The sequence below is a fragment of the Macrotis lagotis genome, chromosome 2, assembly GCF_037893015.1.
Source record: "Macrotis lagotis isolate mMagLag1 chromosome 2, bilby.v1.9.chrom.fasta, whole genome shotgun sequence".
NCBI lineage: Eukaryota > Metazoa > Chordata > Mammalia > Peramelemorphia > Peramelidae > Macrotis > Macrotis lagotis.
The window spans coordinates 166,411,144-166,480,981 of NC_133659.1; the positions used below are offsets into that span (position 1 = coordinate 166,411,144).

The window sequence follows — 69,838 nt, forward strand, 5'->3', positions numbered from 1 at the left end:
TTTAAATTTTGAGTTCCAGGTTTTCCTCTCCTCTGCCCCTCCCTGACCTGAGAAAGTAAACAATATATCAATTATACATATGAAATCATGCAAAACGTATTTCCATATTAGTTAAGTTGTAAAAAAAAGAGAAAAATCATACCTCGATTTGCATGCAAGAGTTCATCAGTTTTCTCTCTGAAGATGAATAGCATTTTTTTCAACATGAGTCTTTTGCAATTGTATTGGATCACTATAGTGATCAGATTAGCCAAGTCTTTCATGGCTGATAATCATTACAGCACTGATGTTACTGTACACACAATGTACTGTACTATACAATCAACTCCTGGTTCTTCTCACTTCATTTTGCATTAAATCATGAGTCTTGCCATGGTCTTTCTGAAACCATTCCCCCAGTTAACTTTTTTGTTTTTTTAGGTTTTTTGCAAGGCAAATGGGGTTAAGTGGCTTGCCCAAGGCCACACAGCTAGGTAATTATTGTTTGAGCCACATTTGAACCCAGGTACTCCTGACGCCAGGGCCAGTGCTTTATCCACTGCACCACCTAGCTACCCCCAATGCCTTCTATTGCAGATGTGTGACCTTGATGTCTCACCTCATTTTCCTTACAAGAGATCAATGCCAGTTTTTAGGGGAGACCTTCTTTGATTTCTCCAGATATAAGCAAACTCCTCCCTCTTTAAATTACTGTATATTACCTTGTACTTGCATACTCATGTTCAAGTCATCACCTCCAATTAAAATGTATGCTTCTTGAGGGGTAGAAATCTTTTTCATTTTTGGTTTATTTCCAATACACTGCCAGGCTTATGGTAGGTACATGTTTGCTGGCTTGAATTGAAATAAAAATGTAATTTGTGGTTATTGATCCACATTAATGTCTAGAATATAATGGATTGTCAAGGATTATCCCCAATTCCTGAGGATTCAAGATAAAATAGAGAGGTACAGAGACATATCTTTTTGAACATGGCCAATGTGGGAAATTAGTTTTGCTTCAACATAAATATTGGTACCAGGAATTTTGTTTTTCTTCCTTTCTCACTTGGGGGAGGTAGGAGAGAGTGTGGATCTGAAAATGGGAAATTTGAACTAAAAAAAAACTAAGAATCTAATGTATTATGAGAACTTGTAGTAGTGTGCTGGATTCAAAGTTGGGACGATCTGGGTTTGAAATCTGCCTCTCAGCTGCATAACCACGTTACAACTTTTCAAATTTTATAGATCTATAAAAGGAATGGCTCCTATCTCGCGATTTTGAGAACCAAATGATGTGTGTAAAGTGCTTTGTAAACCTTATTTATATGCATATTTATTAGAGTATATATATATATATATATATATATATATATATATATATATATGAGCTATTGTGCAGAAATTTAAAAACCATCCAACCTTGGAAGGTAACTATTATTTCAAAGAGACAGGAAGGTGGGAAGAAGGAATTTTGTACACTAGGAATAAGTAAATAGGCTTTCAGAAAGGTATGTTAAGAATTCAGTCTCATATTTGGTGCTGTTGAAGATCTTAGCACGATTTAGTAATGGGAGAATATAGGGAGGAATAACTGTCATTTCAGTCTAAAGATGGAATGGGCTGTTCTATGGTGAGCTCCCTTTACAGGATTCTTCTAAATCTGAGATTACATGAATAAATTCAGGGTTGGGGGCTCTGAGGCTACTCCTTGCCTCTACCTCCTTTACCAGGAGGTGAGAGGTACAGCAATGTTTAGAAAAGGAGTGATTAGTCCAAGTGACAGATATTCTTGATATCTGGAAAAAACTCTAAAAAGGATTAAATATTTGGAGGAGAGGGAGGGGACAAGGATATTTATAGCCACCTTATTGTTGGTACAAAATTCATCTGTTGTCTGGAGTATATGAGAATGGTATTAGAGGGGTTCTGGAAAATCAGACCTGAAAGAAAATGAAGAGAGGACTTAAATGGGGGGGGGAGGTCAAATTTGTCTCATGACCCAATTCATAGGCTTAAATTCTCAACCCAGATTTAAAATTATCCCATGTCTTTGTGTATCCTGGACCCTTGGAGCTCTTTACTCCCCCTCCCACAACTAGGATTCTAGATTCCTTTAGTTCTACCCAGACCCTAACTTCCTCTAGCACCTTTTCTATAGGCTTTCCCATGGATCTCAGCTTCCTCTACCTTGTCACTGATTCCTTCACGGAAGCTGGCTTTACCACCATGTCCTCTATGCCTAATCCCAAGTTAGTTTTATATATCAAGGCTTGCTCATGGTGGTAGGGATGAAACAGACATGTGAGGTGAAAGGGAAATTGGCAGCTTTAAGCTGGCAGTACTTTCCTCTGCTCAGTCTAGTCAACACTAGCAGTACAGATGAGACATGGAGTGGGCCAACCTTCTGGTCAACCACTTGGAAGGACCATATAGCCACCTTCTATCAGGATAGGATTAGGGCTATGATTAGATAGGTTGATGAATAATGAATGAATAATGAATAATCGAAGTCAAAAAGTTCGTAGGAACATTAGAACCATCACACTGAGAATGAAATAGGAGCAGGGTCAAAAAAGCCAGTACTGGGTAGAAGGGTCAAGCAGCTATTGTGCTGGACTAAACCAAGTACTGAGGCCAATACTATTTTCTTCTTCCTCAAATCTTATCACCACCAAATTAGACCCAGGTCTCCAAAACTTCAGTTGGGTTCCCCAGGTCTTGATTTACAATCCTTTTATTCTTGGTATACCCAAATGCAGTTCCCTTCATCTAGTCATTTGTAAATTCCCACTGGTTTCCTCCCCAGCTAGCCACCCACCCTACCTTCTTTGCTTCAACACATTTGAAAAAAAAATCACCTTTCTTCTTTATTGCTTTCATTCTCTAGAAGACACTATTATCCTGGCAGCAAGTGGAAACTGGGGTGGTTCAAATGACAAAAAAAGTGGAAGGTTGATGGCCATGAACTAAATGCAGAGTATGTTTAAAGGTTAGCATTTGAGAAAATTCTGAGGGGGGCATGGAAATAATTCATCCAGTTAACTTTCTCTAGTTTGGCTCCAAAACAAAAAAATACGGTGAAACTACAGAAAGGGGGGGAGATGGATAGGGAAATTAATTACAGGAGGTATTGACTCCTCACCAATCGCCTCTGTAGCAGGCTGAATGTCTTGATAGCATTAAGGGTAAACTTAGCTGCAATTTGAAATAGCCATTCCAGAAGTGAACTGTCTCAACCTATACTATGTCTCCACTTTTAATGCTGTTCAAAGGTACCTGATAATTCATTATCAGAATTAAAATGTATCTGCCCACAAGCTGCTACTTTATTCCTCTCTCCAGCCACCTTCAATTAAAAAATACCATCCTTTTCTTGCAGCCCTGGGTTTGGAGCCAGTCACTAAAAAAGTCCCAATTCCTTTCAGTCCCAAGAGACCCCAGGTCCACAGGAGCTCTAGCTAAGGATGTAAGCTGCCCTAACAGGAACCTTTATTATCCTCCTGAAACAATACAGGATAAAGAAAATGAAGGATTAACTGGGGAGATAAACAAGGTGGTTCCAATCTACCTTGCTAATTTCATAACAATTGTGTGCAACTTTAGTTACATCAAACAGCTGATCTACCCCTCTCCAAAAATTTGAAAGTGAATTTTGGAATTATCTTTACTCAAAATTTCAATTTTAGGGCAAATACTACTCCCCCCAGTGAAAAGACAGATTTTAAAGTAAGGGATAATGAATATGGGGTGAAAACTATTAGGGTCACTACCCTTCCACTTCAACTATACAGTTCATCAACTACCCAGGAAGAAAAGCATGTAGGTAGAAAGAAACCCCCAGCAGGAATGATTGTTAAGGTTTCAAAGAAACTAGCAAAAAAAGGTCAAAGGCCAGGTTGGATTTGAGAACGGTTTCTTCTTTGTTACAATGAACCAGAAATACAAGATTCTATTGAAATTGGAACAGTTGACAAAGATATGACTGAACTTTAAAACTTCAAAGGAAAAAGATAAGCAAAGCCAACGTGGGTGGTAAAATCCAAAGGTGTTCTAGACTGAAAACTGGCTTTTAACAAATAAAGATAATAGCACTTCTAAGGCGTTCTCGGAACCCACCTGGCAGTTACCCTGCCATAATTCTCTCACTCCTCTCCCCTCTTAAGAATCTGCCAAAGCCCCTCTCCTTTGCTGCAGGTAAATTGCTTGACCATTTTTCATGATACAAAGTGCAGAGGGAAAGTTTATATATCAAGAAAGGTGGCTTATTACTGTTGATAACACCTTGATCTATGTGAGGTATGGACTTGTATGGTCAAAAACACGATTTACCATCAGTAATTTATACAAGATTGTTACTGGCTCCCAAGGTAACAAACTAGCTCCCCTCATTTGCTTCAGTGTGTGTCCAAATGTGTCTTCTGTCCCCAGATTTCTTTTTTAAAAGAATGAAACAATTACTGATGAGGAGTTTCAAATGTGCTAGTGTTTTTCTAGGATATTTCAAAGCTTGAAGGCTGAATGGGGACAACTTTAGCATGTCAGTGCATATGTGAGTGAAGTAAGGGAGGAGGCATATTCCAGTCACCAGGCAGTTACATTCAAGTTCAGAGAGGAGTATAGAAAAAAAATAATATAAAACCAATTAAAAAACAAAACCACAAACATTTCATCCAACACAGTATCAAAAAGTAAAGGAACACACAAAACAGATGAACTGGTGGTTGAATAAAGTCCACAACCTATTATGACAGATCCTTCCAGCATCTGTCCAATCTTCCCATTTGTTAGCTCAGAACAGTCTTTAGTAGGAAGGCTGGCCTCAATCATTGGTCTCAGGGTCTGTCTGAGCCATGTATGCATCAAGCTCAGCATCCAGATGTCCTTTTGTTTTCGACATATATGCATCCAGTTGGTTGTCAAGCTGCTCCTTGGTCAGTGCAGGTCGGGCAGAACCTCTACCTCGTCCCCGACCTCTACCTCGACCGCCAAAGCCCCCTCGTCCTCGGCCTACCATGCCTCGACCTGACCCAGGGAAAGAAAAAGGAGAGTGGCTGCTTACTGTATTTAGTTAAGTGTTTATAGTGTGTATAGTGATCTTCATGCCAACAAGGGGACTCTTAAGAGAAGTGAAGGAGGCTAATTTTTTTAAAGGATTCTGATTAAAACAAACTCGATATTAAGCACGTTGGGAAGAATATATAGTCAATCTTTTGATACAACAGGCATGAAGTTATAACAGTTTCTACAGCATTATTCTATCCATTACCTTATGGGTAAAAAATTTTAAAATAAATAAAACAAAACACAAATTTCACATTTTCATTGCCCTACCCACTTCCACCTCATGATCTTGTAGAAAAATTTTAAACTGAAGGATTTGAAAAGACATGCACAATCTCATTGTCTTCAGATGCTTTGCAAATCCATTACCACTGCCTTTGAATAAACATTCTGAATGGCACTTCTATTTTTCTTTTTGTACATCCAAACCAAACCATTCTTCAGTTTGGTAACATGGAATACCTTCATAAGGTTTGGTGCTCTCAGAAGTAACTTCTCTACTGTCCTGTGTATAGTCTGACACAGAAACCATGTGGGGAGATCAGAAAGGAAACAATAAGTAACATCCCACTATAAGGGCCAGTCATGCTTATGCCAATAAGCAATTAATCATTTGAGTGTTCACTAAGAAAAGTTCTAATTCACTCAATAAAATTGCCACTTTAGCCTTATCCCTAGGGAATCAATTCTAAAATGATTTGGCAATATGCAATTTCATCCAGCATCCTAAATTTAGCTTCGCATTGACTCAACCAACCAGATAGTACACAATGAAACTACAGATACCCAAGGTATTAGATTTCATTTTCTAAGAGCCTTGGGTCTTAAATTATAGGAGATCTAAACAAATGACCCCAGACCCAAGTTATGTCTGGGGTGATTCATGCTGGGAATTTCCCCTCTGACCTGGAAAAGTTTAAAGCTCTCTCACAAGAGTTCTAGTATTTTCTCTGGGTCAAAAAGTCACTAGGCAAACACCAAAAGTTGTATAGGTAGGGGATAATAGACCATATATCATTTCAAAATCCAAGCAAAAGCTAGGAACAGTAAATATTAACTTCATTCCTGCATATGTCGAACCATCATACCTGAATACTTTGGCCAATAAAGGACAAGTCTCAGGGTTCCCCACAAGTTTCAATTCTATCTTGATAGTCGGTGATTTGAGAACTAAGGTTAAAAAGTTCCAGATATTGCTGCCGAGTGGCCCAAAGGTTCTTAATATTGCTCATCATCACCACTTGCCCAATCCTGAACATACCTGAATTCCACATAGTAGGAGCTCAATAAATATTGGTTGAATTTAATATTTATCTGGTCAAATGTAGTGACAACCTACTAGCAATTCAAGCTGATAGAAATTATATTTAAAAACTGTTTTACATGCATAATCAACCTTTGGGAAAATCCTTAGAAAAACCTCTACCCAATAGCATAGCTTCCAGTGTAAGAATTTGGATAAAAATTACCCCCTCCTCCTCTTAAAGCCTACTGATGACAAAGCTGTGCAGGAAGATATGCCTAAGTTTTTTTTAGGGAGAATCACTCTCTGGAGATGGTAGCTGACTAACCTCTACCACCGATTCCTCCACGGCCCATTGCTCCTCGCCCTAGGCCCCCTCTCCCAGGGCCTCCACGACCTCGGACACCACCTCTTCTTAATCCCATTCGGGGAGCTACGCCTCGTCCACCTCGGAGCAGGTTTTGACCTTGGAGAGGGGAGACACAATGCACATGCAGGTAAATCCAAGATATATAAAGTTTAAAATCCCAGCCAGGGAAAGGTGGTGAGGTTTAAATGGAAATAATTTGGACCCTTTCCAGGTTGGCCAGGGCAAGTCTAGGGAGGATCTATGCTTAACTAGAAATCTACTCTTCATGTAGTAATTTCAACAAGTATGTATTGAGCTCCTCCTACATGCCCCTAACATTTTGATGAAATAAAATAGTTCACTGTCCTTACCCTCAAGGAGCTTACAATCTTGTTAGGGACAACTGACATAAAAAGAATCTGCAAGCATCTTAAGTATAACTGTTCCACTCATCAATGTGTACATCAAAACCATACTGCTCATCAATAGTTTTTTTAAAAGTCACACAGAAGAAGCTGGCCTATCCAATAATCTTCTGGTCCAAAAGAACTTTACATACTTAATAGGTTTGCTTAAATAAACATGATCTATTTTTTAAGTGAATGAGGACAGTGGCAAATTACCATTAAAATGGCACAGGGAAGATATAGATTATTTCTTATGCAAATCAAAATTTTTCACCACTGTGTTATTAGAAAAGATATGATCTACTAAAGAATGCTGCACTTCATTAAAAACAAGATTATCTTAAAACCTAAGCTTTTCAGCCAGGCTTAAAAGTTATATGACCTTAAGTAATATGAAAGGAGAGGAAAAGCATGGCATAATGGATTTTAAGGACTGACCTCGAAGAGACATCCCTCCCCTTAGCAGGGCTCTTGTAGCACGTCCTCCACGAACTCCTCCTCGTGGCAAGCCTCTCTGGCCCATGGGCAAACCCCGTCCTCCAACTGCTCCCCTAGCCAGGGGGCCAGTGGGACGGCCTAACCGTGCCTGGATGTTACTTTTACCTAGACGCTGCTTTAAGCTCTTCTGAAAAGAAAGTTTTGAAGAGGTTAAGATCAGGAAACAGGTCAGAGGGGATGGAGATTCAGAGTGCACAGAGAAGCAAGTGAGATGCCTTGCATGCAGGGAGAGCCCTGCAGTGAGTACCCTAAGGATCCCCATCCAGAAGTGAGTACTTGCCTCAGGAGGAGAAAGAAGCCGAGTTTTGCCTGGAACATTCTAAGAAGCTTGAATTTGGTCTTGAATTTGTAAAGTACTACAAACTACCTGAATATGGCTCTGAATTCAGTCACCACATACCAAAATCTCTTCAGACTTTAAAGTTTTATTTTCAAATTCTGGATTTTGCTGCTTTTTCCATTTTTGATTAGTTAACTATGAATGTTGTAAGGGAATCCTAAAGTAAATCAAAGGAGCATAGATTCAGAGCTGGAACCTCAGAAATCATCAGTTTCAATTCCTTCAACATGGGTAAGGAAACTGAGTCCCTGAGTTGAATGGCTCCAAGTCTCTGTTAAGCAGCTGAGTTAAGATTTTGAATGCAGGTCATTTGGGTCCAAATTCAACATTTTCTACTGCACCTTGCTGACATGACTAATATGGACAAAACACTATATAAACCAAAACCTCTACCTTTCAAAACTGGGATTTCAGATAGATGCCTGAGAATTATAATCTTCATTCCACTTTTCTCAATTTAAATTACAAATTTATCTAAGCTCAGGATAGTTAAGACCTAAAACTAATTTCCTGCTTTAAATGTGGTCCTTTAATTCATTCTCAGGGAGTTCTATTTGCAGATGTTCCTTCCTTTACCTTAGGATTTTTTTGTACAAAAAGTTACAATCTCTTGAACCTTAAATTTCATAAATCCATGACCCCACATCTATTTTCTCAAAGGTACTATTACCAACCAGTTTTGGTACAAAATGTTTCCTTTTTTATTTCAATACAATTACTACCTTTCAGAACAAGTCTGTACCAGGTAGATGTGAAGATTTCACAAATCCTTCCTTCCAAATCACCTATATTAATATGTACAAACCCTTGCCTTAAGTCTCCTTCAATAGTAGTTCCCTCTGAGCTCCTGAGAATATGTTGGTAATGACCCTCCCAATCTGTCTTTTAATAGGCTGTTATATAAATTTACCAGAGAAACAAGATCAAATGTGAATATAAATTCAGTTTCTAACCAATGACCAGGCTTTGATGCACTGTATATCTTATTATGAGTCAGGACTCTGAAGGTCTGTCTACACTGATCCTTTTTCTTTTAGAAAGGCACACTACAGGTGTGAAGTCAGGACTATATTTCACAAACCCGTTACATTTATTCATTAATGGTCACACAGTTATTTTTCTCACAGCAAAAAGCTCTAGTTTTTTTCCTTCTATCACCACTGGTCCCTAAATATTCATAGTGACAATGCAGCAATTAAGATTCCTATTTTGAGTTTCTAGATGCAAACTTTCCATTACAAACTTCACTCATAACTATTCCTTAGAAAGACCTAGAGTTTTAACTCCAGGAACTCACCTTCATTTTTGACCATCATTTTTTTGTAAATGATAAAAAATTTTTAGCCACTCTGTTGTAGCTGAGGCTGAAAGCTTTGTTTATTTTTGGCCAGTGAGCCCAGTGGTTCAGAGTGTGTGTTATATTTAACTAGATCTAAGCACAGCCATGCAGTGCTCCCATTTAAAGTCCTTACAGTTGCATGGCACCGCCCTCCAGACTGCCAGCCACAGCTTGGACATATCCTTCCACAGCCAATCGCCGGACTTGCATACACAGTCTATGAATAATAAAGAGCAGGTTTTACTTCAGACCTAAGTGGAAATATGGATTGTGCCTTATTGGAAATTTGGGTGAAAAGCCATCGTCTCTTCTAATCATATATTCAGACTTTTTTCCCTTTTAAATATACTGGATATGTTGGGGAGTGGCTTCCTTCATTATTTCTAAAATCGCTGTTTCCCATGTTACTTAGCATTGTTAATACAAATGAATTAAAGATTATAGAGAATTTCTAGATGGAAGGAGAAATAAAAAGCTTATTTTGCTAGCTTTTAAGACATTAACAATACCTCCATAACAGTTAGAGAATGGGAGGAGTGAGATGCCAAGAAATTCAATAAGTTTTCTTGAAGAAGGCCCAGAAAATAGAAAAGGTCCATATCATACCTGTAACAAGATCCAGGACATACTAAAAGTGCAGCCCCCAAAGAGAAAGGCAGTAGGTTTCTAATGTGTACTTATCAATCAAAATAAAATGCTCTGAACTCCAGAGTTTAAAGCAATAAAATGTTTTTCCCTCCAGAAAATCCTCAGCTCTTACCCTGAGCCACCTTGTAATAATCCACCATATCCTGCACAGCCATCAGTGCCTGACAGGCATCACCTGCTGCCTCTGGAGGATTATGACCTACTCTCTCACCTGCTTAAGTTTCAATGCTGCCTGGACAGAGGGTCTATTCTCCATCTGCTGGGCCAGTCTTCTGTTTCTGGCACTGGCTAGCTGCTGTTGCTGCTGCATCGTAGCCCGAATATTCACTGGCATCGGCTGTTTGTTCTTCAGCATATTAGTAAAGCTTCAAGGTCGAACAAAATGGGTGTTTAAATAAAAGCTTTATTACAAAACATTTATTGGCATTTTCATGGCTCTCTAGACCAGGAGCTCCAGATCCCACGAACTTTATGTAAAGTGGTACGCTTAGATCAAGGCTGATGTGGGTCAAGGACTCCTCTGTTTCCACAAACGTGCAAGAATCAGAAACTTAGAAATGCAGGTAAGTGCAGTACATTCATTCAAAAGTGATAACAAGGGCTTAGGTTACTGCTTTTAGAAAAGTGGAAGGAATGAAAAACACGCAATAAGCAGATATGGTGATGACAGGAAACACAAGATGTTACAAAAGAATCAGAAGAAGACAAAACAAATACCCTGGAATGGGGTAAATCAGATAAGTAATTTTAGAGGGAACCAGTCTCAGGTGAACCTTATAGGTGAACATGGAATAGTTGTAGCATCCTACAAAGTCCATGGAAGTGATGCCTTCATATCAACAGATGAGTGTATCAAGTTTTTCCAGTGTCTCTGTCAATCTAGTTACAGTCAGAAGATTTTATAGTCTCACCCCATGCCATGAAGACAGAATCTAGGGCAAATGGTGAACATTTTTTTAGGGGACTTCATCAGGATGGGAAAAGCCCCTTTACCAATAAAGAGTGGCACTTGCTCTGAAACTCAGGATCATGAAGCTCTCAGAGACCAACTGCCTCATTTTATAGAAGAGGAACAGGAACCCAGATAGGGTAATTATTAGTGACTTGCTCAAGGTCACAGTTGCTAAGCATCTGAGATGGAATTTGAATGAGGCTTCTCCAAGTTAGGCTCCTATACATAACATAGTTGTTTGGGACCTGACAGGGCCATAGGGCCAGCAGATCCTTGAATCTAGTCTTTCTTGACTCTTAAGATGGTCTTTCTGTCTACCCACATACAAATGGGCCTTCATGTTAAACACTTTTTTTTCTTGCTTGGACTTAATGATTCCATTGGTATAGAGAGCTTTCAGTAAAGGGACTCTTTCTACCAAGACAGGTTTACTCCTGCCTTAAAAGTCTTTAGAGTTGCCTGAACCTAAAGAAAGTTGAACTGAAACTAAATTACTTGCCCAGGGTCACAGTGCCAGAATGTCAGAAACACCCAAACTTGGATCTTTTCAAAAGTCAAAGTTGGTTCTCCATCTACTACATGATGCTTGCCTCTTATGGTGAAATATTGAGCTCTTCAATAGTTTTTTTTAAAAAATCCTCCACTAGTTTGCTATGGTCTGCACTGTTAATCTGCCTTCTATTTAATTAAACACATGATTTTTTTTTTAATATAGATCATTATGGTGTTCTATTTTAACAGCTTTAATTTCCTGGACTTAAATGGCATCCCTCCTAGTTACCCCAAGTGAGTCTTCTTGAAAAAGTCATGCATTAGTGCAACAACTTAGTTTAAGAATGTGATGACTCTCTGAGTCTCAATTATGAGAGCTCAATGAAATAGAAAAGAACATTTAACAGAAAATGTAAAACAAAACCTAAAGCAGTATTGAAAGATGCAGAGATGAAGCAAAGAGGGTGCCTCTTACAAGGCCCAAGAATAGCATTCAAGGACCTTTGGGCCGAGTTTTGGCCTGCTACCTGCCTCTTACAGGCCGGACCACAATCCTGTCGGCCTTGGACTGGGTAGCAAACCTCCTACAGCCAGGGTAACATGCTACCGTGCTGCAGCATCCCCTATATCAATGTAAAAAACATGAAGAAAAAGGGAGGGTGTGAAGTGTTTTAATTTAAAACACATCCCACCAGATTAACGGTTCAAATATTTTAATGTAAACAGCTACTGATAATGGATTTTGAAACATTGCCCAATTTGTTTTGCGTACCACATATGCAGCAACTTAAGAACAGAGGTCTTTAGCCTTCTGTTGATATTTAAGTTAGCTTTAACTTAAAAACTGGGCAGAAACCAAGATGGTTTTAGTATATTGGACCCCGGGGCCAATTTAAGTAAAGTTTTCTTATGTAGGAGTTGAAGTTTCTGTTGGCTGCCTCACCGCTCATTTAGAGACATCTTGGTGGTGCTTTTTAGCACAACTTTCGGAGCTGACTGTGCAGCCATCTTCAAATCCCGGGAATCTGTAAAGGATAACAGGCGAACTAAGCAAAACAGAAAAGGTGACTCTTTTATCCTTATAAGGGGTTAGCTAGGAGAGGTATTATGAACTTGCTAACTAAAATCCAGCCATCCTTTAGAGAGGCCTCGGAACATGAAGTTACCAAGCGAGTCCAGTCTGCCCCCCTCCAAGAATCATCAGCGCTCCTAGGGCAGGGCAAAAGCCGCATCACCCGACTTTTAACTGATCCGAAGGGCGGCTCTTGATTGTGACCAGGCTTTCCTGGGAGAGGGAGGTGGCCTTGCCTCGAGGCGGCTTTCGGTAACTGAACCCTAAAGCTTCCATCTTGGCCTTGCTCCGAACCCCTCGGCTCCTTCCGCCTCCACGGGGCCCGGCACCTCCAAACCCGCATGCGACATTTGGACTCGGGCTCGCCCGCGGCCTCCTCTCTCCAAGTTTGCGGCCCAAGCCTTCCTCCCCTGCCTTCTCAGGGCCTTCTCGGCCCCTCCCCCTCGCCGCCTCCTCCCCTCCCCAGTCACGTGCCCCCTCCCGCGGCTCCCCTCCTCCACTCTGGCCGTTCCCTTTTTCCTTCCCACCTGGGCCTTTCCTCTTCAGGTAACCCCCCCCCCCCAAAAAAAAGGCCTTTTCTTCACTCCTCCCCCATCCCCGGCCCCGGCCGCGCACGCGTGCACGCACCAAAGGACACGGACGCCAGCGCTCCGCCGGGGGCCGCCGCTGCCACTGCGGTTGCGGTTGTGGGGCCGGAGACCGGCCGCGCCGCTTGTCTGGGACGGGTGGAGGCGCCGGGCTGAAACGGAGGGGAAGGTAGACTCGCTTGCCAGAAGGGACGGCTGTTGGCTCCTCGAGTCCGTTCCGCGTTCAGTCCGCCCCGCCACCCGCCGCCGCCGCCACCAACTCCCGCTCGGCGACCCGAACAAAATGGCCGCCACGCTCCGAGCCGAACGGCGCTGGCCAAAATGGCGCCTGCGCGTTGACGTTGACGCAGCCTCGCGTCCGTGGTTGGGAGGCGGGGCTGTCGGAGGCCCCGCCCCCCGAGGAGTTGCTAACACGTGCGCCCCCGGGGGCGGGGCGGAGAAGGGAGGCGAGGCCCGCGCGTGCTCAGTGTTTGTTCACACCTAAGCCTGACTGCCCGCTCCCCAGCCCCGGCCCTGGCCCCGGCCCCGGCCCCGGCCCCGGCCCGGCTGCGCTCCCAACCTCCCACCCAGCCGGCCCTAACTCTTCTGTGGCTTTTCCTTTTCCTTGCAGCCTCCGGGCTCTGCTGGCAGCACCAAAGTGAGGTTTGGTGTAGTGGTGGATAGCCCATGCCTTCGAGCCTGGGCCTGGCACTGATCAGGCGCTGCCTTTCACTGTGACTCAGTTTTTCCCCTGTGAAATGAGAGCTGAACTTTTAAAAGAGGTTGACTCTTAACCTGGGGTCCGTCAATAACTCTTTAAATAGAAGTAGTTTCTTTTGGGATCTTGTCCTTAAAAGTATTCTGAGAAGGGGGACCCCTGCACTTTAACAATCAATATTTATTAAGCACCTGGCACCAGACTGCCAAATGCAAGAGACACAAAACCTTAACAATGTTTTGGATTAAGATATTTTGAAAGTTTCATTTCCAGGGATGGCTAGGTAGCGCAGTGGATAAAGCACCGGCCTTGGAGTCAGGAGTACTTGGGTTCAAATCCGGTCTCAGACACTTAATAATTACCTTGGCTGTGTGGCCTTGGGCAAGCCACTTAACCCCATTTGCCTTGCAAAAAAAAAAAAACAAAAAAAAAGAAAGTTTCATTTCCAGGTCCTATTATCCTGGATAATTTTAGGATCTCTCCTTCTACTCATTTTTTCCCTTAGTTTTTGCAAGGCAGATGGGGTTAAGTGGCTTGCCCAAGGCCACACAGCTAGGTAATTATTAAGTATCTGAGGCCAGATTTAAACTCCTGTACTCCTGACTTCAGGGCCATTGCTTTATCCACTATGTCACCTAGCTGCCCTACTCCTCATTTCTTAATGTGATAATAGCTTTACCTCATTAACACCTTCTCAAACTTGATTACATCCTGGCAAGGAGGAGAATCAGTTGATTTGATCAGCCCTCCTTACCTGTCTTCTCTTAGGATCTTTAGTTCCTTTCAGTTCCCCTTCCCTCCTTTCAAAGGGAGAAAATAAGGCACACTACTATTGTACAGTACATCTCTAGCTGAGCCGTCCAAATACCCAATCCCTAGATCCCTATAGAGTCCAGTTGTGACCCCTTTCAATAATTGGCCCCCCACAGGAGTCAGTGCCTCTTCTCTAAACCCCAAAAGAGACACACCAAAGCTATTTGGAGAGGAGCCTTTAATGAATAATAGAGCAATACACCTTAAATGCTAAGGCCAAGCCTGGGACAGTGAACTGGGGGAGTCAGAAGGTGGTGGGAGGGCTAATGTGGAAAAGTGAAGATGGGAATGGGGGTGGGGAAGAGGGGGAAAAAAGGGTTATTGATGCTGGCCAGGACTGGGCTGCTTGCTCAACTGTTCTCCCAGAAGAAGTTGTTGCAGGCCACAGTGAGTGCGGCCACCAGCACCACATACTCCTGGAAGTCAACTTCACCATCCCCGTTCTCATCCAACTCCTTCATCACCTTGTCCACTGCATCTGCATCCTTCTGGGTCTAGAAGAAGGGATAAGGGGGTTTCTGTGACAAAGGACTGGGGAAACTTTAGAGGTCATGAAGAACTGGAAGGGAATGGAAGGGATTGACTGGGAAACTTGGGTGGGACTGTAACCAACCCAAAAGAAACTGGGAGTACAAAGGACTAGACAAGTATATTGAAATTTAGAGGTTGAAGGATGGGGAGATGTGGGAGAAGGTGAGAGCAGTAAGAGTGGGATGGGAAGGGGGTGGGCAGTGGGATTCATTTTTAGATTCCCCAGTGCCTCTCAATGTTTTCCATATAATTGATCCTTAATAAATGTTTGTTGAATTAATTTAAGTTGAAAGAGTCTAAGAGGCCTTCTAGAGTTAGAGGAAGGAACTAGAATGGGGATTTGGAACATGATGGAAAGGAAATGTAGTCATCATTGGGAACGGTGACTTTCCAATCAGTATGAGTCCATTGGCTGGCTCCCAGACCAGGAGCCCTAGGAGCCCCATCACTGCAATCACCAAACACTCACATCCAGGAATCCAGAAAGCTCAGCTTGCAGTAGCTCCTTCAGCTCCTTCTTGCTCAGTTTATACTTATCACCTTCCTTGCCAGAGTGAGCGTGGAATACATTGATGAGGGATTCCATGGCAGTCTCCAGCTCCGAGCCCATGGCTGCAACACACCTATTCCCCCCCCCCCAACCAGGTCAGAATGGGGTGAGGTCCTGAGAGGGGACAGGGATCAGGGTCTCAGCCTGCTGGAAGGAAGTGGCCTAGGCTCCTAAAGCCCATGTATTATAATGAATATTTAAATAATTTGGACTCCATCCTTCAATGATGTGGATTCTTCCACTAATGTATTCAATATTATTAATTATCCTTTTAATTGACATTTTACATGCTCACTTATTATTCTTAGTCAGCAGAAAACAAAATAACTGATTAATTCAGCTTTACTCTTTTAAAGCATCATAGGCCTCAAACCTCTAAGGGATCCTAATTAGGGATGGATTCCAATTCCCTAATTTTATAGATGAGCAAGGAGAAATGACTTGCCCAAGATTTTATATATATGGTCAGTGCAGAGCTGAAACTAAAACCCAAATTTCCTTGGCTTCTTTTTAGCACTCTATGTTGCTTTTCTCTGTCTAAAAATCAAAGTTAAAAATTCAGCAACAGGAAGAGATTGAAGGCTGAAGTTTTCAGTTTAGGGAGGAGGTTGAAGGATTAAGGCTAGGGAGATACTGGAAGGATCTGAGGGGGCTGAAGAAAGGGACAGAGCAGGGGATGGGGAGAAGTTGAAGGGCAGGAGCCTTGGAGCCTCAGTGAGGGGGGCATTGTGGGTACATGAGAGAGGGGAGAAATAGGGAGCACTAGGCAGCTCTATGAAGCAAGAGGAATTCAATGGTGGATGGAGGAAAAAGGGCATCTTGCTCACTAGGCGGCTGTCCATGGGAATGAGGGGTGAGTCTTTGGAATGGACAAGTGTTTCTCCTGTGCTATTTTTATCACTGGTTAGGGTGTCTCTTCTGCAACTATCCCTGCTCTGTGACAAGAAATAGGGGGGGCTTAGGGATGAAGGGATCTTGCCACTTATGTAGTATATCATACTCATTCTTTTTCCTAACTTCTTATGTTTGATGCCCCTAAATTCTCCCCCCTCTGCCTAAGGCTCCTTAGCCTACTAATCACATTCATCTGATTTCTCAGTGCTCCCTCCTTTTAGTTTCTTTGCCCCTTGCTCCGAATTTGTCAGACTAAGTCTGTCTTGAGAAACAACTCTTTCTCATCAGATCTGGATGATGAGAATGGAGAAAATGTTTGATCCTTATCCTCCAGAGCTAGGCTCCAGGGTGTGGTGGGGGTGGGGAAACTAAAAGGACCCAAACACATTTTCCTCTCTCCCATTGGCATCTTGAACTTGAGAAGTAGAAGAGTAATTGGGAGTATAGTTAGGCTACAGAAATGATGGGAGTTCTATGTCCTAGGTTCCATCTGAGGCTAGAGGCAAGGAATTAGAGGGGAAGAAGGAGGATGAGCTATGAGGTTATAGTGGGGTATGACATTGGAGAGGGGCTTCAAAACCCAGGACACTCCTCTGCTCTGGGAGTAAACAGCATCATTTCCCCCCTCCCCTCCATCCCCATCCTCAGAGGAGATCTCAGGTGTCCTAGATCAGGTATCTCTCACCTTTCTCCCCAGGACTGGGGGGATGGACAATGGGTCCTATCGGGTGACACTCCAGCTCCTCAATGGATCCCTTGTGAGTGTCACCCGAACTTTGGACTTGAGAGGTGGTTGTCACAGAGACCAAGGAGGGGGGAGGGTGTGTGGAATGGGAACCTGAAGCCTGGGCCTGATGAGGGGATAAGGGGAAGGGGGGGTTGGCATCTACTATTACCAGTCCCATCACTGATCACTGATGTGGAGGTTCTGAGGAGCCAAGGGAACTTTGGGTTTCCCCTCACAAATATGCCCTTTAGGAAGCCTTGGAGAGGACAGTGTGCTATATGTTGTCTTAGAAAGGTGTCAGTTCAGTAGAGATTTTTGTGAGGGTAGAGTTGAAAAAAAAACAGAGGGAGGAAGGGAAGAAGCAAGGAAATTAGGAAAGAAAGAGAAGAAGGGAAATAAAGGCAACAGGTTACTGAATAGAGGAGGGAGTGGGGACCTTTCTACAATCCCCTACCTTGGTCCCACTCATAGAAACATCATCTATTGTTCTTGGATATTGTTTAAACTTGGGGCAAAGCATGGGTGAAAGAAGCCTTCTACTCTGGAGTCTCAATCTTCTCCCCTCACCTCCCTCCAGGGCCCTTGGGAGTTAAAGAAAGCCTGGACTTGAGAACAGCTGCTCAGTCTGTCTTCTACTTGGCTTATGCCAGGGCTACTTATCCCAGAGAAAGCAGAGTAAAAGCCTAGGGCCCAGATGTATCAATACTACCCCCCCCCAACCCAGGAGAGATAGGAGTTGAGATGGGGGGGGTGAATCTTGGGGATGCTTCTTCGAGAAGGGATCATTCTTTTGGAGAGAACAGAAATCTGTCATCCTATCTCATCATTTAAGTCGCCAGGTAATTGGGTCCTCCCTTTTTGGAAGGATGCTTCAAGTCCTTCACTCAGCCTCCAAATCCCCTAATGCTTATTGATAGCCCTTTCTACTGAGCAACATTCCCAGACTCTTGGAGACCACCATCCCCCTTGTAGTTAAGCATACCCTCTATACTAGGGCAAGTAAAATACTCACGGTGGGTTCGGGGCTGAAGGGGATGCAGATGAGAGGGACGAAGTTGCGTGTCCTGTGACCAGAGTCGGTGTGGGGAGATCTCACTTCAGTCCTTCTGCCCACTCTGGACACCGCCCCCCCCCCACACCTTTAGCTCCACCCCTTCAACCGGCTGACCGCCAGTGGGGCAAGGAGCCAGTTAGCAGACAGAAGCGCCCTCTGTCTCCAGGGCTGGGGCAGGCTGCCCCTGTTTTACCTCCTCCCCCCAGGTCTGTGTTTTTGTCACTCCTTTCCCTAAATGCATGCTAGCAATCCACGGGGTTCTTGGTTGAGGTCGATGCCAGCTCAGCCCCGGCACGGGGAAAAAAAAGGCAAGGAAGGATAAAGTCGAGGGAGAGAAAGAGAGGTTAAAATCGGGGACCAGAGGATGGTGATCTTTTTGGTCCTAGGACCGCTTTGTAGCTGTGCATAGCGGTGAACCATGCTCCCTATGCCCTACTGAGTAAAAAAAGAGCGGCCCTGTACGAAGTCTCTCAAATAGTGACCTCATCTCTAGAATTCCTTAGAAGAGTGTTTTCTTTCTTTTTAATCTCACCAAGAGCTAGCTGGGTTGCACGAATTAGAATTTTTTGAGAGATTGGGGTTGGGGAGGTAAAAGAGTGAAATGGGAAGGAAGAAGAGGGATTTAGAGCACTAGTTGAATGGAGATGGGGGGATGGATGGGACTATGTGTGGGGGGGCTATGTCTCTAGGGCTGGAAGGGTGGATGAGACCCGGAAAGTGAGGTTTGTCATTTGTTTCAGGACAGGGAAGAGAGGGGTGGGTGGGCTGTGCCGAAATGTAGCTGCGCTAGTGGGTGAAGGGTTGGGTGGGCGTGCCCTTGCCGAAGTTCACCACGGGAAACTCAAGCCCTCGGGACACCCACTGCGGCTCTGCCTCCTCAGCCCCTCCTCCTGGCTCTTATAAACCTCAGCCCATCCCCACTCCGGCTGGAGGCAAACCCAGAGGTGAGTACCGGACCTGCTCCGGCTGCCCTCCTGGAATGGGGTGAGGGAGGGACCCTCTTGCCCAGGAGGAAGATGAACTCCTCCTCCAGTCCTGGAACTAGGAATTCAGGAAGTGACTTTGGGGCTCCGGAGGGAACTGGTCCTCGAAGGGGATGGACAGGTTGGAAGAGGGTCAGATGTGAGTTAGAGAGGGCTTGGAATCCCCCCCCCCCCCATTCTCTTAGAACCTGACAGTGGGGCAGTAAGAGATCGTTAGTGGGCAGCGAGTTCCTGCCTCCGACTCGGGAGCTTAAAAGATGGGAGGAGCCCTGGAGCCAGGACCTTTACCGTTAACCTCGGAACGGGCCGTATTTTGGAGAAGGTGCTTATCTTCCTGCCCTTTTATACTGAGAAACATCCGTATATTTTTCATCGGGGGAGCTGAAGAACGCAACTAAGTCCAACTTTGCCATTCTTGGTGCAGATTCTGGGTCCTTAGTTGATGGAGTGGGAAGAGAGAGCATCTCAGAACCACTAGGACATCCCCCCCCTCATTTCAAGAAGATATCTAAGGGAAAGCCGAGGAAGGGACATTTAAATAGCCATGTGTGTCAGGGTGCTAGACCCCAAACAGAGACTGTCAACCTGACTACCCACAAAGGGAGACACCCCCACTTCCTACATGAGACTCCTCACAGGGATGGGGACAGGTCTCTTTCTAGGGCTCTAGAATATCCCAACAGAGCTGAGAGAATGCATAGGTAATGCCTGGCAGTGTTCCTCCCTAGAAATTACCTTTGACTATTTCTTTCTCCTCAACCAGCTTTAAGTCTACAGTTAGTCCAAAAGCAAGCTTGCCCACCCCTAACCTTCTCCATGGCTGCTGAACCACTGACAGAGCTGGAGATGTCAATTGAGACTGTGGTGAAAACCTTCTTCACCTTTGCTGCTCGAGAAGGAAAGAAAGGTAGCCTCAGTGTCAACGAATTTAAGGAGTTGGCCACCCAGCAGCTACCCCACCTCCTCAAGGTAATTGGGAACTCAGGGAAATCTGGGAAGATACTGTGACAGAAGGTAGTTTGGGATGGAATATGATGGTTGCAAGGATGCAAGGATCTTCAACTTGTGGGTGTGGCAGTGTGTCTGAATGTGATTGTGTTACAACTTGTGCAATATCTAACTGTGGGAAACAATGAATGTGATTAAGTGTTCCTGAACAAAGAATTGTATGTATTTGTTTTTTGGGTCTGTATCTGGGATGATCCTATGATTTCACACTAGACTCGAAATTATCTCCAAAGATATAACTCTTCTCATACTTAGTAACTTGGTGAATGGCCCAGGGCCCAGAGAGTTTAAGAAACATGCCTGTGGTCACTGAGCTAGTATGGATGAGAGTTGGGGCTTGAACCTTGACCTTGATATACCATGTTTCTTCTTACAGGTACTTAGATGAAGTCTTGTGATTTTGTACAGCTGTGATTGTCTGGGTGTGATGGAGTGTGAGCTCATGACTGTTGACTCCTGTAAGATTTAACTGTTGTATTAATAAAGCCCTTTTCTCCCTGACTGGATCAAACCTTCTTTAAGGGTAGAAAGTTTTATACGTGATTTTTAATAACCCCATGCTGACTAGGATGGTGCTAGGCATCCAGTAACTATACCATAAATACTTAAAATCCTGGAATGTGAGGTCCAGAAGAAGGCTTAGCGATGGTCTAGTGCAGGCTTTTTGTTTTATAGGTGAAGATATTAAGACCTAAGGATTTTCCCAAGGCCATATAGCTAAACCTTAGAGGTAACTTAATCCAACTTCTTGCCCAAAACAGAATTGTCTTTACAACATTCTTAACAGATGGGTTATCAAAACTGAATATCATCAACCAAACATTTATCAAGAATCTACTATGTGCTAGGCACTAGCTAGGGACATCTAGTGACAAGAATGCATTTTAAATTTTGTTATAAAATTAAAAAAATTATTCTGAATATAAACATTAAAAATGGACATTTCCACATATGTAGTAGAAAAGCAAAAGGAAAAGAAAATTGAAACTGTCATAGCATCTTATTAGTTTTAACCTATCTGAGAGATCATCTTGCATCCTAATTCTGGCAGACAATTGATTAGATATCCCTCCCTGCCTCATCCATCATCCGTAATTTGATAGTCATGGTTTCTATGTATCCAAGTTGTTGACAAAAATACTGAGCTGATGATAGGGCTACAGACATGTTGACAGACAACTTCCACACTGATATTGATCCATCAACACTCTGTTTGGCCTGCTGTCATACTAAATAGTTAGCTTCTTTTCTATCACAAGGACGCCATGAAAGGTTGTTATGTCTGTCTTGCTGAAATCTGGATATATTTCATCATCTTCCCTGATCCTTGTAACTGCTAAAAAAACAAATAAGATTGGGGCGGGGTGTGTGTTTGTGTGAGTCTGTGTTTCACTGAACTTATGATTTTAATAGTATAGAGAATTCCCCCTACTTATTAATGTACATTAGTAACTTAATCTTTGAGAAAGTGACTTGAGGCAATTTGAGATTAAATGCTTTACCCAGGGTCACACAACTAGTATGTGTCCGAAAAAGAACTTGAATCTTCCTGATCAGGGATGATGCTATATCTATGATGTAGGCTGCTTCTCAAAGGTAGGGTTATTCCAAATGAAATAATAGATAACTATTTGAGACAGAATACACATACATATTGGAGGCAGCTAGATTGTATTGTGGATGGGGTGCTGGACTTGGAGTCAAGAAGACCTGAGTTTAAAATCCAGTCTCAGAAACTTCCTAGCTGTGTGAGCTTAGGCAAGTCACTTAACCTCTGTCAATAGAACAAGAAATAGCAAACCATTCCAGTATCTTTGCCAAGAAAACCCTTGAACAGAGGTCTTTGGGGTCACAAAGAGTTGGATAAACCTGAAACAACTGAATAACAACAAAAAAAACACATAGTGTGTGCGAATATATAGACATATATATGACTTTATATATCATGAATATATTTTATTTGTGTATATATATGCTTGTACATATTCATATATATATATATATATATCAGGCAGGAAGGAAGAAGAATAATGTGGTGTATCTTTTTTAAAATTTTTTCTGATTACATTTAAAAGGAATTTTATCATGCTTTTTTTTTAGTTTTTTTTTTTGCAAGGCAAACGGGGTTAAGTGGCTTGCCCAAGGCCACACGGCTAGGTAATTATTAAGTGTCTGAGACCACATCTGAACCCAGGTACTCCTGACTCCAGGGCCGGTGCTTTATCTACTGTGCCACCTACCTGCCCCTATCATGCTTTTTAAATTAAATTTTTAGCTCCAAATTCTCTCCTACCATCCCCTGTTATTGAGAAGGCAAGTGACTGGATATAGGTTATACATGTGCAGTTATGTAACATATATTTCCATATTAGTTATGAAAGAAAATAAAGACCTCCTCACAAAAATCACCAAGAAAAAATGAAGTAAAAGTATTTTTCAATATCTGCATTCAGATTCTATCTGTTTTTTCTCTGGATTTTCATCATAAATTCTTTGGAATTGTCTTGGATCATGGCATTGTTGAAAATACTTAAGTTGGGGCAGCTAGGTGGCGCAGTGGATAAAGCACCGGCCCTGGAGTCAGGAGTACCTGGGTTCAGATCCCGTCTCAGACACTTAATAATTACCTAGCCGTGTGGCCTTGGGCAAGCCACTTAACCCTGTTTGCCTTGCAAAAAACCTAAAAAAAATAGTTAAGTCATTCACAGTTGATCACTTTACAATATTGCTATTACTCTGTATAATATTTTTTCTAGTTTTGATTATTTCACTTAGTATCAGTTCCTTTAAGACTTTCCATGTTTTTTCTGAGAGCATCCTGCTCATCATTTCTTTTTTTTAATTTTTTTTGCAAGGCAAACAGGGTTAAGTGGCTTGCCCAAGGCCACACGGCTAGGTAATTATTAATTGTCTGAGACCGGATTTGAACCGAGGTACTCCTGATTCCAGGGCCGGTGCTTTATCCACTGCGCCACCTAGCCGCCCCAGCTCATCATTTCTTATAGCACAACTTGTTCATTCATTCTCTAATTGATGATCAGACATTAGCATCAGAAGATACTAAGACCTCCACTACATCCCTGGTCATTTTGAATTTTGCCTTGTCACTGGTCTTTGATGACTCTAGAAGAGAGAGTCGGGCTGAAAACTGCAGTTCTGCATCATTGATCCAATTCACTTACAAGGCTTGACAATACCTTATGATGTCTTTTTAAATGAAAGTTCTCTTTTAAAACAAAGGACAGGTACAGCTAGAAGGCAGAGTGGATAGCTCACTAGTCCTAGAGTCAGGAGGACCTGAGTTCAAATTCAGCCTCAGACACAATACTTATTTAACTGTGTAACCTTGGGCATGCCTTTTATCCTCATTGCCTTGCCCCCCCCCCCCCAAAAAAAAAACTCAATCCAAAAATGTAGAATATCTTCCTTATTCTACATTTTCTTACTCATCTACCTATTCCCTATCATTTCCTCTGGCTATCAGTGGGTTAGAAAAAATACTGGATAAGGAATTCAAGACCCAGCTCTGCTACTAACTCATGCTGCAACTTTTGAGTAAGTTGCTCTCTCTGGGTCTTGGTGTTCTCATCTATAAAATGGAGCTGGATTAGATAATCTCTAAGGTCTTTTTAACTCTGAAGATATGATTTTATGATCCACTTTATAATTCTATGCATTTCTTTGTTCTAGTGTGGTGTGGCATAGCAGGAGAGAAAAAAGTATGTGGGGGAGCATATTCTTGCTCCCTGACCCTGTGTTTGGAAAAGAAAAGATTATAGGACCTTAGACTGAAGTGGGGAAGGGATCTTAGACTTCATCTGGTCCTATCCCTTCATTTTACAAATGAGAAAACTATGGCCCAGAGTATGCTCTTAATAAAAGTTGGTTTTTCCACAAGTTAAAATACTCATCCATGACATTGATTTGTCCATGGTTATCAAGGCTTTCAACTCAATGTCCAATACATGGTCCAGTGCATCAGTTGATCAAAATACTGTTATATATTTATACATGCCAATATACATATATTAAATTTCCCAGTAAAACCAAAGCCACTTGGGGAAAAGGATTAGGGTTTCTTTATCTTTTTATTCCTGGTGCCCAATTTAAAGCCAACATAGAATGGGTGGGAGGTGTTGTACTAAGTCACCAACCTCAAGCTGTTCTCTAAACTTTCTGGGTCTAGTACCAGATATGAATCAGGATGACTGGAAACAATCAAGATCATGTGATTTGCCCAAAAATCACTCAGCTAAGTAAATATCAAACATCTGAGACTGGATTTGAATTCAGATTCTCCTGAGTCTAAAGCTTTGTCTACCCAGTGAGCCACCTAGTTACAGCTTAAAAAGAATTCTTGTTGTCTAGTGGTTTAGATTCGGAGCTTCCAACTGAGTTCAATTCCATATTAAGGAATTAATTTCTCACTCTTTCACTAAGTGTGTTACAGTTTACTTCTCTCTCCCTTATAAATAAAAGAGGAAGAATGAATGAATGAATATACAAATTAATGAATAGCATATTTATCAGATTTTTAAAAATGTTTTAAAATATTTTTTCCTGGATGCTCTTTTTTTCTTTTTTCTTTCTTTCTTATTACAATAATCTTGTTATGGGAATAATCATAAATCCCCCTCTCCCCCAAAAGATGAGAAACCTCAGGAATAGAATCAGAGAGAAAAAAAAGTCGACTAGTCTGTGTTCAGATTCCAATGACTCTGTCTCTGGTATGAGTTGCCTTCTCCCAGAGAAGAAGGTGCTTCAATCTCTCTCTCTCTCTCTCTCTCTCTCTCTCTCTCTCTCTCTCTCTCTCTCTCTCTCTCTCCCTCTCCTATTGTACTAAGACCTGAACACAGCCCTGTTCAGAAGTGTGTTTTATCTGAGAACCCTCTCCTACAATCTTCCCTCTCTTCTATCACCTACTCTCCCCCTTCCCTCCCCATTTCCCCTTATCCCATCCCTTTCCTTTCATTTTTCTCTAGGGTAAGATCAATTTCTATACCCTATTGAGTGTGTATGTTATTTCCTCTCTGAGCCATTTCTGATGAGAATGAAGGCTCACTCATTTCCCCTTGCCTTCCCCTGTTCCATTCCATGTCAAAGCTTTTCCTTGACTCTTATGTGAAATATCATAGCCCCTTCTTCCTCTCCTTTCTCTTCCTTACAGTACTTTCCTCTATCATCCATTGACTCCATCTTTTTACTATATTATACCACTATATTCAATTCCTTCCTATGCCATATATATATATATATATATATATATATATATATATATATACTCCTTCCAACTGCTCTTATGAAGGATAAAGTTCATATGACTTATCAGTATCTTCTTCTCATGCAGGAATACAAACCATTTAACATCATTAAGTTCCTCATAATTAGTCCTTCTCATCCACCCCCTCTATGGTTCACCTGAATCCTGTACTTGAAGATCAAACTTTCTGTTTATCTCTTTTTTTTATTTAGGTTTTTGCAAGGCAAATGGGGTTAAGTGGCTTGCCCAAGGCCACACAGCTAAGTAATTATTAAATGTCTGAGACCGGATTTGAACCCAGGTACTCCTGACTCCAGGTACTCCTGACTCCAGGGCTGGTGTTTTATACATTGTGCCACCTAGCCGCCCCCCTGATTGTTTTAATAGGAAAGTTTGAAAGTCCCTTGTTTCATTGAAAGGCCATCTTTTCCCCTGAAAGAGGATGTTCAGTTTTTCTGGGTAGTTGATTCTTGGTTGTAAACCAAGATCTTTTGCCTTTTGAAATATCATATTCCATGCCCTATGAGCCCTTAATGTAGATGCTGCCAGATCCTGTGTAATCCTGACTATAGAGCCATGGTAGTTGAATTGATTGTTTCTGGAAGCTTTTAGTATTTTCTCTTTGACTTGGAAGTTTTGGAGTTTGGCTATAATATTCCTGGAAGTTTTTCTTTTGGGATCTCTTTCAGGAAGTGATTGATGAATTCCCTCAATTTCTATTTTACCCGCTGCTTCTAGGATCTCAGGACACTTTTGCTGTATTATTTCTTGAAAAATGAAGTCTAGGCTCTTTTCCCTGGTCATGACTTTTAGGTAGCCCCAAAATGTTTAAATTATTTCTTCTGGGTCTGTTTTACATTTTCTTCTAATTTTTTTTGGTACAGTTTTATTTCTTCCTGATTTCTCACAAAGTTATCAGCTTCCTTTAGTTCCATTCTGCATTTGAAGGAGTTATTTTCTTCAGAGAGTTTTTTTATCTCCTTTTCCAGCTGGCCAATTCTGCTTTTTAAGGCATTCTTCTCCTCATTTGCCTTTTGTATTGCTTTTTCCATTTGGCCTAAACTGGTTTTTACATATTATTTTCTTCAGTGTTTTTTTTTTGTATTTCTTTTACCAAGTTGCTGACTTGGTTTTCATGATTTATCTGCATTGCTCTCATTTCTCCTATCAAACAGGCAAACTAAAATCATTTTCTTGGTTACAAAAGTGTACAATTTTCATCATTAATTGTAAAGTTCATATGGTTACAAGTTTGATCATGTAGTGGTTACAAGTGTGATTATCAATCATGTAGTTAATTTTCTTGTTCCTGCTCAGACCATGATGACCTCAACCTGCCTGTTGCCTAGTTTGTTGCTGCATAGTAAAGTTATTAATTAAACAGAACTTTCCTTATAATAATTTTTGATATAATTTGTTTAATGGAAAGCTTTTATGTTTTTATGCCGCATATGTAATGTTTTTGATATGCTCCCTTGACAACCTATAGTGAGGGTAGTTATGTTTGTCCACCTGTCCGTTGACTCCTTAAATAACCAATTTTCCTTTCAGTCCTTGTTGGTAGATGCTACAGTTTCTATGACTTTTTATTCTTTCTCAATAAACTAAGGCTGTTAGAGTTCATATTGGTCACCTATACTAACTATTCTCTCACCATCTTTATCATATATTCCTGTGTATTATAAGGGGGGCAAAAACTGTTAATTTCCCTGGAATTCTATCTGACCCATCTTGTATCTGTTTTCCCTGTATATATTCTGACATCTTCCTGGAACTCCAAGTGCTGTATTTTCCAAAGATTTCATAATGTTGAAGCTTTTTGTATGTCTCAGGGAGAGGCAATCCTGTTAAATTTGGACAGAGTTCACAATCTGTTTTATTCAAGGAATTTCTCTGAAATCCTTCCTTTATAGTCATTCTACTATTAGGATGAGTAAGTTTTGCAACCAATAATAGACCTATAAATATGGGTATATATAGAATCCCTATATATATTGAAGAAGGAAATGTTGTTCCATCAGGCAGTGTGACTGCCTTGAGTCTTCTTGCTGAGACTGTGTTAAACAGCTTAGAGACCCTGGCTCCCAACACTCTACCTCCCTTAATTGCTTTTCAAAGTCTTTTTTGAGCTCATCCATAGCCTGAGCCCATTTTCTATTTCTCTTGGAGGTTTTGGATACAGAAGCTTTGATTTTGTCATCATCTGAGTATGTATTTTGATTCTCCATGGGACCAAAATAATTTTCTATGGTCCAATTCTTCTTTTTTCTGTTGTTGGCTCATTTCCTCAGCCTATGACTGATTTACCACACTTCCAAGGCTTTGGGAGGTTTTTGGGACACTCCACTGGGACCTTAATTCATTCAAGGTCTTATGAGAGGCTCTGAGTGCTCTCTTGCCTGTGTTCAGGCCCTCCCCTCTGCTCAGAAGCTGTGAGGATGGTCCCTTGGCTATGGTGTGTTGTGGGGACCCAGACAGCAACCTGGATCTGAGTGTGGGCAAACAGCTGAGTCCTGCTCCAGGGAGAGCAGAGAGACCTCTGCAGTCTCCCCTGACCCCCTTACCATCTATGGGCTGAGAGCTCTGGATGTGCTAGGTGGCTCTGCCAACCCCCACTGCAGTTTGTCCCCACAGAGCTGCTCTGAGGCTGGAGCTCAGCTCTGAAGTAATTCTGGTGAGGCAGAGTTCTCTCACCACCCCTTCCAGTTGTTCCTGATGATTAAACTGCCCCCTTTGCCACCAGGTGCCTGGCCTGGCTGTGCTGTGGCTGTGCTGTGGCTCTTTCCAACCCCCAGTCCCAATGGAACAGACCTGTCTCAGAGATCTTCTAAGTTGTCTTGGACTAGGAAATTTAATACTCAGTCTTTCTGTGGGTTCTGTCCCTCTAGATTTTGGCTAGAGTCATAATTTGAGTTTTGGAGTTTTTTGAGGAATGAGTTTCCAGGAATTCCTGCCTTTATGCCTCCATCTTGGCTCCACCCCTTCATTTATCAGATTTTTAATAGCATTTATGTGATGCTGGCTATAGCATTCCATTTCCTCCCCTCCTTTCCCATTATACACAGAAGAGAGCTAGAACAACTTTTACAGAATGCTTACCTAGTATCAGACACTGGGTTAAGCTCTGAACATAACAAAAAAGACAAATGCACATGGGGGAGACAGCATGCTATAAATGTTTTTGGACATATAGATCCTTTTCCTTTTTTAAAAAAAACTTTTGGGATACAGACCTTATAGTGGTCTACCTGGGTCACAGTTTTATGGCCCTTTAGGTATAGTTCTCAATTGCTTTTCAGAATGGTTGAATTAGATCACAACTCTTTTAACAATGTATTAGTGTTCCAATTTTCCCATATCCACTCTACCATTTGTCATTTTCCTTTTCTGTCATATTAGCCAATTTGAAGTAGTATCTCGGAGTTATTTTAATTTGCATTTCTCTAATCAATGGTGTTTTAGAGCATTTTAAAAAAGTTTTTATTTATTTTATTTTATTTAAGGTGATGGGGTTAAGTGACTTGCCCAAGGTCACATAGCTAGGCAATTATTAAGTGTCTGAGGCCAGATTTGAGCTCCTGACTCCAGGGAAGTGCTCTATTTTAGCTGCCCTGAGCATTTTTAAAAGAAGACTATTGATAGCTTTTATTTCTTTGCCTGATAATTGCCCATTTATGTCTTTTGTTTTTCTGTTTTTCTTTTTTTCTTTTTCTTTTTGTGGGATAGTGGGGATTAAATGATTTGCCCAAGGCCACATAACTAGTAAGTATCAAGTGTCTGAGGCTGGATTTGAACTCAGGTTCTCCTGACTCCAGGGCCAGTGCTCTATCCACTGTACTACCTAACTTTCCAGTCCTCTCTCCTCACCCCCCATTCATATCCTTTGACCATTTATCAACTGGGGAATAACTTAAATTTCTTTAAATTTGACTCAGTTCTCTTTATATCTGAATCCTTTATCAGAGAAATTTCCTGTAAAATTTTTCCCCAGTTTTCTGCTTTCCTTCTAATCCTGGCTGCATTGCTTTTGTTTGTGTAATCCCTTTTTAATTTCACATAATCAAAATTATCCATTTTACATTTTATAATGTACTGTCTCTTATTTGGTCATAAATTCCTCCCTTATCCATAGATCTGACAGGTAAACTATTCCATGATAACCTAATTAGCTTATAGTATCATCTTTTATGTCTAAATCATATACCTATTTTGATCTTATCCATTCTCCCTTCTATCAGCTTCCACCTCCCTTTCTCTTGTCCATTTCCCCTCGTACTTTCCTGTAAAGTAGAATAGATTTCTGTGCCCAGCTTAGTGTATAGATGAACCAATTTCAATGAGAATAAGGTTCAAACAGCCTTCCTCTATCTCCTCCATCTTCTCTTCCACTGTAAAAATTATTTTGAGCCTCTTTTATGTGAAATAATTTACCCCCTTCTATCTCTCCCTTGCCTTTTCTCTCTCATTTCTCTTTCTCACCTCTTAATTTAATTTAATTTAATTTTTTTTTTTGGATATCAGTTGACTGTATTCAACTCATACCTGTGTTTTTTTAATCTAAGTATACTCCTAACTGCCCTAATAATAAAAAAGTTCTTAGGAATTATAAGTATCATCTTCCCATTTATAAACTGCTTAATCTTATTGAATTTCCTTCTTTCTCTTTCCTTTTTATCTTTTTATTCTTTTCTTGAGTCTTGTATTTGAAAGCCAAATTTTCTATTCAGTCCTGGCCTTTTTGTCAGAAATACTTGAAAGTCTTCTATTTCATTTACTATCCATTTCTGTCCCCTGAAGGATTATACTCCTTTTTACTGGGTTGGTAATCTTAGATCCTTTGCCCTCTGAAATATTTTCTAAGTCCTCCTATTTTTTTTTGACAAGGCTATGGGGTTAAGTGACTTGCCCAAGGTCACATAGCTAGGTAATTAAGTGTCTAAGGCCGAATTTGAACTTAGGCCCTCTTGACTCCAGGGTCAGTGCTCTATCCATTGCACCACCTAGCTGTCTCCCTTCTATTCTTTAATGTAGAAGATCCTAAATCTTGTGTTATTCAGATTGTGACTCATGATATATGAATTGTTTCTTTCTGGTTGCTTGATTTGAGAGCTCTGGAATTTGGCTATAATATTCCTGGGAGTTTTGATTTTGGGATTTCTTTCAGGAGATAATCAATGGATTCTTTCAATTTTGATTTTACTTCTGGTTCTAGAATATCAGAGCAGTTTCCCTCGTTAATTTCTTGAAAGATGAGTTCTAGGCTCTTTTTTTAAATCATAGTTTTCATATAGTCCAGTAATTCTTAAATTCTCTCAGTTTATTTTCAGGTCAGTTGTTTTTCCAGTGAGATATTTCATAGTTTCTTTTATTTTTTGTTTCTGTTTTTTTTTTTTATTTCTCATGAAATCATTAGCCTTCTCTTACCCAATTCTAATTTTTAGGGAATTATTTCCTTCAGGGAACTCTTATACCTCTTTTTCCATTTGACCAATTTGGCTTTTTAAAAAAGATTTTATTTATTTCTAGTTTTACAATTTTTTCCCCTAATTTTACTTCCTCCCCCCCCCCCCAGAAAGCAATTCAATTTGGCTTTTTAAGAAGTTCTTCTCTTCAGTGGATTTATGTGTCTCTTTTATCATTTGTCCTTTTCTGTTTTTTTTTTAGGAATTATTTTCTTTAATAATTTTGTGCCTTCTTTAATAAGTTGTTGATTTTCCTGCATCATTTTCATTTCTTTCCCTATTCTACTTATTTATTTATTTATTTTTTTTGCAAGGCAATGGGGTTAAGTGGCTTGCCCAGCTAGGTAATTAAATGATTTGAACCCAGGTACTCCTGACTCCAAGGCTGGTGCTTTATCTACTATGCCACCTAGCTGCCCCTCCTATTTGACTTTTAAAATCTGTTTTCAGTTCTTTTAGAATTCTTCTTGAAGTTGATAACAATTTACATTTTCCTTTAAGGCTTTGACTGTATAAACTTTGAATCCTTTATCTTCTTTTTGAGTTTATATTTTGATCTTCCTTGTCACCATAGTAACTTTCTTTGAACAGTTTCTTTTGTTGTTGTTGTTGTTGTTTGCCCATTTTTCCAACCTATTTCTTTATTTATATTTATTTTTGCTTAAATGGGACTTTGCTCCTGGGCTGGAGGTGGCACTATTCCAAATTTCAGGCCTTTTTTGCTGCTCTCTCAGAGCTGTTCTGGGATCTGTAAATTTTCCAAAGATCTAAGGAAAAGTGTGGTCATTGCTCTTCTGGCCTTCTGGTCTGTGACAGCCATAAATACTCTTTTCCATCTTGGAACTATGAGCAAGCTTCCATATTCCCCTGCACCTGTAAACTCTGGTGTGTTAGTTCTTCTCTGAACCCTAGGATAGTCATCCTGGACTCTACCAGGTTGACTCTGCCTGATTGATACTATTAGGATCCTCATTTTGCAATTGAGGAGTCTGATGCAAATAGAGATGTTAAATGACTTACTCAAAGTTATCCAACTAGGCAGTGTCCTAGGCTGAATTTGAATTCAGATCCTACTGATTTGAGGCATACTGGTCAGAATAAGAACAAGGGAAAAGGTCATTTATAGATAGCCTTTTTAAGGAGTTTAGGAACACAAAAGGAAAAAGAGAAATGGGATTATGGCTAGGAAAAATGGATGGCTCAAGATGGTGGTTTTTTTTTTTTTGAGGATGGTTAAAACATAATCATATTTACTGGCATCAGGGGAGGATCCAGGAGACAGAAGAGACTGAGGATTAGTATGAGAATAGAGATAATAGAGGGGGAAAAATCTACTGGAAAGAACAGAATAGCACTGGATCACTTGTGCATGTTAAAGGGTTTGATTTGGCAAGTAGAAGTGCCACTCCTTTAAATGAGATAGAGATGAAAGAATGGATAGCTGGGAAAGGTACCTGAGTTATATATTATGAGAATGAGAGAAGAAGGGGTTCTTGACAATTAGCCTCAAATTTTTCAGTGAAAAATCATAAAGGTTATACTTATATAGCATTTTAAATAGGTTATCTATCGCTTTCTTATAATCCTAGGAGGTATGTGCTTTTCAAAAATTTTTTTTTTCAAGGCAATGGGATTAAGTGGCTTGCCCAAGGCCACATGGCTAGGTAATTATTAAGTGTCTGAGGTTGGATTTGAACCCAGGTACTCCTGACTCCAAGGCTGGTGCTCTATTCACTGCACCACCTAGCCGCCCCATATGTGCTTTTATTTCCTCTATTTCATAGTTAAGAAAACTGAATCTGAGAAAGGGTGACTGACTTGCCCAGGGTCACACAGCTAGTAAGTGTCTGAGTCAGGGTTTGAATTCAGGTCTTCCTGTCTCCCAAGTCCAACCTCTATCCACTGACCAACTAGTTACCATTGGTTAGTTTCAAGGGCAGGAGAAGGGGAAGCCACAAAAACTTTGGGAGCGATGAAAAGGTTTGAGAAAAAGATGCTGTGGTGCCTGGGATATAATGGTAGATGTGTAGAAGGATTGCCTTGTTGCAGTCAGGCCCCAGTTGATATTTCTTTGGATTTCTGCAGCAGTATCAGGATAGGAGCAAAGGCAGAGGATAGGAGGAATAATCCAGTGGGGCTTGGTAGGGCATGATCAGCAGTATATTGAAGGAGCAAGGGACTTAAATATTTAGGATAGTATAGAATTGAACAGTTTTACCCAAAGGGTCAAGCTAGGAAAGGGAGAAGAATACAGCTAGTATAAGGGGTGCTGGTCTGGGAAAGAACAGAGAGGTAGAGGAACTGGAGGTCATGGTGAAGACAAAGAAAAGGGTTAGGGAGTTGTAAGGCAAATGGAAAGATGGAGTAACAAAATATTATAATCAAATAAGGAGAGTCGGGTAGGTGGTTCAGTGGATAAAGCACTTGCCCTGGAGTCATGAGGGCCTAAGTTCATATCTGGCCTCAAACACTTGATATTTACTAGCTGTGTGACTTTGGATAAGTCACTTACTCCCATTGCCTTGCCAAAAAAAAAGTCAGTAAAGGTATGATGAGTATGACCCTCTCTGGGTAAATCTGAGATCTAATGTAGAAATCAATTGTGGAATAGAGTAACTGGAATTTTGAGTGTTTAAGGGAGCATGAATTAAGTATATTCAAGTTCCTTTAGTATGAGGAAAAGAATTGGGGAGGAGAAAGAAAATGGAGGGAATAAGAAAGGAGAAGGTTTAAGAAGAAAGCAAATTTGTTTTTTTAATTAAATTTTATTTTTTCAATGAGTAAAAATCTTTGCAACCCTCCCCAATTAAGAATGGAAGAAAAACTATCCTCCATCAAACAAAACAAAATTTCTGCATGAGTTATAAACAAAGGAAAAAAATGCTTTTGTTGTTTAGTCATTTTCAGTTGTGTAAACAACTTTATGATCACATTTAGGATTTTCTTGGCAAAGGTACAGGAGTGGTTAGCCATTTTATTCTCCAGCTCTTTTTGACAGATAAGGAAACTGAAACAAGCAGGGTTAGGTGACTTGCCCAAGGTCACGCAACTAGAAAGTGTCTGAGGCTAGGTTTGAACTTAGAAAAATTAGTCTGCTTGATTCTAGGCCTAGCATTCTATCTACTGTAACACCTGGTCTGCACTCTGAATTTCTACATTATGTTTCTCTCTATCAAAATGTGGGTAGCCTGTTTTATCATTAGTCCTTTGAGATCATGGTTCATCATTATGCTGATCAGAGTTCCCCTTCATAATTTTTAATGTCCTGATAGTATTCTTTCATGTTTGTGTAGTATAACTTATTGAACTGTTGCCAATTAATGAGGACCCTCTCAGCTTTCCTTTCTTTGACAATTCAAAAAAGCTACAAATATCTTTGTATATATCCTTAAACATTTTGTACATCCTTTGCTGTGCTTGGGACCAATCTCTCCCTTAATCTACTTTGCTTCTAATTCTTGGAAGCAGATTTGTTAATTATGGAGTAAGCATTCCAGAGATAGTACAGTGGAAGGAGTGAGTAGATCCAGAGTGGGACTCTGGTTGAGGGAGATGAAAATAAAGACTCTTGGTTTGAAGAGTGATAGCTAGACTTTCAGAATCTCAGAGATGGAGAGAGGGGATAATAGAATGGGAGTATGTTCATCATTAAGGAATGACTTCAGGCAGAGTACCAGTGACTGGAGAGAAGAAAATCCATCACTCAAGTCTCCTCTTAGCTGAAGGAGCACATGTTTTCCCATGATACATTGATCTTCCAGAATTGCAATGGCTGTCCTGTTTTGGCATTACCTTGATGCCCTAGCACTCAGTAACACACTGAACAAGGTTTGAAAATCCTTTTCTTTTCCCATTCTCTGTCCCCACTCCCCTATCCTTACTTTTCTCTATCATTTCTTCTATATCAGGGTTGTTTTTTTTTTTGCCTCTTTTAGTGTCTTGGATCCCTTTGGATATTTAATGAAATTAATTCTATTGAAATTATTATTTTAATTATAAAATCATTATTATTAAAACCAAACATTATACATCAAAAGCTCTTAGGTTAGGAATCCCTGCCTAGCTATTAGAAGGTTAGAAAGGACACTGAGTTAAGATCCTGAGTCCCAGCTCTGTCACTTAATAGCTGTGTGACTTTGGGCAAGTCTCTACTCTTTGGGTCTCAGTATCCTCATCAGTAAAATAAGGGTATTAGGAGGGATGACCTTCAAGGTCCCTTCTAGATCCAAATCTGTGATCCTTCCTCTCCAAACATAATTGGGCCAGATAAGGCTGAATAAGGTCTCCTCTCTCAACCTTTTCTAAGTTGATTTATTCAGAGAATACTTTGGATTTAAATATATTGTTTTATAATAAACAATACATAAATAATGATTTATATAATAAATATATATTATATATTCATAGTGTTAATATACCTATATAAATGTTGAGAGCATCTAGGTGACTTAGTGGATAAAGTGTCAGGAAGACTCATCTTCTTAAGTTCAAATCTCAGATACTTCATAGCTGTATGACCTTGAGCAATCTCTCAACATCTATTTGCCTCAGTTTCTCTATCTGTGGAAGAAGCTGGAATAAGAAATGGCAAACAACTCTATTATCTTTGACAAGGAAACTCCAAATGGAGTCATGAAGAGTTGAACTTGACAGAAAAACATCCAAACAACAATAAAAGTTGATCTAGGGAATATAGAATTCCTTCAGGATAAATGAAGACCTGGAGAAATTTTGGAGCAAAATAAGAGGAAACTATGCCTATTTTTATATCCCAATAATGCATAAGTAGTATTTTTAATATATAATTTCATATTTAATATTAGGAGGAAAATATTATTAGCATTGGAAACTTCCTACAGAAATCTCATTTCCCATCCCCGGGGAATACTAGGCTTTCTCAGAGCAGAGTCAGTGAGATCCTGGACTGATGAAATGATCTTCCAGCTCTGACATTCTATGAAGGTCCCATTTCAGCTCCTCTGGAGCTTCTTCTCTGCCCCTTCCCACACATCTTCTGTATCTCTGTAGGATGTGGGCTCCCTGGATGAGAAGATGAAGAGTCTGGATGTCAATCAGGATTCTGAGCTCAAGTTCCATGAATACTGGAGGCTTATTGGGGAACTGGCCAAGGAAATGAAGAAAGAGATCCGGAAGAAGTGAAACTGACTTAGGGAGGTTTTGGGGGGGGGGAGTAGGGGAAGGTGTCCCCCCCAATAAAGTTGTTTTGAAATTCAAGTGGACTTTTTCTTACTCTTTCCAGATTCTTCAGACTTTCCTTCCTGAGCTCAGGAGGGGGTGCTGGACTTGAGGTAGAGTGACATATTGTACTTTAAGATTTACAAAGGACTGTCATCATAATCATCTTTGTAATAGGTAGGGATTCTATTTTATAGATGAAGAAAATGAGGCCAAGAAATGAAACGATTCCTACAAAGAAACCTAGCGTTTCATACAGTTCACTGAATGTAGTAGGGCTCGGGACTAGATCTATGAGTTCCTTGATATAGGTAACTCTGGGATGAGGAAACTTTATAACCTGGGAGAGTCACCTCAACTGGGGCCACACAGTCTATAGGCATCAGGAAGTGATGTCAACCAAATCTTCTTGTCCTCAAGGCTATCTTTCTCTCTTCACTACACAATGCTTCCTCTTGTACTGACTATATTATTATCCAAGAAATGTTTGTTGAGTGAATGAATGATCAGTAGTGATGCAACTCAGGAGGAAGGAGCAAGGTAGGTAGGTAGCTCCTGTCTTCTCTGGAGCTCCTCCTGGAGGCCTGGCTTGGTGATGGGTAAGGATGCTTGATGTCCTGGCTCCTGGCACCGTTCCTGGCATGCATCATGTTTGCTCCTCATTTGAGCTTTCCTTTCCTTTCCTCTCCATATTTGAGCTTAGTGCCTATATTTCCAGAATGATGGTGGGATAAGGAGAAGAATAGAATATAGGGACACAGCTATTGTTCATCTCAAATCTCTTGGAGAAGTCTGATGTAGGGGTTCTCAGGTTCAAAGTTCTTGCCACAAGAGGGGGCAAGGGCAGGGTGACCCATTGGGCCTTCCAGCTGACTAGAGACTGCTCAGAGGGGGCTGCATAGATTACCCTAGGAGGGACATGCCCAACAGTCCCTCAACAGTTTCAGAGTTTGGGAAGAAAGAACCCAGACTCCTCACTTTGCCATGTGTTTTCCCCTCCATTCCGTCCACCCTCTATTTCCCACTCACTATTATGGGGGGTCATGTGATGGGCTGTGGGAGTTGGAGGGGGCTAGATGAACTATCTAACGTTGGAGGTCCAAGGTTCTTGTTCTTCCATAGAACTTGCTTCAGGGACTGGAAGACCTTTAGCCAAATCTCTTGTTGGGGGAGGTGGGAACTCAGGATGACAGAAAGGGAGTGGCAGGCAACTCAACCAGTTTGGAGAGTTATAGTTACCCCTTTCCCCCCCTCCTATTTCAGCCCTACTCATCATCTTGAGATTCTATCCAGAGAAATATTCAAGGAGGAAAAGAAACCACTGTTCCTTACAACAGACTGACTCTGTTTTCATTTTAAAGTAAAAATTTTTTTGATATCTTTTATATAAAATGTAACTTTTCTATTTAACAAGCATTTTTCTTCTTCTTGTTCTCTAATCTCCTTCAATAGAATAAAAACAGCCCTTATAAGTAGGCATAGTCCAACAGAATACAAATTCTCACATTGTCCATTCATGTCCAAAAATGTACCAGACTGATTTCTTAACAAGATGTCTTTCTTGGAGCTTGTTCCCACCAACTAGCCCTGGTCTTCCTTCCCCCAGAAAATAGGAGTAGACTGAAATAAGGAGAATTAAAGTTTAACAGGTATTAAAATATACTGAGAGCCAGCCTTAGATTTAGAAAACTCAGGGTTCAAGTCATATCCTCTACACAATGGGCAAATCAGCTCATTTTTCAATGCTCTTGACAAGCAGTTTCATTTTGTAGATGGGAGTGCCCTCCACCAATGAAATCACAGGATAAGACCAAAAAAAACAAAAAAAAAGAATGACTGTACAAATTTACACAATGTAGGAGCCAGCTTTCAAAAGACAAGTAAAGCTTCTTCTGCCTCCTCTCCCCTCCCTGGTCCATCAGGTCAGGAATCACTGCAATGACCCAAGCAATGGAGGAAGACTTGGGGAGGGAGTCCCAGATTCCTTCACTGACCTTTTGTGCCATGCCCCTCCCCCATTTCCTGTGTTCTGCCTTCTGGAACTAGGGGTAAACTCATAAACCCCTTTCTCATCTTGATGCCACCTGCCACTAACCATCTCCTGTCCCATTTCCTGGGATTCCTTCCCCTTCTCAACCAACCTTACCCATATGATTTCCCTGGTTCCTAGGCCCTGAATTTTCTCCTAATCTTTCTCAATTGGTCTTCATTTTCCAGCTCTCATCTTCATTTCTACCCCCCACCATTGCCTCTTGCCCTCCTGATGAGTTTCCCAGATTCCCTTTCTCCCTTGTCCTGTCTGGGGCAGCTGCCTAGCCTGGTTCTGGACTCCTGGGTCCCTCCCTCCTGGCAGTGGGGCGGACCCTCTGGCTCTGAGCCTGGCCTGTACAGCAGCTGCTGCTGGCATCAACTAAAAACCCTTCCCCCACTTCTGCATCTCCTCCCTACTATTCTTCTGCTCCTCCTCCTTTCTACTCCCCCAGGTATAAGAGCTGGGCCAGGTGAGCCAGCTCCTCCCGACTCCATCCCAGAAGCCTAGGTAAGTGAGCCCATGCCTTAACATAATGGAGTTTCTATAACTCCCCATTCCTGCTGCTCTTGGACCTTGAAGAGAAGACTTACTTTAGGGATACTAATACTACCCTATTCCACCTCCTTTAGGGTCCATTGGGAAAGGAGCCTGTGGGACTAGGAGACCTAAACATTGTAGGACTGGGGTTTGGAGGACAGGATAATTAGGATAAGTTTGTGAGCTGGCTGAGGAAGAAGAGGTGGCACCGTTTCAGAGTCTGGGGGGCATCAGGACTGAGGAGGGCTTTGAGGCAAAGATAGCCTAACACAGAAACTCCTACTTTCCTAAGGGTACAAGTGTCTGTGTTTCTGGGTGTGGAGTGATGGAGAACTGGCCCTGACCCTCTCCCCACCTCCCCGTTCCAGCTTCCTGGAGGGAGTGGCAAAGTCATGTGGGTGGGTGGGGCAAGGGGGAGATGGAATCCTCAGCTTCCCCCTCATATCAGATCTCTCACATTTGCCAGGCAGAAGATGAGCCACTGGTCCCTCAGGGACACGCCATAGGAGAAAGCTCCCAGATACCAAAGGAGTGACCCCCCCCTCGTCCCCCCACTCACCCAGGTCATCATGGGACAGTGCCATTCTGCAAATGCTGAGGTTGGTTCATTCATTCCTTTGCTTTCTGCCCAAGAATTCCTCACAAGCCTTTGACCCCCTTTTTTTCTTCTCTCCTCCTTGTCCTTTCTGGAGTTTCTCTCTTAGTCTACTTTCTCTACCCCTTTTTCTCCTCCTTGGCTCTGAGATCAACCTACTTTCCATTGAAACCAAGCCTCCCTTCCTTCGATTTTCAGGCTTCCCTCATCTAACTCCCAGGCTCCCCCTAGATCCCCATACCCTCTACCAAATTCTCTCTGACTTCTGCCCTTGTCCATAGTTTTCTCTGTTGAACTCTACAGTTTGACTGGAGTTCCCAAAGACCCAGGGAAGAACCTGCTTTCTTTTTCCCACATAGCCTGTCACTGGAGAGTCCTCCCTGGGAGAGCCAGCCAGGCAGTACCCACGTGCTGGGACCTGCCCTGGCTGGGAGAGTGGGGGGGGCGGCAGGTTTCCCAACCTATTACTCAAGGCTTCCCACGTGGGTCTGGTTGGGGGCAGAGGGAAAAACCTGGACCAGGAGAAAAATGAAGAATGATTCTGGCTAAAGAAGAGGACTCAGGAGCTGAGCCTGAGTGGACTGTGCCCCCCCCCCCCACCTTGTTGGCATTTCTTAGGATGGCACTCAGTAGGGATATTTGAGATATTTTAGTGGTTTGGGGAGGGGTATCCAGAAGAGGGGAGGGGATCCTAGTGCGGAGGATTGATAGGGTTGGAGAGGAAGATTCCAGAGCAAAAAGGTGTTTGGACCAATGGATGAATCTATAAATAGTAATCATGTCATTGGTGGGTGGGTGAGGGAGATTTCCAGGCAGTGTCAGAGTCAGAATACCCTCCCTAAATAGGGTGTTCTGTGGTGACCCTGAGACTTGAGGATGGGAAGCACCTTTTTGAGTCTGGCTCTCTCCTGTCCCTGTCTAAGGATGCCCAGGAATTCAGTGATGTGGAACGGGCCATTGAAACCCTCATCAAAAACTTTCATCAGTATTCAGTAGAAGGGAAGAAGGAGACACTGACACCTTCTGAGCTTCGGGATCTGGTCACACAGCAGTTGCCCCACCTTATGCCGGTATGGAAGACCCAAGCTTCTGAGTCCTGTGTCCCTGTGGATGTCTGTCCCTTGACTCCCCCATTTCTCTCTCTCATTTCCCCAGTTTAATTGGAGTAGCAGGATTTGGGAATTTATAAATCCTTGTCAACTGATTAGCTTACTCCCAGGTTGGGGAAAGGGCCCCCCTTGGGTCTGTGTTTCTTTGAAGGGGTGGAGTGGGGTGGGGTGGGAAGACTAGGATAGAGACTGTCTTTCTGAGCTGTGGGTGTCTCCCCTCTGCTCCACTCCCTGTCTTTCCTCAGGGCAGCTGTGGGCTGGATGAGAAAATCGCCAACTTGGGCAGCTGCAATGACTCCAAGTTAGAGTTTGGGAGCTTCTGGGAACTAATCGGAGAAGCAGCCAAGAGTGTGAAGCCAGACAACTTGAACCAGAGAAACTGAACCTCTCCACCACCACCCAAAAGTCATTTGGGAAGGGGTGGGAAGGGGCTCCCCCAGAGACTGTGTAAACATAAAAATAAACGTTTCTCTCTTTTCCCCTAGATCCCTTAGTCCTCTCCTCTCCCTCCCAAGGCTTTATATGTACTTTCCTACTGGGGTCTTCATCCCATTGAATGCTCCATAGGACTTTGGGAGGTACAACTTGGGGTTCCCACACGGTAGGAGGTAGAGGAGGAGAAACAAGGTGAAGGATCAGATTTTTAGGGACAAGGGTGGCATGAACTGAAGTGGAAAGGCATTCCCAAGGGATCTGGGGACTGATTTGATTAAAGGGCAGGCATGAGGACTAGGAAATTGGCTGTTTGGTGCTATATGAGCTTCTGGCCCTTACCCCATTTTGAAGTGTAACCGTCCAGGCAGACAGTCCCTTTCTTTCTCCTTCTTTACTCCTTCTTCTCCCTCTCTTCTTCTACCCACACATCCTAGGACCCTAACCTTTCTAGGGTTTTGTCCCTTTAGAAAAGGGAGGGAACAGTGGTTGAGTTGGGACTAGAGAGGGTATGATTTTGAGGGTGAGGGGGCTTGGTGCTTTGGGTGTTTGTGGAATAATGGTTGTTTTGTATCATTTGATTTAATAAAAAAAGAAATATGATTATGTGCTTCAATTCTTTCTTCTGCATCTTGGAGGGAAAGAGGATCTGGATCCTCATGGAGGATATAGATGTTGGTGATGACCACTTAGTAGTAGTGAGTAATAGAAATGAATGAATATGTTTATTCCTTTGAGACTAAACAAGGATGGTTCCTGGACAGAACAGTGGGATACATGCTTTCCTCTCTAGGCTTTGAGCCCTCTAGGTGATTATTTATTGAGGAGACTTCCCTCTAGGCCTCATTTTATTGATGCATAATCTGGTAGTTACTGTTTTCCTGGAAACAATAAAAACACACACATATATAAAGCCATATATGCATATGTATATCTATGCATAGATGGATATTATATATTGCTTTACTGTTAACAAAGCACTTTACATAATCTCATATGTTACAATCTTGTAGAGAGTAGAGATATTATTCCCATTTTTGCATATGAAAAAATAGGCACAGAGAATGTTAACTAATTTACCTCAAATCACTTAGATTATTAGAGGAAGAGCTGTGATTTTGAACCTGTGTTTCCTAACTCCAGAAATAATATATTTTTCCAAATACCACAGATATCTCTCTTGGTTCCTGGGGAGACTGGTCTGGTAGAGGGAATAAAGTAACCAGGTGCCCCATTCCACTTACTTGGTGACCAGGAGGGGAATGAAGAAAAGGAAGGAATCATCTAGGCCAGGGTGGGGAACCTCCAGTCCAAAGGCTATGTTGGTGTGGCATTGCCAAGGCAACAGCAAGGGGTGGAGGGGGATCTCAAAATTCAATGCATCTAGCAGTTTTTTAGGGGTGAATTGATTAAATAATTAACCAAATATAGCTTTCAAATGATATTATAAATATCCACATGGCCCTTGGCAGAAAGAAGGTAGGCAAAGAGTGGAAATACATGGGACCCTTTGTAGAAGGAAGGGCTGGACTTTTGAGGAATGGGGACTGTGTTGATCTCTACTTGGGTCCAGAATGCAAGGCTCCAGGGGTTCTATTGTTCTCTGACTAAACAATCAGGAAGTCCTAGGCCTAAAGGAATTCAGCTTTGGGTATGGAATGTAAGATCTGGTCTGGGTCCCTGTCCGGGCCAATACTGGACTGGGCAGGACTGGTATGTTAACTAGTTTATCTGCAAGGATGAGTTATGTCCCCTGAAACTAGTCCCCTGAATGACCCAGGTGAACCAGATGACTGATGACAGCCCCTTTCTCTACTTCAGTGAGGGAGGAAGAAGGTGGGGAGTAAGAGGGAGGGTAAATTGGGGGAGAGCCAACCTCCCAGGCACACCCTTTTGGAGGGAGGGTGGGCAGGAAAGGTGTGTGTGTCTCTTTAACAAGGGCCCAACCCCACAGCCAGGTAAAGATTGAGCTAAGTCTCTTCTATTCCAACTCAGTCAGCTCAGACAAATCAGGGAGGGAGTTAGGAGAGACTTTGAGAAGTCAGGGAGGAGTCTGGGCAGGTCTAGATTAATATTTGACAGAACCCGAAGTCAGGCCGAAGAACCCCGCCGGAGGAAGAGAACTCAAGGAAGCAGGTGAGACTGGGAGAGTCTTGGGGCCAGTGGGCAATGAAGTTAAGACATGGAAGGAAGGGAGAGAGCAGGGGAGAAGAGGATTAGGGGAAAGGAGGGTTGTTGAGGTTGGGGGGGGGGGTGAGGGGAGGCCGGTCTAGGAGCTAGCCTGGAGGGAAAAGTTAATAATTTATTTTGGGAGAACCAAGTTTGGGTGAAAAGGGAGGCAGAGCCAAGTGGGGCAGTGTTGAGGTTATTGGAGGAGCAGGCAGGTGGGAGGACCCCATGTCTAGACAGACCAAATTTATCCTCAGTATAGCAAGGTATTGACCAGATCTCAGGGCCTACTTCTGGGGGAAGAAGAAGCAAAATTAAATAAAATAAAAGTAAGACTCACCCCTCACAATCCTCCCAACATGACTAAAGTCCTTGTTTTGGGAGAGATGAACAATCTAAAGAGGGAAAAAACAGGATCTACTGAAGACAAACATAAAGGGAGTGGTGACAGGAGGAGGTGCAAGGGATCATGATAGCTAGTGGGGAGAGGGGGGAGAGAGCAGCTAGGACTTCTTCACCTGGGGAAGGAAACAAGTTTCGGCTTGAACCACTCTGCTTGGTGTGGACACACCTGTACAGCTCAGCACCAGATAGTGTTTTCCCAACGAATTTTAGAAACCAGGGGTACCCTGGGTATAATATGGGTGTCTTGAGGATTCTCAAGGGTTCTAAGAGACTGAGAAGGGGGTAGAGCAAATCAGTCCCTTGCCCCAATTCCTCCATGTCATCATAGATGAAAAGGTATCTAGGTTGAGAGAAAGAGACAGACAGACAGACAGACAGAGAGAGAGAGAGAGAGAGAGAGAGAGAGAGAAATATACATCAGCTTTGAAAATAGTACAAAACAGTTCCTGATTCAGGGTGGATTCTAATCATCTTCTGGAGAGGAAGGATCCTAGGGTTTGGCTCAGAAAGAATGAATGAATGAATGAATGAATGAATGAATGAATGGGTTTCTTTCTCCTAGAGTGTGTATATGATGAGAATACTAGGGTAGACAGAGAGTAGGGAGGTAGAAGGAATAGGTCAGAGTTCATAGTGGGAGGCCCTTAGGGTCCAAGGAAGGCCAAGGCCAGAGAGCACATCTCAATTCTTGGAGTAATTGAAATGAATTTGACTTCAAGATTTAGTGTGAAAATTGGGTAAGGGTGGAGTGGCACTAGAGGGGAGGGGCATATAGGAGGGCAGGTTAAGGCACCTCTAAATCTGCCACAGGTGTTTTAGAGAGGTGAGTGAGTGAGTGAAATGAGCTGGCAAAGGTGGGGGGGAGGACAGAGTGGTGGGGAGTAAGGGTGAGAGATGGTATGGAGAACAAGTTAAGGATATTATTGAAAACTGTGATGTGACGTTTCTGGGTGGAGTGGGAAGGGACCCAAGGGTCAAGAGTACAGTTGGCAAGGATGGAGTCAGGCTCATTTTGAAGGGAAAGAGACTAGAGGATTAGGAGGAGTTGCAGGGAAGGGTGTGTGTGTGTGTGTGTGTGTGTGTGTGAGAGAGAGAGAGAGAGAGAGAGAGAGAGAGAGAGAGAGAGAGAGAGAGAGAGAGAGAGAGAGAGAGAAAGACTTGGGATGGCTGTGGGAGGAGGAGGAAGGTAGGGAGGGATGGGGCCACTCAATGCCCACAAATGAATTAGATCTGGAGAAGGCAGATAACTATTATTGAGAGACCCTGGACAAGAGATCCCTCACTCAGGTTTCCCTGAATTGAGAAAAAAAGGATTCTACTCCTAAACTCTACTTAACCTGCCCCACTAACAAACAGTCAAACCTCGGTTTCCTCCTCCGTCTGAGTGCACACTGGAGACCTCACCAAGTAGCAAAGTGCTAGCTGGACAACCCCTCTGCACATCGTCTTGTGGGAAGGAGGTTGTGTGATAGCCTGGACATCTTCTTCTCTGGTCTGTTCTGCCTTAGGACTCTCCAAAAAGAGGTGGAACTAGAAGGAGGGTGGGGTCAGCAGAGTTAAAGCGGGGGAGGCAGTGGAATGGGAGAGGGAGGTTGTGGGCTGGGTGAATGGTTAGGGATGGGCTGAGTGGCCAAGCCAGTCTGCCACCCCCGGGGGAGAAGAGAAGGTAATGATGCCTTGCATGTCTCCGCTCTCTGAGGATCTCTAGACATTTTTTCAGATGCTATCTCCTGTATTTCCCATTTTATATAGAGGGTGGATTTTGTGAGAAGTCCAGGAAAACCAAGGAACAAAGTGGGGAGGCCAACCCTAGGAAAATGTTTTCCTAGCAGGGCCCAGAAACAAAATGGGGACTGAGGAGATCTTTCAGTACCAACCCCCACTTTTGCCCTCTTATATCTATTGCTGGGCAGCCCTAGGAAGGACATAGCAAGACCTTTCTGGTTAAAGAAATACCAAGAGGAAGGAAGGAAGGAAGGAAAGGGTGGTTGAGAGTTAGGTGGAGTAGGGTAGGGGTATAGAGGGATGTCATCTGATAAACTATCCCCTTCCTTTCCTGGTTTCTTCTTCCTTTGAGGGATTTAGATCCAAGATGAAGGTGGGATGCTCTCTAAAGTCTGGGATACTGTTTCTGTGTTTGAGTCTTTCTGATGTTATTCCCATGTTGAGATTCCTTAATTTTCCCTGGTCCTTAGATTCTTTGGGGAACAGGTTGGTTCCCAACCCTCCTGAGAAAGATACAATTTCCACAGGCCCCCACAGCTGGGTTACAGGGGGCTGGCACAGGCTAATTTGATATTTTGTTGTCTTGGGAGAAGGTCCAACAATGCAGGTGTCCTTTAGAATTCTCTCCCATACACACTGAACTGAACCCTTTCCCCAATGCCCTCTGTACTTCCTAACTTTCATTCATCTCTTAGCACATCTTCTTTCCTAACTATGAATCCAGGCCCTAAAGGTTTGTGGGATGGAACTAAGGAAAATAGTGGGGGGGGGGGTAAGAGGGTAGTGACCAACCCACTTTAGCTCAATTTTATCTAACAAGCATTTATTTTTATTCTATTCTATTTATTCTATTGTGTAGGTGCAGGGGTGTATGCATGATACAAAGTTGAGTAAGTCAGGGTTCTTGACCTATAGATTCCAATCTAGTAGAGGGATGACATATGTTGTCCAAGTGGAATTTTTACATACCGTAACATGATAAGAGCACATATCAAAGGAAGGACAGTTGTTGTTTCTGACTGGAAGGATCAGGAAAGACTTGATGGATAAAGAGTCTTGATGGATGTCATGTGGTATAATGGGAAAGAGCAGGTCAGAGAAATTAACTGAATTTTTGCTCTACAGTTTTTCGTCTGTGATCCTGGGCAATATGCTTATCCATCTCTAGACTTCAGTTACCTTATCTGTAAGATGGATGACTTGAATTAAGTGATCTCCAAGAACTCCAGTTCCAGATTTTATGACTAAGGAAAATGGGATCTGGGCAGGAAAGTCCCTGACTGCCCTTTTCCTTACCTCCCCACCCACACTTTCTTCCAAATAATCCACTAACATCTATGCTCATAAATTCAGGACTTGAGGGGGGGGTTAAATGGGGGACAAGAGCATAAGTATCCATTTAGCAAACACTTCTTTGTGGGGCACTTTGCTAAGCATGAGGAATACAAATTCACAGTTCAGTTTTCAAGGAGTTTCTTACCCAGCTGAAGAGGCAAGATAGTGCATGTTACTACTAACAGCACTACTAACTACGCTGAAACAGTGACTTTGAAAACACATAGAATTTCAGGACTGGGAAGTAGGATCACTGGGGTAGTATTCAGCTAGGTTAAAAAAAGGCATAAGGATTAGGGGATACCAGGCAAGGAGAATGGTGTGAGGATTATGCACATTCTAGCTTTTCTGGGTCAGGGTCATTTTCAAGAAAAGAAAGTCTATTTACTTTTAATCATTTGAACAATCAACAAGCATTTATGAGACGCTTACTTATGTGTCAGGAAGCATGTAGATATTGGGCATATAAGGGCAGTAATGAGATAGAGTCTGTCTTATTTTAGAGCTTACAATTTAATATTTAAGAGCTAACAATAAGATGTGTACAAAATAAATAAAAATTCATTTGGGGGAGGGTATAGCTGCCAAGACAAGCCTTGAATATAGAAATGATGTTAAGAAATCTTAGAGGTAGAGGTGAGGAGAGAGGGAATTACAGGCATAGGGGACAACTGAGGCTAAGAACCAGGGGTAGGAGATGCCATATGGAATATTGTGTGTGAGGAAGAGCTGGAAGGCCAATTTGACTGGATCATAGAATTTAGGAAGGGGAAAAATGTGTAATAAAGTTGGAATAGCAGATGGGAGCCAGATTGACAAGTGCATTAAGAGGAGCTTGTATTCTGTTCTAGGAGGAATAACAAATCATTGGAGCTTTTTAAGCAAGGAAGTGATTGGTCTTCTAGGAATATCACTTTAGTGGAGTAGAGGAGGAATTAGAGAAAAAAAATTCAGGCAAGAAAAATCAATTAGGAAGTTTTTGCAAAAGCCCAGGTGAGAGATGATGAGGATCTATGACTAGTGTGAGTGGAGGGAAGAAGTTAAATTTGAAAAGGGTGGAGGTAGAATCTGTAAGACCTGGTGATTGATATAGAGGTATTGAATCAAACAGTGAATAGTTGATGATGACTCAGAAACTGAAAAACCTGGGTAACTGAGGAACTGGAACGTTATTTTTTTTTGAGTTTATTTTATTTCATTTTATTTTTGTTAATTTTTTGAAAGATAATATAGTTCTGTTTTGGATGCTGAATTCAAAATATTGAATTCTGAGCTTTTTTTTTTTAAAGTGTTGAGTTCAAGATATTTACAGGACATCAAATTGCAAATGTCTCATAGATAATTAGTCCTGGAGATAATATGGTCCTGGAGAATAGGAGACCAGGGCTGGAAATAGAGATCTGGGAATCATCTGCCTAGATATAATCATTGAACCCATGGGAACTGATGAGATCAGAAAGGGTTCTGCAAAATGTCTTTTGTCTTACTTTGTATCCAAAGTTTTGGTTTGGGAAAAAAAATGGCATAAGGAAAATCAAGGAGGCAGGAGTCAACGAGGATGCCAAGAGAATTTTACTTTTATGCTTTCATCCTTGGTTGAAATGACATTTTTTCCCCCTGCCAGGCGCTGAGAGTAAATCAATAGGCTTAGACTGGATAGTGAGGGTGATTTGATTATCTAAAAGCAGGCAGGAGTGTCAGGAAGATGGCTTCATTAGTACATAGATGTTCAGGAAGTACTGGAATGGTCCTGGTCAGAGCATCTGTAAACTCGTATCTTCCATCTTAGATTCAGGCAGGTCTTGGAGAAGGGGGTAACAGGTAAGGATGGGCATCTAGGCCCTGGAGGTGGATGGTCCCCAAGCTACTAATCAGTACTTTCTAATCACCTAGGAAGAGAAGAAGAAATAAGAGCTCTGACATATATTAGATATATGACTTTGGACAAATTACTTAGCTTCTTAATTTCCTGATCTGTAAAATGGGAATAATTCTTGAAGGCAGGCAGCAAACATTTAATATATGCCAATCACTGTGTTAAAATTTGTGAACACAAATACAAATAAGAAAGACAGTCCCTGCTCTTAAGGAACTTACATTCTAATAGATGACAAAAAGTGAAAAACCAGGGTCAGAATGGGGGGTTTATATGGAGCAGTTGTGAGGAAAGCATTTTGTAAACCTTTCAATGCTATAGAAATAGGAGTAGTTGTAATTATTAATTATTTTTGTTATTATTACTTCTCTCCAAGTAGTGGGGGGGGGGTGAGTCAATCTTATGGCTCAATGGGTAGGATATTAGACTTGGGAGAGAGGAAGATCTGAGTTCAGATTCACCCTCTGACAGTTACTAATTGTTTGACCAAAGGCAAGTCCCTTCACCTTTCTTTGCCTCAGTTTCCTCATTTGTAAAAAGGGGAGGATAATAATGGTAGTCTCTAACCTCACAGAGTTGTTGTGGCGTTCAAAGAAGATACCTAAAGTACTTTGCAAACATCCTATAAATGTCAGTTATTGTTATGTGGGGCTTGTGCTTTATTATTGGATTAACTTGGGTCTGGGTGGTGAATCATAGAGCAGATCCTGCCTGCCACCCCCCCTTCCCATCCCCCACTCACTACACCTTCCTGTTATTCAGGAGACTATTGTGTTGGGATGTGCGTATGTCCTGCACTCGGCACTGTGGGGAGGAAGCAGAATTGTGGTGGCTTAAGAGTGATGTCCTAGAACAGCTGGAGTCGACTGGCCGAGGCTGGGTGTGCCCGGCCAAGGAACAGAGGGATTGGGTTTAGAGAAAGAGCTTGGCTCCATTTCGAGTAACAAGAGGATTCCCAGAACTAGGGCCTGGGCGGAGAGTTCTGAGCCAGGCCAGCTTGGAGGGGGTTGCTTAAAGAGAAAAGAGGCCCCTTGTAGCTAGAGGCCTTTCCGAAGAGTTTGGATAACCACGGATAACCACTTGTTGGGAATTGCTGCTCAGGTACGGGTGGCACTGGATGACCTTGGGGGCTGGGGGGGGGTGGTCCTGTCGAAATTGAGATTCTCAGTTTTGGTGTGAGCCTGTGCTAAGGAGTACAATGGGCCTGTCTAGCTAGAAAGGGCCTTAGGGATTCATGGTGGGTAGCTGCAGCTCTGGCTAAAGCCCTAGGCACTTTGCCAGTGGCCCAGTTTGGGAGAATGTGTTTGTTGGGGGAGGTTGTTCCATTCTGGATGTGGATTGAGGGAAAGAGAGGATCTCTCTGCAAATCTAATCCCAGGAAGGTGTGTGTTGATGGGGAAAGTTATTTCACTCTGAATCAGGCTGGGGGAAAGGTGGGGAGGGGCTCTTTCTATAAGTCTAATTCCAGGAAGGTGTGTGTGTTGAATAGGGAAAGTTATTTCACTCTGAATTTGGGCGGGGGGGGGGGGGGGGAGGTAGGGAGAGGGTCTCTAATCCCTTGAAGGTGTGGGTGGGAGGGGTCAGAGGATACCTGGGACCGGCCAGGGTGTGGGATTGGGAGGGGTTGTCAATTTGAGTTGATCTCTCTTCCCACGGGAGCCTCTCTCGTAGTAGGGGTTCTGCTATGCTCTTAGCCTCGGGCCAGAGGCTGGGGAGGGACTGGAAGAACCTGCCTGGGCGGTTGGATGGGGGAAACACCTGGAATGGGGGAGCTACATAATTCTCATTCCAAATCTGAGCCCCTCCACCCACCCTCCCCTCTGTTCCCAGGGTGAGAGAGCCCTCTCTTACCTCCTCCAGGTGGGAGAGTTCATCCAGGGGGTAGGTTGGTGGGTTGGGGGAGACCCCACAGTGGGGGGGGGGGGTGCAGAAGCCTGGAGGAGCTTCTTTCCTTAATGCCCACTCCTTTCCTATAGAGCTCTGAGCAGGTGAGATGGCTGAGGAATGCTACACCGAGCTGGAACAGGCGATCCAAGTCCTGGTGTTCAACTTCTACAAATACATCCCCAAGCACAGCCTGGTTCGGAACAAGATCAGCAGAAGCTGTTTCCGAAAAATGCTGCAAAAGGAACTCAACCACATGTTGACAGTAAGGGATTGGACCCCTTGCCAGTCCTCCACTCCACCCCAACCCCCACCCACCCACCGGGAAATTTCCCACAGGGCAGTGGGCTGAATGCCCAGGAGGCCTGGAATGGGGCTGGTGGACAGACATTCCTTTGTTTTGAAACCTCTAAGGGGGGAGGTGTGAGATGGTAAGTGGTAAGAGACTGCCGCCTCAATGAATGATAGGCTGGCTCTTGGATTCCAAGCTGTTTGGACCCTAGCGGTAATTTAGTCCAAACTCCTCATTTTACAGATAAGGAAACCAATGGAAGGGGCATTTGAACCCCCGTCCTCTGATTCAGATGTGTAGCTCTTTCCCCTTATACCTTACTGCCTCCAGCCTTGGACTCGAGCTCTTGGTGGCCTAGTTTGCCCCACAATCCCCAGAGATGCGTTCTCACTGACTCCTCCCTGGCATTACTGACCATTGCTTCCTTCCCAGGACACCGGTAACAGAAAGGCGGCTGACAAACTCATTCAGAATCTGGATGCCAACCATGATGGGCGCATCAGCTTTGATGAGTATTGGACCTTGATAGGCGGGATCACCAGCCCAATTGCCAACCTCATACGCCAGCAGGAACAGGAGACCTCCGGCTAGCAGTCCTTTTTTCTCCTCCAGAACCTCTCCCTCCCCTCCCCATCACACCAGGGCATTTTGGACTTGAACTTGAATTCTTCAGGCCCAAGATTTCTTTTAGGCCCAGATCTTTCTCACATTTTCCTCCTCCTCCCCACCGGCTGTTCTCATCTCTTATGAACTGGGGGAGGTTGAGATATCCAGGGGACCCCCTGTGGGGAGTCTCAGAGTCTCCTTCCCCTCTGCTGCTTTGTTCACCTCCTCCTCCCCTCTCCCTGGTTTGTCTTTAGCTGAAACTGTCTCTGAGTCTCTTCCTCAGGAATTGCTCTGGGTTGGAGTCTTTGATGACTTGTGGCATCTTTGGTGCTAGTAGCACCAACTCATCCTAAACTTTTTGTTCCCTGTGAAGTTGGGCCAAAGGAACACCTGGCTGGGGGGCGGGGAACCCCTGTCCATTGGCAGAAATAGGAGCTTCTGCCTCACCTCTTCTCTTCCATTCTGCAATAAAAGTTGAATTTATAGATTAAACCCCCTCTTCCTGGTATTGTGGTGTCCCTCATTAAATCTCTCTACTTCTTGGTTCACCTCCCCTGAATTCCCAAGATCAGTGGAGATCAGTGTCTGGAACATAGTAGGTACTTAATGTTTATTGATTGATTGGTTGGTTGGTTGAGGGTTGAAGAGGGAATTGAAAGTTCTAGAGTTTAACATATGCTTTAGACCAGTCATTTATTTATTCATTCTTTCTCCAAGTACTGGCACTGTTTTATGAAATGGAGAATCTTGTATAGTCATTTCAGTCATGTCTGACTCTTTGTGATCTGGATTTTCTTGGTAAGGTTACTGGAGTGGGGTTTGTCATTTTCTTCTCCAGCTCATTTTAGAGATGAAGAAATGAAGGCAAACAAGATGAAGTGTGTCTCAAGGTCAGATTTGAATCCAGGTCGTCCTGACTTCAGGTCAGGTGCTCTATTCACTTTGCCATCTAGAAATACAAAGATATAAAGCAAAAATGAAGCCGTTCCCTGCCCCCATTTTAAACCTCAAATGGAAGGAATCTGCTCTCTAATCTAGATCTCAACAAACATCCTGGAAATAGGGATGGCAGGAATTATGCCCTTTTGGAAAGATGAGAAAATCAGAAAGCCATGCCTGTTTCTCCCATCCCTTAAACAACTATGCCACCTCCAGTCCCCATTCCTAGATGCAGGACCCCAACTAATTCAATTATTTCTCTTCTTTCTTTCCAAAGGTAGATCGTTACTTCTAAATGAGATTCAATAAGGTCTCCTAGATCATGAATGAAAATGGGGCAGGAAGGTGCCTAGAATGACCTTTCAAGGTTTATACAACAACAATTCCCAGATTTCTTCTTCTACACCTTTGCTGGGAGACAATGTTAGAGCTGCAACCCATTTTTTTCACTTAAATTGGAGGCCCAGTATTTAGTTCTGATTCTTGGTACTTATCCCAGCATTTCCCTCTCAAAACTGACATTTTTTCCCCCAAACCTGAGAATTACCATGACTGAGACTTATCTACCTATCCCAAAACATCCTCCATCCTTGGCACATTTTCCATCCCCTATGTTTATTATACCTTATTTCAAGACACTCCTTTAATGCATATAGAAAAAAAAATCTGCATTTTTTCAGTATGGAAACTACCTCTTTCAAAGCAGAGGATAGTTGCCTGTGATTTAGAAGTCTCAGGGAAATCTTCAAGCTGTTAATGGTTAAAAAATCTAGTCCAGTGTAAGGCACCTAAGCTAGTAATTTTCATTTGTGGGTTTTCTGAGTTTATTAGAAAAAAAAAAGGTTTAACTCACTCAGCATGCAACCCATCTATGAAATCTTCTTGACTTCAAGCCTGACTTGATCCACTTTGTTATCTATGCTGCCTCTGAGATCATCTAACAATTTGGAATTTATTTGTCCAGCCCACTTTTTATCTTTATCAATTTCTGACATTTTCCCATCCCTAATTTAATGTTTATCTCTCTATTTCTAACATCCCATTTTGGACATATCTCTCTACTGGCTTCCTTTCCTCTGTCCTTCTCTTCTCCACCCTTACCCTATCCTTCTCCACATCTCTGATAGTTATCTATGTCCTTGATGTTATCTCCTGACAATTATTTCTTCACTCAGTTCTTATCCCTCATCCTTGATACTTAGCCCTCATTCCTGACAATTATCTCCCTACTCCATACTTATCCCTCATTCCTGACACAGATTTCTTACCTCTAAGACTCATCCTCTGGATTTTATACTTGTCCTCTCTCTGACACATATTACTTACTCCTGACATTTACCCATCCCTCCTCCTCCTGTACCTGACATATCCCAAAGCCCCAGCATAACCCCATATCCTTGACACTTGACCTTTGACTCAACATGGATCCCCATCTTTGAGACCTATGTCCCTATCTCTGATATTCTCCCCCCTCCTCTTTTCCATCAACATGTTAACCTGTTCTTGAACACTCAAGCTTTACTTACTCCCAACACAGTGACTTCTTATCTCTGGCTGTAAGTCACCCAACAATCAATTAATTAATGATCAATTTATAAAGCACACACCGTGTAGAAAGGATTATAGAGAAGGTAGAAGAATATAAGCCAGTCCTTGATTTCAATGAGGGGGGGAAACAAGAAAGAAATGGTATGTGATGAAATGCTACATTGAAATTTGTACAAATAGGGGCGGCTAGGTGGTGCAGTGGATAAAGCACCGGCCCTGGAGTCAGGAGTACCTGGGTTCAAACCTGGTCTCAGACACTTAATAATTACCTAACTGTGTGGCCTTGGGCAAGCCACTTAACCCCATTTGACTTGCAAAAAACCTTAAAAAAAATTGTATAAGATCACCATGGGATGTGAAGTCAGAAGAACTGCTTCAAAGAAAGCTTGAGATTTGAGCTGGAACATAAATCATGAATAACATTTGACCACAAGGTCATAGATTCAGAAGTGGAAGGATGCTTAGAAGTCAGTCAGTACAACTCTCTTATTTTACAAAGGAGGTTACTGAGACTTAGAGAAGTTGTATGAAATAAATGACTTGACCGAAGTAAGTGACCTGTCCTAGTTTAATAGGAAACAAGTAAGAAATCTGGTATTTTTAAACTCAGATTCTCTCCAAAACCAATGGAGCTCCTAGTGGAGAAGAGGATGGGAAGAGAGAGAATAATAAAGCTGCTAACACTTATTAGTGGCTCAAGAAATATTTGTTGAATTAATGACATGACATTATACAAGGGAAGGCTTAGAGATGACTTAGACATGTCATCTTCCCAAGACAATGAAGATACTTGCTAACTAGAGTGGGGGGAGGAGAGTCAATGATTAGGAATAGACAGAAATAGGGTATGATTAGAGATAACTAGGCCTACTGGCTAAACTGCCATACTTGGAGTCAGGAAGACCTGGATCCAAATTCCATATTCTGAATCAAGTTATGTGACCACAGGTAGGTCATTTAATTATTTTTGAGCCTCAGGTAGCTCTCTAAAACTATATAGATAAATTATAGTTCTTGAAGTATTGACCTATAAAATTGGATGAATGGAATAGGAGCACAAAAGATAGATGGCTGAGGGAGGTGGGTGGGAGTTTCGACTTAGTAGGATAGGAAATAAGGAGTCACTGAAAGTTTTGAGTGGCTATAATACCTCATAATTTGAACTTTAAAGTTCACTAATTATCCCATTTGATCCTCATAACAGCTTTGTAAGGTTAAGGTCTATGGATATTATTATCTCCATTTTATAGATGGGACAAAGTGAGACTTAGAAAGATTAAATGACTTGCCTATAGTCACAAAATTGGCAGATACTAGAATCAGAACTCAAACCCTGGTCTCTTTCAGTCCCAATCCCATCATACTGCCTGGAAAGAATTTTTAGAAGATCAGACTGCCAGTCTTACATAAATAACAGTAGCTATTGTTTCTATTAAGACTGAAGATTGGTCTGGCAGTGGTCAATCAGAGGACTTGAAAAAGGATGGGATTGTAGATACAGCTGTAGAGTGAAATGTCCTTTCCTCTGAGACTGGAGGGAAGGATGAAAGAATAGATGCAGAGACAGACATATGTTTAGGTGGGAATGAGGAGCTTAAATGGATGGCTTTTGTTTAGTGTAATAATACTCTCAAGCATAATAATATTTTATTTTTACAAGAGATAAAAGCATTGTTTGGCAGTAGAAATAGCCCATTTGATGTTAGAATGAATTTTTTTTTTAGGTTTTTGCAAGGCAAATGGGGTTAAGTGGCTTGCCTAAGGCCACACAGCTAGGCAATTATTAAGTGTCTGAAACCGGATTTGAACCCAGGTACTCCTGACTCCAAGGCCGGTGCTTTATCCACTACGCCACCTAGCTGCCCTAGGATTAATTTGTAGTGAAGCAGGTAGGCACAATGCTATCTTCCCTCACTTGGGAGCTGGAAGAGAGAAGATAGAGAAACCCTGGAAATGATCCAGTCTCCAGTGGAGTCTGGAATGGTGGTAATGGTGAGATCATTCCTGAAGTGACTCATGTGAGGTTAAGGAGGACAGGCATCCCAGTGTAGCTGGGGGTGGGTAGTTAAGACACAAGGGGAAGTGAGAGAGAGGTGAATGATTAGAGGTCTGAAAGAAAGCAAAGGGCTACTTTTGTGAATATGGGGAGTGAAAAAGTTAGAAAGAAATGGAATAGAGTAACATCACATTCACTATCTCTAAGGCATAACAGTGAAATGCAATGATGAGATTCAGGATTTGTGACTGATGTAGAGGGAAGAAAGAATTCAACAGATTAAAATGGGTAACCACTTGTCAGGGATTTTGGGAGAAGGGATTTGTGCATTGGGTAGGAAGTTGTGTCAGCTGACCCTGGACACCAGAGAAATCATACCCTTATGATTCTGAGTCAAGGCAAGTGAGGAGCTATGAGGTCGAGTTCAATTCATTATTGGTATAGGTGTTGGAATCATATGGGTAAAAGAGGAAATTCAAGACAATTGCCAACATTTTTAAAGAAGATAGAACTGAGTCCTGAAGTCAGTAGTAGTAGTAGATAAACAATGATTTAAGGAAAGTGATTTAGTAGGGTATAGAGACATTTAGATTTAGAAGTCTTTGACCTGGAATTGATAGTTGAAACTGTAAAAATGTGCAGAGAGCAGGGCTTGAAACTTGAAGAATAGTCAGTCAAGGAGGAAGAGGAATTAAAAGGTCACCAAAGGTTTGAGCGGTAGATGGGCAAGTCAGGATACAGTAGAGGTTGCAGGAGAATCAAGGGAGGAGGTTTCTAGTGCACAAATTCAGTCAAATTGCTTAGGATTCGAACTGCTATAGCATTGACTGCCACCTACTCACTCACCCCACTCATTCAGTGACTCACTCACTCATTAAGCATTTATTAAATGCTCATGTATGAGGTGCTACAGGTACAAAGAGAAAATGAGAATTGTTTCTGCCTTCAAGGCAGAATTCTAATATTCTAATGGGGGGAAACTATATGTTGTTGTTCAATTGAATCTGACTCTTTATGATCCCATTTGGGATTTTCTTGGCAGGGGTTTGCCAAATGACTTGTCATTTCTTTCTCCAGTTCATTTTACAGATGAAGAAACTGAGGCAAATAGGGTTAAGTGACTTGTCCAAGGTCACACACCTAGTAAATGTCTGAGGTTAGATTTGGACTCAGGAAGATGAGTCTTCCTCACTCCAGGCCTGATGTTTTATCCACTGTGCCACCTAGCTGCCTATTCACACATGTACACATATATCCATGTATGTACAGATACACAGACACACCCACACAAAAGGATAAACATTCCACATGCATGTGCATATATTTGTTGTAAATGTGTATGTGTACATGTATTTGTATATATATATATATAATCTATGTAAGAGTAAGAGGAGAAGAACTGAAGGCTCCAAGTACAGGCAACTTTTTTATAGTTTGATTAAAATAGGAGGAATATAGAATGATAACTAGAGGAAAGGAAAAGATCTAATCAAAGTTTTTTAAGAATAGGAAGATTTTGATGTTTTTGTGGGTTACAAAAAAGGAATCATTATATAGGGAGAGATTGAAAACTGTAGATAGAAGATATGATAGTAGGGATAATATTTTGGTAAATGTGGGATAGAATCAAGAGAACATATATGTAAGCTAGAAGCCTTCCCAGTAAGATCAGGTAAAGAAGTAAGGATGCCCATTATCATTACTATTACTCAATATTGTGCAAGCAATGCTAGCAATAGCATTAAGAGAAGAATTTGAAGAAATTAGAACAGGCAATGAAAAAGCTAAACTATTACTCTTTTTAAAAAAATTTTAGACAGGTTTTATTTATTTTGAGTTTTACAATTTTCCCCCCAATCTTGTTCGCCCCCCCTCCCCCACAGAAGGCAATTTGTTAATCTTTTACATTGTTTCCATGGTATGCACTGATCTAAGTTGAATGTGATGAGAGAGACATCATATCCTTAAAGAAGAAACATATAGTATGAGAAATAGCAGACCTATTGCTCTTTATAGTTGATATGACAGCATACTTGGAGAATCCCAGAGAATCAACTAAAAAACTAGTTGTAATAATTAACAACTTTAGCAAAGTTGCAGGATATAAATAAATCATCTGCATTTCTATATATTACCAACAAAATCCAACAGCAAGAGATAGAGAAATTCCATTTAAATAACTGTAGACAATATAGTATTCCTGGACACAATAGTGATAGTTGAATCTGGGAAAGTGTCTATACACTTTCCAAGCAGGGCTTGGACCTTAAAAAATAGTAAGGGAGGAAGAGACTATCTAATGTCCCAGGAATTATATGAACACAATTGCAAATACTTTTCACACAAAAGATCTAAACTACTGAAAAAATATTACTTGCTCATGGGTAGGATGAACAAACATAAAAGTACTGACAATTCTATGTAAATTAACATACATATTCAGTGACATAATGATAAAACTATCAAAAATTATTTTAGAGAACTAGAAAAAAAATAAAATTTATCTGGAAAAACAAAAGGTCTAAGAGAATTAGCAAAAAAATAAAGGGAATCTAGTCTTAACCATATTTTCTCAAACTATCAAACTAATATTTCAAACTATATTTTCATCAAACTATCTGGTACTGCCTAAGAAATGAAATGATGAATTGGTAGAATAGATTAAGTACATAATACAGAGTTGGAAACCCAGGAAACTCACTTATTGACAAAAACTGCTGGAAATATTGGAAAATGTTTGACTGAAAGTAGGTAACACCTCATACTGTATGCTAAGAGAAGGTCAAAATGAACATGTAATTTAGACATAAAATAATATAAGTAAATTAAGGGTTAGGGAATTGTTTACCTGACAGATCTACGGATAAGGAAAGAATTTATGACCAAACAAGATAGAGAAGATTATAGGTTGTAAAATGGATAATTTTTATTGCATTAAATTAAAAAGGTGTCACAAAAAAAAGCAATGCATCCAAGATTAGAAGAAAAGCAGGAAATTGGGAAATTTTTTTTATTGTTTTTTTGAATTTTACAATTTCCCCCCAATCTTGCTTCTCTCCCTCTACCCCCCCATAGAAGGCAATCTGCTAGTCTTTACATTGTTTTCATGCTAGACACTGATCAAAATTGAATGTGTTGAGAGAGAAATCATATGCTTAAGGAAAAAATAAAGTATGGGAGATAGCAAAATTACATAAGATACTTTTTTTTAGATTAAAGGTAATAGTCTTTGGTCTTTGTTGAAACTCCACAATTCCCTTTTTGGATACAGATAGTATTCTCTATCGAAGATACCCAAAATTGTCCCTGATTGTTGCACTGATGAAATGAGCAAGTCCATCAAGATTGATCATCAACCACATGTTGCTCTTAGGGTGTCTTCTGGTTCTGCTCATCTCCCTCAACATCAATTCATGCAAATCCTTCCAGGCTTCTCTAAATTCCCATCCCTTCTGGTTTCTAATAGAACAATAGTGTTCCATAATGTGTATATATATATATATATATATATATATATATATATATATATATTATATATATTATATACATACATACCACAATTTGTTCAGCCATTCTCCAATTGATGGATATTCACTCAATTTCCAACTCTTTGCCACCACAAACAGGTCTGTTATGAAGATTTTTATACAAATGATGTTTTTACCCTTTTTCATGATCTCTTCAGGGTATAGACCCAGTAGTGGTAGTGGTATTGCTGGATTAAAGTATATGCACATATTTAATTGCCCTTTGGGCATAATTCCAGATTTCTCTCCAGGAAGATTAGATGAGTTCACAGCTCCATCAACGAAAAAAAATTTTACAGCAAGTTTCCTTTAATAAAGATCTCCTGTTTTAATTATATAGAGAACTGAGTTAAATTAAAAATTTTTTTTAAGGTAATGTGGTTAAAAGAGTGACTTGCCCAAGGTCACACAGCTAGGCAATTATTAAGTGTCTGAGGTCAGGTTTGAACCCAGGTACTCCTGACTCCAGGGCTGGTGCTTTATCCACTGCACCACCTAGCTACCCCACTACCCCTTTTTTAATGAATTTTTGAGTATCACATTTTTCTCCTTCCCTCTTTTCCCTCTTCCCTCCCCTTGACAGCAAGTAATCTGATATAGGTTATGCTTGTATAACTATGTTAAACATATTTCCATATAGGTCATGTTGTGGAAGATGAATCAGAACAAAACAGGGACAAAAAAAAATTGGAGGGTAAAAAAACATAAAGCATAAAACAAATGTAAAAAATGGAAAATAGTATGCTATGGTCTGCATTCAGACTCCAGAATTCATTCTCTGGATGTGAATGGTAGTTTCCATCACAAGTTCTTTAGAATTGTCTTTGATTATTACACTGCTTAGGAGAGCTAAGTTCATCATATCCGAATACCACACAATGTTGCTGTTAATGTGTACAATGATTTGTTTCTGCTAACTTCACTCAGCATCAGTTCATGTAAGTATTTCCATGCTTTCCCGAGGTCCCCTCATTCATGATTTCTTACAAAACAATAGTACTCCATCACATTCATATACCAAAATTTGTTCAGCCACTCCCTAGTTGATAGGCATCACTCAGTTTCCAGTCTTTGCCACTACAAAGAGAGCTTCTTTACAAAATCTAAGGCAGATCTAATAAAAAAATGTCATCCACTTTCAAAAAAAGAACTGATGAAATCTGAATGTAGAATGAAGGAAACTATGTTTTTTTTCAAACATTCTTTTTTTTTGGGTCTGATGTGGAAATATTTTTTGCATGACAACATTTATGGAGTTGTTTGCTTTCTCAATAATGGGAGAGGAAGAAGCATGGGAGAGAATTTGGAACTCAAAATTGTAAAGAATGAAGTTTAGAAATTGTTTTTACATGTTATTGGGAAAAATAAAACATTAAAACAAAAAAGAATATGTATATAGGGATTGACCTTGTTAAGAAGGGCCACTTTTTTTTTTTAGGTTTTTGCAAGGCAAATAGGGTTAAGTGGCTTGCCCAAGGCCACACAGCTAGGTAATTATTACTTTTGAGGCTGGATTTGAACTCAAGTACTCCTGACTGCAAGGCCAGTGCTCTATCCACTATGACACCTAGCCACCCCCTAAGGGCCACTTTTTCAAGAGAGTCTGGAATAAGGGAGGAGATGGAGGAAGACACTATCAAGAATTTTTAGATAAGGAGGAGGGGAGGGAGTTTATGAGTACATTGGATTCAATTTTTTTGGTTGAGGGTGGGAATGATCTGGGAAGTTTAAGAAGGAAGGAGAAAATTTTTATGGTGAATGAGCTAGGGAATCAATTGAGACAATCAAAAGGATTGTTTTACTGTAGGTGTTGTACCCAAAGAGTGAGATGGAGACCAAAGTTTGATAAGGTTGGAGATCTTTAATATTCCCGGGGAATATCTAGGGACTGAGTACCCAAATCAGACAGTACCTGAGTGTTCAAGGGATAGGGTTTTTATAGTGTTTTTTTTTTGGGGGGGGGTACTGAGAGCAAGCAAAATACAGAAAAACAAAGACAGCAGTTAGATATATTATCTTGACGTATACATATATAAACATAGGGTTCCATATAGATAGGGGTGAGAAGGGGTCAGGGTCTTTGTGTAATGACTGAACATATTTTCTGAGATGGGGGAGTCAGGAATTTACTATCTTATGGTTCCAGTCACATCTGGGGAAGGGGGAGGCAGTCCTGGAATTTAACAGATAGAGCAAGATAATTAGGCTAACAAGGGTGCTTTGTAAATCTTTAGACAATTTTATGGTATATCCATGACCCCTAGGGTCTATTGGACTATCTTCAGACCTAAAGGTGCCTAGCCAAAGTTATATTTCTAAGGAATTTCTCAGGGCCCAGAAGGAGGTCAGGGACCCCTTTCTATACAGGAATTTCACAAACATTGATATTGTACTTCACAGGGAGGGCTAAAATGAGATTAGATAACATAAAATTGTTATGTAGCTAGATGGTGAAGTGGATAGAGCACTGGACTTGGAGTCAGGAAGACTCATCTTCCTGAGTTCAAATTTGATTTCAGACACTTCCTAGCTGTGTGACCCTTGGCAAATCACTTAATCCTGTTTGTCTTAGTTTCCTCATCTGTAAAATGAACTAGAGAAGGAAATGGCAAATCACTCCCAGTATCTTTGCCAATAAAATCCCAAATGAGATCAGCTGAAACAGATGAACTACAATAATATTAAATTGTAGTTGATCTATCTAGTAAAGTTCTTCAGCTCTTTTCAGCAGCATGTTAATAGGACTGACACATCAAATACTAGTAGAAACCTATGATGGGATTTGCCAAGGTCAAGGAAGCAAGGGATTGAAAGGAGATAAGAATTTAGAGGTGAAATGGTTTACAATCTTTAAAAAGTTTTTATTGAAACAATAGACTATTTTTGAGTTGCCATTTTAGTGAGAGCTTTGTGGTAGTTTGGCTTCATATACTAAAACATTTAGTAAACTCACAGGGGGTTGAAAAAATTTGCACTGTGATCCCATTTTGGACAACTTTGGTTTATATAGATTGAAAAGGGAAGAGAACACAACCAAAGCAGAAATGATGGTTTAGGAACAAATGGAGGTAGAGGGGTGGAGGGATTTGAAATCATGGTAAAGATAAAGATTAGGACTAATTGGAGAGAGAGAGAGAGAGAGAGAGAGAGAGAGAGAGAGAGAGACAGAGACAGAGACAGAGACAGACAGAAAGAGACAGAGATGAGTCAGAAAGAGAGACAGAGAAGGTCAGAGAGAATCAGAGACACACACAGAAATAGACAGAAACAGCAACAGAGCGACAGGGAAAGACAGAGAAATGGAATGATATGAAATTAGAATTTCAGAGTCATGGGAATGGCAGAATTTGAGAAGAAAAATCTGAGCTTTGTATTGTCCTATATTACTCCCCACCCCTCCATCAAACTTAGGGTGTACTTAACCACTTCTTTTCTACTTTGGTGTTGAATTGTACAAAGACAACAAGGAAGATGGATAATGAGAAGAGGCTATTTCTATTTATAGCCCCATTATCTGCCCAATTCCCCAAGTTTGAAACCTTGGGATTAATTTTAACTTTTTTCTTTTTCCTTATCTCTTATTTCAATCAACCAATAAGCATTTACTAATTGATCACTATGTCCTTGGTACTATGATTTTTGATGATACAGAAACAAAAAAGAATTCTCTTTTGTTGTGGAACTTATGGTGATTGTTCTTCATTTTTAAAGAAGATAACAGGGAGATGATGCCATGACAAATACATGAATTGGATTTGAGTTGAGAGAATGCTGTACTAAGTCACCAGCCTCACTTTTTCCTCCAGAGTCATCTGGGTTCAATGGCCAGACATGAATCAAGAGGACTGGAGATGGACTTGGATTTGAGGCAATCAAGGTTAAGTGACTAACCCAAGGTCACAGAGCCAGGATGTATCAAGTGTCTGAGGTTGAATTCAAACTCCTATTCTCCTGATTTCAAGGTCAGTGCTCTATCTGCTGTGCCACCCAGCTCAGCTTTTCAACTGACAAAACAAAAAGTACAAAAATAAGTATATACAAATGCATATCTGTGTGTATTTATACATGTAATAGATAACAATTACAAGATAGAAAGGGAGGAGGGGATCAAAAAGATTTCATGGGGAAACTAGGTGGCACAATGGATAGAGCACTGGCCCTGGAGTCAGGAGGACCTGAGTTCAAGTTTTGACTTAGACAATAATTGCCTATCTGTGTGACCTTGGGCAAGTCACTTAATCCCATTGCCTTAAATAAAATAAAAATAAAAAAAAGATTTCATGTAGAAGGCAATGTTTGAGTTGAATCTGGAAAAAAGTATGAGATTCTATCAAGCAGAGATGAGGGAGGAGTGAATTACAGGCATGGGGGTGGGAGGAATAGTTTAAGGCATAGAGACAGAAGATGTGAAGGGGAAGTGCATTGTGTGAAGAATGGTTTCTTGGATTAGATGAGGGAATGGAATAGTATACAATCAGACTGGTCTAGATCCAAGTTGTTAAGAGCTTTAAGGAGCAAACATTTATGCAGTACTTTAAAGTTTTCAAATCGCTTTGGAAATATAATGTCGCTTTATTCTCAGGAGGACTCTTGGAGTCCTCAATTTAAAAATTGAGTGTATTGAGGCATACAGAAATTAAATGATTGGTCTGGGGACACAGTTATTGAACTGACTTTTTTTGAACCGATTAGTAAATAGAAGCAAACAGATCACAAAGATAGGCTAGTAAATGTCTGAGCCAATATTTGAGCTTAGATTTTTCTCTTTTGGTCCAGTGTACTATTTACAGAGCACCTAGTTTATCTCTGAAGGACTTTAAAAGCCAAATTGGGAGGTTATGGTTTATGTTAGAGGGCACTTATTGAATAGAGGGAAATTGAGATTTTTGATTAGGGAAAATCACTTTGACAGCTGAGAAGAGAATAGATTGGAGTGAGGAGAAAAGAGTCAGGGAGACCAATTAGGGGGAACATTGTAGTAATTCAGACAAATGACAATGAAACTTGAACTAATAAAGAACAGTGTGAGTAGAGAGTGGGTTATATACAAGTGATCTTTAGAAATAGAAATGATGATTTGGCAACTAATTGGGACACAGGGGGCAAGCACAGGGGAAAAGTTGAGTATAATACTGAGGTTGTTAACTTGGGAGACTGAAGGATAGTGAAGCTGGGTAGAGTGGAGAGTTTGGAGGAAAATGTAATGAGTTTTGTTTTTGATGTGTTGACTTTGAGATGCCTACAGAACTTTTTTTTTTTCCAAAATGTCTAATAGGTAATGTGGGAACTGGTGCTAAGGAGAGAGATTTCGACAGGATATATAGATCAGAGAGTCTTCTATATTGAAATAATTAAATTCATGGAAACTGATTGTCACTGGTACAGAATATAGAAAGAGAAGTGATATGAAGGCTTGGACAGAGTCTTGGGATGCAATCTTAGGGGGTATGATAGAATGTAATAAAGGAGACGGAGAAGGGAAGTTAGAAAGGTAGATGGAGAATCAGAAGGATGTAGTATCAAGAAAATCCAGAAAAGAAAGAGAATCTAAGAGGAGAGAGGGATCAAGTGCAGCAAAAAAGTCAAGAAGGATGAGGAATGGGGGCAGATAGGTGGTGCAGTGGATAAAGCACTGGTCCTGGAATCAGGAGGGCTTGAGTTCAAATACTATCTCAGATACATGATTACTACCTAGCTGTGTGACTTTGAGCCAGGGCCTTGCAAAAAAAAAAAAAAAAAAAAAAAAAAAAAAAAATTAGCATAAAAAAGGATAAGGAATGATAAAGGACCATTAGCTTTGGCATTTAAGAGATTGTTGGTAATGTTGGTTAAGAGCTGTTTAAATTGTGTGATGAGATTAGAAGTTAGAATGCAAGGGGTGGCTAGGTGGTGCAATGGATAGAGCCCTGGCCCTGGAGTCAGGAGTACCTGAGTTCAAATCTGGCCTCAGACACTTAATAATTACCTAGCTGTGTGGCCTTGGGCAAACCACTTAACCCCATTTCCTTGCCCCCCAAAAAAAACCTAAAAAAAAAGTTAGAATGCAAAATATATGTTAACATTTCCCAAATTTCCATCAACTCCATTCTTAGGAGATCTTTCAAATCTATCTCTCCCTCCTTATTATCTCTTTCACCTCCTACTCTTAAGATGTTGGCATTGTAGTAAATGACCATTCCTTTGAGTTTGAAACTAATGATCCTATAGGCTCTTATTATATACTTTTTTATCTAGACAACTGCCATGGTCTTCTAAAAGGTCTTCCTGTTTCCACAGTTTCTTCTCCAATCTGTTCCTATTTTTGAGAAAGAAATTAATTAAATTAATTAACAAATATAATAAATAAATAAAATGAGAAGTAGGAATGGATAATTCTAAGGTCCCTTTACACCCCCAATTCTCTGATCCTTTGAGAAAGAGAAAATAAGTAAATAAACATTTATTAAGTTCCTACCATTCAGCAGTAACATGAAAGGGAGTAATTAAAATCATAGTCCCTTAGGTTTACTCTTAAAACCTTGAGGGGAAAAGTAGTCATCTGCTCTCTCTGACCCAACCTGCTAGGGTGAGTGGGAGTTTGGTAAGTGAGCCCAGAGGATATACTTGCCCCATAATTATTCAGTTAATTTAATCAATATAGCTACCTAAAAAGTTGAATTTCAATCCTGAAAAATCATCTTTCTCACTTAAAATGAAACCTGGTTGGGTGAAATTCTTAGGATGTTCCAGAGAACAGAGTCACAGAGATGATGGTTGTGGACATGACAAGGTGTGTATGCACTGGATGTTGGTGGAAACAGAATTTTCCAGGTGACAATTGCCCAGAGGCTGTGGGTTATAACTTCCTTCACTGGTGCTAAGCACCTTTTGTTGTTGTTTGTCCTTTGTTCTCAGAGGACCATGATGTAAGTCATGTGAGGCCATGACATGCTAGTGAAGGAGGACTGTGCTTTATCTGATATTACAAATTGGGTCTGAGCTTAAGACCTAGTAAACAGGGTGGGTGTTAATCTCTATTCTTTATTTTTCCTGCTAAAAATGCCCTTTCTTCCTTTTTTTTTTTTTTTAAGGTTTTTGCTAGGCAATGGGGTTAAGTGGCTTGCCCAAGGCCATACAGCTAGGTAATCTTTAAGTGTCTGAGACCAGATTTGAACCCAGGTACTCCTGATTCCAGGGCCAGTGCTTTATCCACTGTGCCACCTAGCCGCCCCCCTTTCTTCCTTGTAGACAAGGTCATGGCAGGTTTTTGCTCAAAAGATTTCGGAAACTCCCAATGGCCTAGTGAGTGAAGTTCAAATTTCTTTATCTGCCACCCAAAGTATTCCACAGTCTATCATTACTCCTTCTAGTTCTACATCATATTATTTACTTTGAACTCCAAATTTAAGCCAACTTAGTCCTCTTTCTTAGATCTTCTTAACTTTTGGTCTCTGATTATGTTCTATCTGGTTCTTGATCTTTACCTCTTGACTTTCTATTCATCTGAAATGCTACCTTTCCTATGTAGTTTTTGGGAATCCCATGCTCAAATACCCAATGTAGGCAGAAGTACTGAGTAGAATGCTAGGCTTTCTATGGTTTTCAAAGAGTTGGTAATTTTCCGTTCTTCATCTCTGTACCTGAGTACTTCGTCATTAAAGAGTGTATATCCACTTAGCAGCTGGACTCATCTTTTTAAAATTAAATTTCTGCCTCAGATACTTACTTAAGCTGTGTGACCCTGGTCAAATTACTTAACCCTGTTTGCCTTAGCTTCCTCATCTGTAAAAAAATGAGCCACTCAAGTATTTTTTTTTTTTGTATTTTGCAAGGCAATGGGATTAAGTGGCTTGCCCAAGGTCAAACAGCTAGGTAATTATTAAATATCTGAGGTCATATTTGAACTCAGGTCCTCCTGACTCCAGGGTCAGTGCTCTATCCACTGTGCCATCTAATTGCCCTCTCTAGTAGCTTTTCCTAGAAAATCTCAAAGAAGTCAGCAGATACCCCTCAAAAACAACAAAACCCACTAACCATCAAAACATTGGTTCTTTTCAAGATTTGGCTATATTTCAGTGAGAATTAGTTATCTGGTTCAGTAAAGTCTTTTATATACAGTAGGTAATGTGGTGGATAGAGTTAGAAGGACTTGAGTTCAAATCCTGCCTCAGTCACTGTGACTTTGGGCAAGCCACTTAACCCTGTTTGTCTCAGTTTCTTCATCTGTAAAATGTGCTGAAGAAGGCAATGGCAAACTACTCCAGTATCTTTGCCAAGAATACCCCAGTTGGGGTCATGAAAAGTTGAACGTGTTTGAAGAGACTGAAGACAGGGATACTTGAGTACTGTATGAAGCAATAACTCTGAGCATAAAATTGATTAAATAAACAGCTTACATCAAGAACAAAATGGGGGGAAAATAAAACATCTAAGAAGAGGCTCTGAGCCAGCTGTTCCTCTAAATCCCAGTTTTTTTTTTTTTTGCAAGGCAATGGGATTAAGTGGCTTGCCCAAGGCCACAGCTAGGTAATGATTAAGTGTCTGAGGTCACATTTGAACTCAGGTACTCCTGACTCCAGGGCTGTGCTCTATCCACTGCACCACCTAGCCACCCCTAAATCCCAGAAGTTCTTTAGAAATAGGATTAATTAGGATCCAGGACTTCCAAGAATTCTAAAGCATGAGTGTATTTAGTTTGCCACAATTATGTCACCTGTGAGGCAACAGAGGAATGTAAACAAAATTTCTCCCAGATGTTTGATTTGCTTTTTTTGTAGGAATGACTGATATTCTTCCAGACAGCTCAGTTTCTACTTTTTTCAAGATGCCTTTCCTGGTCCCTCTCTCCTCAACCCCCTTTTATTATCATCTCTGTGATCCCCTAATTGTTCAAATGTTCACCCTTTTGAATATGAGCTCCTTCAGTACAGGGAAAGTGTTTTTGCTTTTTTTTTTTTTTGTAATCCCAATGCTTGGCACTATAACTGGCAGGAACTTAATAAAAGATTAATTGAATGATAATCAAAAGCAGAGGCAAAAACTCTGAATTTGGGCTGGGAATTCACTAAGGTAAGGTACTTAAAATCTGATTGGATTCAATATCTTAGCTCAGCCTGGAGCATGGTTTTTTTGGTGGTGGTCATCCTGTCACTGGTTGGCAGTGACTTTCAATTTCTTCTCACCACATTTGGTCCATCTCAAAGCAAGTTGAATAAACTCAATGGCAAGAAGCCTACCTTTCTCTCCATCCAGAACTATATCTTTGTTTCCTGTCCTGCCCATGGACCTCACTTTATTTTATTTTATAATTCTTCTAATGTAACTGTCATGTAATATTGTTTGTTATTAACTGATTTTTTTTTGTTTGAGCCTAATCTCCTTAATGAACTATAAGCTTCTTGAGGGCACCCCAGTGCCTTGAACTCTGTACTGAGTAGGTGTTCAATAAATACTTGTTCATTGTCAATGAATGAATGAATGAAAACACTAGATCTTTACTGAATGAATGAGATGAGATGAATGATTGAAAAGGAAGTTGAGGCTGGTGGGTTGATTGAAATTGGGAATTCTGAGCTGCTGTGGACAAGTCAAAGAAGGAGATAAAGTGTCTACTAGCTACCTAATGGGCAAATGGCCAGATTCAGAAATGGGAAAGGTCAAACTTTCTGGCTGAGCAGTGGTAAAGTCAGACCCCCATCACAGTGACTGGCTGCTTCCAGTTTGGGTGAGAGAGGGAGACCAAGTCTGAAAGGAGAAAGGAATGAAGAAAGAATAAAAGAAACAAAGAAAGAAAATGGAGGTAAACAGTGACCTCAGAGGGGAAGTCTTTTTTTTAGCCTAGCTCTCTTCTTCATTATTTATTTTTTCCAATTATATTTAGAAATAATTTTTAACATTCATTTTTTCAAAAGAGTTCTCCCTCCCACCATTGCCTTCCTCTACCCAAGGATAGCAAGTAATCTGATAACGGTTAGTTATGTACAGTGATATTACACATATTTCCTTATTGTTCACACTGTGAAAGAAAAGTCAGAACAAAAAGAGAAAAACCCCAAGAAGGGAAAAGCAAAAAATAAAAGTAAAAAGATGAAGATAGCATATTTTGATCTGTATTCATATTTCATAGTTCTTTCTCTGAATGTGTATGACATTTTTCATGGCAGATATTTTAGTACTGTCTTTGATCACAGAGATATTGCTGAGAAGAGCTAAGTCCATAATAATTGATCACCACACAATGTTGCTATTAAGGTGTCCAATGTTCTGGTTCTGCTCACTTCACTCAACATCAATTCTTGTAAGTTTTTCCAGGTTTTTATGCCTGCTCATTGTTTCTTTTCTTTCTTTTTTTTCCTTTTTTGTTTTTGTTTTTTGCAAGGCAAATGGGGTTAAGTGGCTTGCCCAAGGCCACACAGCTAGGTAATTATTAAGTGTCTAAGACCGGATTTGAACCCAGGTACTCCTGACTCCAAGGCTGGTGCTTTATCCACTACGCCACCTAGCTGCCCCTCATTGTTTCTTTCAGAACATATATTATAGTCATATATACCACAACTTGTTCAGTCATTCCACAAATGATAAACATCCCCACAATTTACAAGGTCTTCTTCCCCCCCCCCCTTTTTTTTGGTGATTACTCTGGTATTGCTGAATCAAAGATTATGCACAGGATAGCAAGTAATTTGATATAAGTTTTATTACTTTTGG

At 41.2% G+C, this 69,838-nt stretch overlaps 5 protein-coding genes and 1 long non-coding RNA gene across 14 annotated transcripts; 3 read left to right on the plus strand and 3 right to left on the minus strand.

The window, feature by feature from the left end:
- Positions 1-3,878: 3,878 nt before the first annotated feature.
- CHTOP (chromatin target of PRMT1) lies at positions 3,879-13,278 on the minus strand. Of its 7 annotated transcripts, none has more exons than XM_074223467.1 (7): positions 13,011-13,278; positions 12,255-12,336; positions 10,079-10,232; positions 9,353-9,436; positions 7,481-7,667; positions 6,615-6,752; positions 3,879-5,004 (listed from the first exon to the last, which is right to left on the minus strand). In XM_074223467.1, exons 2-7 carry the CDS (start codon positions 12,317-12,319, stop codon positions 4,802-4,804), a joined length of 831 nt encoding a protein of 276 aa, XP_074079568.1. In that variant the 5' UTR covers positions 12,320-12,336; positions 13,011-13,278; the 3' UTR covers positions 3,879-4,801. The 7 variants fall into 7 exon arrangements, with proteins under 7 accessions (XP_074079568.1, XP_074079562.1, XP_074079564.1 ...); XM_074223461.1 differs by having other exon boundaries at positions 7,481-7,664; positions 13,011-13,097; XM_074223463.1 differs by lacking the exon at positions 9,353-9,436 and having other exon boundaries at positions 7,481-7,664; positions 13,011-13,097.
- Positions 13,279-14,641: 1,363 nt separating this feature from the next.
- Positions 14,642-18,310, minus strand: S100A1 (S100 calcium binding protein A1). Its single transcript, XM_074223471.1, has 3 exons — positions 18,195-18,310; positions 15,481-15,634; positions 14,642-14,974 (listed from the first exon to the last, which is right to left on the minus strand). The coding sequence occupies exons 2-3, from the start codon at positions 15,619-15,621 to the stop codon at positions 14,831-14,833; spliced, it is 285 nt and encodes a 94-aa protein (XP_074079572.1). The 5' UTR covers positions 15,622-15,634; positions 18,195-18,310; the 3' UTR covers positions 14,642-14,830.
- Positions 18,311-19,038: 728 nt separating this feature from the next.
- Positions 19,039-38,506, plus strand: S100A13 (S100 calcium binding protein A13). 2 transcript variants are annotated; one of them, XM_074223472.1, is made up of 3 exons: positions 19,039-19,180; positions 19,983-20,188; positions 35,978-38,506. In XM_074223472.1, the coding sequence occupies exons 2-3, from the start codon at positions 20,036-20,038 to the stop codon at positions 36,107-36,109; spliced, it is 285 nt and encodes a 94-aa protein (XP_074079573.1). In that variant the 5' UTR covers positions 19,039-19,180; positions 19,983-20,035; the 3' UTR covers positions 36,110-38,506. The 2 variants fall into 2 exon arrangements, with proteins under 2 accessions (XP_074079573.1, XP_074079574.1); XM_074223473.1 differs by lacking the exon at positions 19,039-19,180 and adding an exon at positions 19,248-19,541.
- A 722-nt stretch (positions 38,507-39,228) lies between these two features.
- S100A14 (S100 calcium binding protein A14) lies at positions 39,229-41,449 on the plus strand. The gene is made up of 3 exons (XM_074223468.1): positions 39,229-39,313; positions 40,233-40,379; positions 40,664-41,449. Exons 1-3 carry the CDS (start codon positions 39,284-39,286, stop codon positions 40,799-40,801), a joined length of 315 nt encoding a protein of 104 aa, XP_074079569.1. The 5' UTR covers positions 39,229-39,283; the 3' UTR covers positions 40,802-41,449.
- Positions 41,330-42,407, minus strand: LOC141513541 (uncharacterized). Its single transcript, XR_012475815.1, has 2 exons — positions 42,095-42,407; positions 41,330-41,731 (listed from the first exon to the last, which is right to left on the minus strand). It is a non-coding gene; the product is annotated as an uncharacterized LOC141513541 (long non-coding RNA).
- Positions 42,408-42,507: 100 nt separating this feature from the next.
- On the plus strand, positions 42,508-51,634 carry S100A16 (S100 calcium binding protein A16). 2 transcript variants are annotated; one of them, XM_074223469.1, is made up of 3 exons: positions 42,508-42,986; positions 50,337-50,509; positions 50,969-51,634. In XM_074223469.1, exons 2-3 carry the CDS (start codon positions 50,354-50,356, stop codon positions 51,125-51,127), a joined length of 315 nt encoding a protein of 104 aa, XP_074079570.1. In that variant the 5' UTR covers positions 42,508-42,986; positions 50,337-50,353; the 3' UTR covers positions 51,128-51,634. The 2 variants fall into 2 exon arrangements, with proteins under 2 accessions (XP_074079570.1, XP_074079571.1); XM_074223470.1 differs by lacking the exon at positions 42,508-42,986 and adding an exon at positions 49,137-49,461.
- Positions 51,635-69,838: the final 18,204 nt, after the last annotated feature.

Coding starts and splice junctions, on each gene's coding strand:
- CHTOP (XM_074223467.1), bottom strand. CDS start 12,319: ATGGCTGCACAGTCAGCTCCGAAAGTTGTGCTAAAAAGCACCACCAAG. Junction 6,753..7,480: donor GGGAGGGATGTCTCTTCGAG/GTCAGTCCTTAA, acceptor CCCCTCTCCAAG/GTCAAAACCTGCTCCGAGGT. Junction 5,005..6,614: donor TGGAGGAATCGGTGGTAGAG/GTTAGTCAGCTA, acceptor TCCCTGGGTCAG/GTCGAGGCATGGTAGGCCGA.
- S100A1 (XM_074223471.1), bottom strand. CDS start 15,621: ATGGGCTCGGAGCTGGAGACTGCCATGGAATCCCTCATCAATGTATTC. Junction 14,975..15,480: donor AGCTTTCTGGATTCCTGGAT/GTGAGTGTTTGG, acceptor CCCTTCTTCTAG/ACCCAGAAGGATGCAGATGC.
- S100A13 (XM_074223472.1), top strand. CDS start 20,036: ATGGCTGCTGAACCACTGACAGAGCTGGAGATGTCAATTGAGACTGTG. Junction 20,189..35,977: donor AGCTACCCCACCTCCTCAAG/GTAATTGGGAAC, acceptor GTATCTCTGTAG/GATGTGGGCTCCCTGGATGA.
- S100A14 (XM_074223468.1), top strand. CDS start 39,284: ATGGGACAGTGCCATTCTGCAAATGCTGAG. Junction 39,314..40,232: donor GCCATTCTGCAAATGCTGAG/GTTGGTTCATTC, acceptor TCCCTGTCTAAG/GATGCCCAGGAATTCAGTGA. Junction 40,380..40,663: donor AGTTGCCCCACCTTATGCCG/GTATGGAAGACC, acceptor GTCTTTCCTCAG/GGCAGCTGTGGGCTGGATGA.
- S100A16 (XM_074223469.1), top strand. CDS start 50,354: ATGGCTGAGGAATGCTACACCGAGCTGGAACAGGCGATCCAAGTCCTG. Junction 50,510..50,968: donor AACTCAACCACATGTTGACA/GTAAGGGATTGG, acceptor CTTCCTTCCCAG/GACACCGGTAACAGAAAGGC.